This window comes from Microcaecilia unicolor, chromosome 4, assembly GCF_901765095.1.
Source record: "Microcaecilia unicolor chromosome 4, aMicUni1.1, whole genome shotgun sequence".
Classification (NCBI taxonomy): Eukaryota; Metazoa; Chordata; class Amphibia; order Gymnophiona; family Siphonopidae; genus Microcaecilia; species Microcaecilia unicolor.
The window spans coordinates 136,812,576-136,884,664 of record NC_044034.1 but is presented as its reverse complement, the minus strand read 5'-3'; the positions used below and the strand labels follow the sequence as shown (position 1 = coordinate 136,884,664).

General features: G+C 40.6%; 1 protein-coding gene across 2 annotated transcripts; it reads left to right on the top strand.

Moving 5' to 3' along the window:
* The first annotated feature begins 25,103 nt into the window (after window positions 1–25,103).
* SLITRK6 (SLIT and NTRK like family member 6) lies at window positions 25,104–59,566 on the top strand. Of its 2 annotated transcripts, XM_030200626.1 has the most exons (3): window positions 25,104–25,616; window positions 49,565–49,768; window positions 55,144–59,566. In XM_030200626.1, exon 3 carries the CDS (start codon window positions 55,165–55,167, stop codon window positions 57,688–57,690), a length of 2,526 nt encoding a protein of 841 aa, XP_030056486.1. In that variant the 5' UTR covers window positions 25,104–25,616; window positions 49,565–49,768; window positions 55,144–55,164; the 3' UTR covers window positions 57,691–59,566. The 2 variants fall into 2 exon arrangements, with proteins under 2 accessions (XP_030056486.1, XP_030056488.1); XM_030200628.1 differs by lacking the exon at window positions 49,565–49,768.
* The last annotated feature ends 12,523 nt before the right edge of the window (window positions 59,567–72,089 follow it).

Sequence of the window (72,089 nt, the reverse complement as noted above, 5' to 3'; positions counted from 1 at the left end):
TTTTCCTGATAACTTCAAACAGCAAAGTGAACAGGGTTGTAAGTATACTAAATATTGTATCCAAGTTATGTTTATGATTGTTGTGGTGTCATTCCACTTCTGCTTACAGATACCCATTAGGCATGATGCATTAACTGCAGAAAAATATATTTATCAAATAACAACTGAAGTGTGTATAGGAATGTTTTCTAGTCTTACTTGCATTCCCATGGCTTGTCAGAATATAGATCATGCTTAGTGCCAGTACCCATTCATCATTACTCTAGACATTTTTACAGAACAGTTCTATTACAAACCTTGTTCACAGACTTGACTTCCTAAACATGCTTTGTCTATACTTAAGTTGTGCATTAAGATGGATATGGCTGGTATGCAGACCTGGTTTTCTGTCTACTTGACACATATTTAGAGAAAGACATGGCATGCTACATTGTGAGAAAATTGTGGAGGCCGGAGCAAGGGTGTCATGTGAAATAGCTGGGTGGGAAATCTGTCACATACCTGCCACTCAACTTCCATCTTCCCCCACCCATTGCATGCATACAGATGGAGGATCTGCCACAGCACTATGACCATTTACTCCAGGGGGTGCATACTGAGCTCAGTGCCAATGACCCTCTCAACTTGTACCCCATCATTATGTCATAACCCCCATGCTGATCTCCCAAACTTCTATGGCCACTTCAAATGATGGAGAGCATGATTGTAAATGATGTCTCTGTAACCAGCCTGTATGCCAGCCTCAAATGCCATACCCAGCTCCATCACAGCAGTATGCAGGTCCCTGGAGCAGTTGTTAGTGGGTGCAGTGGACTTCACCCAGGTGGACCCAGGCCCATCCCCCCTACCTGTTACACTTGTGGTGGTAAATGGGAACCCTCCAAACTGCCCCCAAAACCCACTGTACCCACATGTAGGTGCCCCCCTTCAGCCATAAGGGCTATGGTAATGGTGTAGAGTTGTGGGCAGTGGGTTTTGGGGGGGATTTGAGGGGCTCAGCACCCAAGGGATGGGAGCTATGGACTTGGGAGGTATTTAACTTTTTTTTTTTACTTGTTACAAGTGCCCCCTAGGGTGCCCGGTTGGTGTCCTGGCATGTGAGGGGGACCAGTGCACTACGAATCCTGGCCCCTCCCATGACCCAATGCCTTGGATTTGTTCGGTTTTGAGCTGGGCGCCTTCGGTTTCCATTATCGCTGAAAAACGAAACCACCGAGCTCAAATCCACACAAATCCGATGCATTTGCCGGGCACCAACCGTATTATCGAAAAAAAAGATGGGCGCCCATTTTTTTCCAAAATACGGTCTGTCCCGCCCCTTCACATACCTGTTCACGGACATAGACGCCCATGGAGATGGGCGTTCGTGTTCGATTATGCCCCTCCTCATGTGATACCTTATATGTAAACCAGACCTTATTTTGTCCTTTCCATTCTCAGGGCACAGACCGTAGAAGTCTGCCCAGCACTGGCTTTGCTTCACAATTACCAGTGTTGGCACCCTATCTCTGCTAAGCTTCTGTGGATCCATTCCTTCTAAACAGGATTTCTTTATGTTTATCCCATGCAGTTTTCCACCAGCTCCCGTTGGAGGGCATTTCAAGTATCTACCACCCTCTCCATGAAAAAATACTTCCTGACATTATTCCTGAGTCTGCCACCCTTCAACTTCAATTCATGTCCTCTAGTACTACCACCTTCCCATCTCTGGCAAAGGTTTGGTTGTGGATTAATACCTTTCAAATATGTGAATGTCTGTATCATATCACCCCTGTTTCTCCTTTCTTTTAGGGTAAACATGTTCAGGTCAGTAAGTCTTTCCTTGTACATCTTGCAGTGCAAATCCCATACCATTTTTGTAGCTTTTCTTTGTACTGCTTCAAGTCTTTTTACATCCTTAGCAAGATATGGCCTCCAAAACTGAACACAATACTCCAAGTGGGGCCTCACTAATGACTTGTAGAGGGGCATCAACACCTCCTTTCTTCTGCTGGTTATACCCCTCTCTATGCAGCTTAGCATCCTTCTGGCCACAGCCACTACCTTGTTGTATTGTCTCTTCACCTTCAGATCCTCGGACACCATAACCCCAAGGTTCCTCTCCCGAATCAAGCTTACCAATCTCTTCCATCCTATCTGGTATCTCTCTTTTGGGTTTCTGCACCCCAAGTGCATCACTCTGCACTTCTTAGCATTAAATTGTAACTTACAAAAATCACAACTGAAGAATATAGCATGTACCACCCCTGTGCTTGCTCAGATATAACAATTCCAGGACACAGGTATGAATATACTAAAAAATACTCACTATTGGTTGCTCTTACATTCATTTATGCAAACCTCTCTACAATATAAAGTCCTTGAGTGAAGAGATAACAAACCAAATTCATACTGATATGGTACACATCACCACCGTTGAGCGAGATGCATTCTGGACTGGAGCTCCATTGGGGGTTAGCAGTTGCTGGGAAATGTTGAAAGTGTTACAAATTAAGATTTAGATCATCTAAGGTGGAATTGCTGCGTGCCTTTTGACAAAGCTAACAGCGAAACTCGGCCAGAGTCAAGGCAACACACTTTATGCCAGTGAAGCACTGAAGGACAAGATTTTGTTTTATCTTGAAGAGTGAATATATTATACAATTGGTGGTGTGGACAATGCGTGACATTGATAAGTTCTCTTTTGTTTTCTCTGAAGAGGAAGATTGACTGCTTAAAGACAACTTTATATTCTTGAAAGGACTGCATGGAAAGATCAGTTTTGAATTGTGCAGATTCCCCTGAGATGATATAAGAACTATTAATATATGGACTTTCCTTTATGCAGGTTGTCACGCAGTTGTGACTGATAGTGAGGTTCCAATAGTATAGCCCCACACTCTAGTTTAAATGTCTAGAAACATACCCTCTGAATTTGTCCCCCAAGGATCCTTTTTTTCTGTAGCCCATCATTACAGTACAGCTTGTTATTTTTCCATGTATTACCCCATCCTCTTATGTATCTAAAACCTTCTTCTTTATAGCAAGATTCAAGCCACTTATTTAATTCCATTGTTTTACGTGGTCTTTCTTCTCTCTTCCCACATGTAGGAATTACTTTAGAAACAAAGGCTTCAGTCCATCTCCAAGCTTCTGGACCTCTCTCTGTGCTGTAAACTTGCTATTGTTGGCCAGGTCATTTTTCCCCAGGTGGATTACAACATCAGTTTTAGAATCCTTGCTCACTTCTCAGATAATGTTCAATATTTGGTCGGTACTTCCGGTAGCTTCACAGAACCAATCCCAAGCACAGGAGACACATTAAACAGTTGGGTATTTTAGAAACACACATTACTCCATTGAGAGACTTACCTTCGAGACTATAGGGCAATGACCAAGGGTCCACAACAGTAGGAAACCCACTTTCCATCCAGTGTCTTGCATTTTTGAGTATTTGGAGAAGTGTCCAACTCAGTGTCAGTCCACCCCGTGCTGTGTCTGTTTGGTCAAGCAAAATGTCTACCTCCATGACTCATGGTAGTTGACTTGGTTAACATGTGTTTGCTGCCTAGCTGCTACATTGGATTTGAATCCTAATTGCCAGCTTGTGAGTATGTTAGGTGACAGCTCTCATTAGGGTAGGGATTGTGTGGGCAGCTGTGATATGTTCCCTGTACCCCAATGTGGGTGCCAGACCCTACTTTTCCATCAACCAAGACCAATGTGTATGTGGCATAGTTGTGAGACCATGAAAAACATGTTTGAGAAAAAGTTTAGTGTAGCAGAAGTGCAAGCTACTGAAACAGAGAAGTCTGTTGAAGCTCTAACTCCAAAGCACTATAACTAGAATAATTGTAAATGCTGGATAAGTGCAAGTAATAATTTCTGTGAACTTCACAGATGATGTAGTGGTTTATAAGTGGTTACTAAATTTGTCAAATATCCAGGACTTAAACCATACAAAATCTTAAAAATAAAAGTCAACGCTTTAAAATTAATTCTTGCTTGGACAGGTAGCCAATGTAATTCACGTAAAAATGGTGTTGTGTGACCAAATCTATTTCTATGCAAGATCAACTTAGTGGCTACATTTTGTAAGACTTGGAGTCTTTGCAACTGTTTAGCTGGCAAGCCTAACAGATTATTATTACAAAAATCAAAAGTTGTAAGAATCACTGCCTGAACAACAAGTCAGAAATACCAATTTTCTGAGAAAATCCCTAATCTGCACAGTAATTTCAACTTGAACAAAATCTTTTGTACCAAATAGTTCACATGTTTCCATAGTTAAGTTAGGATTCAACCTAAACACATCTAAAGGTTTTATTTCTGATTTCACCACTATATCAGCATCATGTAGTCATACCACATCCATACCAGCAGTCAAATTATTTGCACTATCAGACTAAGAATTCCACTTTTTAGGATGAACCCATAAAACATTTGTTTTATCAGAGTTAATTTTCATAAAATGTTGAGACATTCAGGAGAAAACTTACCATCATTCATCAGTGACTTCACAGAATTAACATCTTATAAAATGGGGAACAACAGCACAATATCTTCTGCATAAGAAAAATATTATAAATTTTGTTGTAACATTTATGTGCAGGTTGAAAATAATGGGGGATAGAGTAGATCATTGAGGAACATCCTGTCACCATTTCTGGCATTGGTATCTCCCCAAGTTTAATTATAACTTACTATCCCACCCTATGGCAGCCCTCAGGGTGGTTTACAATCTGATACATATAATAGGTATAAATAAAAATAAAGAGCATAAACATAATATGACAGACAGAGGTATACAGGAAGGGGTAGAACTACAATAATGATAGGAAAGTAACTAGTAACACAAAAGGAGGGGAAACTCTGCAAGATCAGTAAATATCCTGGACTAAATCCCGAGTGGTAAATATTAGAGAAAAGCGTCAGCAAATAAATAGGTTTTAAGGTTGGCCTTGAACTTCAGTAAAGAGGATTGCAATCTTAAAGATCTTGGAAGAGCGTTCCAGAGCTGAGGTCCCTGGACAGAGAAAATTGATTATCTGGTGTGTTCGTGAACTATCATACGGTAAGTGGGGATTTTTGTTTTGCTGAGCAGTTCGAAGAATTCTTGAAGGGCTGTATGAAATCAAATAGCAAGAAAGATACAACGGTTCTCCAGAAGCCAAGACTTTGTGGACTAAAAGTAGAATTTTGTAGGTTATGCAATGATTGATTGGCAACTAGTGAGCATTCTGGAGGCATGAGGTAACTTGATCATACTTTCTTATATTGGCAAGCAGACAAATTGTGGTATTCTGGATGATTTAGAGACATCTGAGTTCTTGACCCTGAGTCCTCGATATAGTGAATTACAATAATCCAATTGAGTAATTAGCAGCAAGTGGACCAGAGTATTGACAGCTGAAGGGAGAATCAAAGAGCAGACAGATCAGATCAGATGAAGCTTATAAAAGCAGCTTTTAACAACTTTGGGAGATTTGATGTCTAAAAGAGAGATTGGAATCGAGCCAGACACCTAAAATATGAACTTTATCAGTCTGGGGAACTGGAGTGTTTTAAAGGAGAATAGGCATAGGCAATGAAATGTTCATTGTCGTGAAAAAAAAAAGGACAAACTTAAAGTTTGTAGGATTAAGGACAAGGTTATGGTCCTGAAGCCAATTAGTGAGCTTAGTAAATTTATGATTTAGTGCATAGATTTCAGTGGTATTACATGTATTCCAAGTGAAGAGTACCTGTATATTGTCTGCATAAACAAATGTTTTCAGCTTCAAGGTCTCTGCTAAGGTAAGGAAAGGGGCTAGAAAAATATTAAAGAGGATAGGCCAGAGCATGGACTCCTGCGGAACACCAGAATTAAGTCTAAAGGGAGTAGAATTAGAATAAAAAATGTATTTATTTAGATTTTGCTCACACCTTTTTCAGTAGTAGCTCAAGGTGAGTTACATTCAGGTACATTGGATATTTCTCCATCCTAGGAGGGCTCACAATCTAAGTTTGTACCTGAAGAAATGAAGGGTTAAGTAACTTGGCCAAGATCAGAAGGGATTTAAACCAGCCACCTACTGGATTTCAAGACTGGTGCTCTAACCTCTAGGCCACTCATCCACTCCAACTTAATCCTTCTGCTATGACCTTGTCTTACTTGAATGCCCCTTTTGCCCCTCGTTCATCTAGCTGTCCAATTGATTCTTTTACCAACTTTTTATTTCTAGTATACTTAAAAATTTGTTACTATGTGTTTTTGCCTTCAATGTAATCTTCTTTTCAAAGTCTCCCTTTGCCTATTTTAGGTGCAAAACTCTGAGCATAGTGTCAATTACCAGTGAAAACATTTTATATTTATTCAATGCCACGATTATAGATTTTCTTTTTTTTTGTTAGGGATTATATTCATCTACTGTCTATATTCTTTTAGAACTGGGTAGGCAAAATTCTATGAATTTATTTATTTATTAGGCTTATTTACCGCCTTTTTGAAGAAATTCACTCAAGGCGGTGTACAGTAAGAATAGATCAAACATGAGCAGTAGGCAATTAGAGCAGTAAAAATATTTGAACAACAATATTCGAACAACAATACAAAGTATGGCATGGTATACTACTTGCAATGACAACACAATCCAGCTTATAATCGAAAGACAAAAACGCCTATATTGCGACCTAAATCGGGAGATAGGCGTTTATCTCCCAAAAACGAATAACGCGGTATAATTGAAAGCCAAACTTGGACGTTTTCAACTGCACTCCATCGCGGAAGTGTACAAAGTTGATGGGGGCATGTTGAAGGCGTGGTGAAGGCGGAACTGGGGCGTGGTTATCGGCTGATCAGAGATGGGCGCCTTTCGCCGATAATGGAAAAAAAATATGCGTTTTAGCGAGAATTTAGGCCACTTTTCCTGGACCCTGTTTTTCCACGAATAAGGCCCCAAAAAGTGCCCTAAATGACCAGATAACCACTGGAGGGAATCAGGGATGACCTCGCCTGACTCCCCCAGTGGTCACAAATCCCCTCCCACCACAAAATATGCCGTTTCACAACTTTTTATTTTCACCCTCAAATGTCATACCCACCTCCCTGGCAGCAGTATGCAGGTCACTGGAGCAGTCATTAGGGGGTGCAGTGGACTTCAAACAGGTGGACCCAGGCCCATCCCTCCCCTACCTGTTACAATTGTGCTGCTTAATGCTTATTAGTCGTCCAACCCCCCAAACCCACTGTACCCACATGTAGGTGCCCCCTTCACCCCTTAGGGCTATAGTAATGGTGTAGACTTGTGGGCAGTGGGTTTTGAGGGGGATTTGGGGGGCTCAACACCCAAGGGAAGGGTGCTATGCACCTGGGAGCTCTTTTACCTTTTTTTTTGGTTTTGTAAAAGTGCCCCCTAGGGTGCCCGGTTGATGTCCTGGCATGTGAGGGGGGACAGTGCACTACGAATCCTGGCCCCTCCCACGAACAAATGCCTTGGATTTATTCATTTTTGAGCTGGGTGCTTTCATTTTCCATTATCGCTGAAAAACAAAAACTCCCAGCTCACAAATTGTCGAATAAAACATGGACGTCTATTTTTTTTCGAAAATACGGTTCGGTCCGCCCCTTCACGGACCCGTTCTCGGAGATAAACGCCCATGGAGATAGACATTTTCGTTCAATTATGCCCCTCTATATGTACTAGAACATTATAAATGGTAGTGAAGGGTAAGGCAAAGTTATAACATAGAGATGAGTAAGAAAGTAGGAAGAATTAGAAAGTAAGGTGATTGATTTCAAGAAAGTTACACATGAGGTCAGAGAGATGGTTTAATATTATCTCAGCTAGGGTAGGAGTGGATAAACATTGGTTGCTATTCCCATCAGAAACAAATACATTTGTGCCTGATTGGAATAGCTAGCTAATTGTCTACTAATACATTAAACCTTAATCCTACAAAGAGTGAAGTTCTATAAATGAGAAAAGGCAGCTTGGCAAACTGGAATCATGAGATGTCTCTAGCATATGTTGCTATTCCAAAATAGGATCTAAAGTCTAAGAATAACCTTCAGATTGGGGTTGACTACAGAGGTCCATCTATTATGTCAAGTGAGATGATCTCTGCACCACTTATGACTTATTTGATAATGTCAACTGTACTACAATTATCTATACAACCATCCATCACAGCAAGGTTGGATTGTTGTAACATACTGCTATAGAGATTATTAAAAACAAAATTTCAAAAGAATCAACTTATCCAAAAGGTTGCAAGGTACTGCTACTAGGTATCATTTCTGTAGCTCTACTAGATGTAGGTAGTACTGTACACATTATATTCAGGCACTTTATCAGTCCCTAGTGGGCTCACAGTCTAGGTTGGGCCTTTTTGTTATTATTTTATGATATTTTTTTATGCCTGGGACAATGGAGGGTTAAGTGACTTACCCAGGATTACAAGGAGCTGCAGTGGGAATGGAACCCAGTTCCCCAGAATCATAGCGTTCTGCACTAATTGTTAGGCTATTCCTCCACTATAGCTGGAGAAGTGTCTCTTTTATGTGGTCACCAACCCCCTCCCACACTAAAAAAATAAAAATAAAAAAAAACTTTTTTGTCAGCCTCTATGCCAGCCTCAAATGTCATACCCAGCTCCCTGACAGCAGTATGCAGGACCCTGGAGCAGTTTTTAATGGGTGCAGTGCACTTCAGACAGGCAGACCCAGGTCCACCCCCCACTACCTGTTACACTTGTGGTGCTAAGTGTTGAGCCCTACAAACCCCCCCAAAACTCACTGTACCCACATGTAGGTGTCCCCTTCACCCATAAAGGCTATGGTAATGCCTATTTCGCCGGCGACGTTCGATTATGCCCCTCCACGTCAATAACCAGAAGAAATGGGAGTGTCCAAGCCCTAACTGTTAAAATTGGAAAGATATGACAAGATTTAGTCCTGGAGGGAAAGTTAGGAAAAAATATAAGGGAGCTACTAACTTTTAATTTTGTCTGTTGGCTTTTGCCTCCCAAGCCTTGACCCATATGAAAGGGAAAGCCCTCCAGCAAGATGTCTCCAGCCTTTTAGACACAGAAGAAATACTTCATCAGTGTTGCACTAACCCAGCCAACACATTTAAAAAGTGGGTGTGTAATTCTTGCTGAATTAAGATAGGAATCAGTGAGTGGTACCGCTGTGGTTTGTGGTATATTTATAATTCATGAGAGATTGAAGTTTTGACATTTTGAGAGAGCTCCCTAAAATAATTTAGTGTGTTTAGGAGGCTAATTTAATTTCTAGCCATCTAATTGGTTCAAGGACCTATAAATCAGAGATCAGGCCAGGGGTGGATAGGAGGGAAGTAAAGCCTAAACTGTGACTATTAGCTGTGTTTTGTACTCATACTATGGTAACTTTTTAAAATATTCCCTTTAAATGCTATCCTATGCAACTGAACAGAGACTTTAAATGCTAACTCCCCCCCCCCCCCCAACTATTCCTTAAACTGTCTTTGATAAGTGAGCAGAGTAACTTAAAATAAAATCACTGATGTTACCTATTTAACTCCAAGTCTAACTTTCCCCAAGTTTAAAAGCAATTTCCCAGCAAATATTTACCAGTGATGCACTCTCCCTCTCTGTAAGTCTTCTCACATCACCTCTTCTGAACCTCCTTGATACTAGGAGAAGAAGAGAGTACCCCTGTCTCATCTGTGCTGTACCACCAGGCATCTTTTAGTTTCCAACTCAAAATACTGCAGAGTCTGTCAGAGCATAAATAAATCAGCTGGGAGAAGAGAATTTCTACAGTACAGTTCTGAATGAAAACACCAGTGCTTATTTGAATATCTTAATGACCTCCCAATTTCTCAGAGGTGGCAAGAACTAGCATTGCATGGCTCAGCAACTTTAAGTGTATCAATTCCTTGTTAATATTTACTGCTGAAGACATCTGCTGCTGTAAAGCTAGAGTGTAAATATACTCTGTGGGAGAACTCCACATTTCTCAAGATAAGTGGAAGGATGTGTCTGTATATAAAGTTTTGGCTGCCCTACATTTAAACTGCCTTGTTTGACATCTGCCTATTTTTGAAGTAAACTATTACTGTGGTTCAGAGCACATCAATCGTGTGGTCTGCATTTATCTGATTTCTGAGTGATTGAATGTGTGGAGCATTGCCTTATTCGGCCCCCTGGAGAATCCTCATCCCGGCCTATGCCCCTAAAAATAAAATGTTTTCCCAACCAGCTCTCATGCTCCAGAGCACAACCTAGGTGACCACCTAGAATGAGCCTAAAAGGCCAGGGCTTACATTTATAAAGGAGTTTTCACATGTATATGGTAATCAGTGATTGTAAGCTCTTTGAGCAGGGACTGACTTTCTTCTATGTTTGTGCAGCGCTGTGTACACCTTGTAGCACTATAGAAATGCTAAATAGTAGTAGTAGTTTAACAGGGGGTTAAATTTAAATTTTGAAATCACAATTAGGTAGGGAATTAGAGGTTTAGTGTGTAGTGAAGTTTTGGGATAATTTGGTTAAAGTGTAATTGGGTTTTTATTTATTTATAAAATTTTTCCATTATTTTCTATGGGATTAAAATGGAGATTTAGCACTGCTGGCCAGAATTCCGCTGGTCAGCAGTGGAAATTGGAATGGTAAAAATGGGCAGGGATTGGCTGGAGGGATCTTGGAACGCAAGCTATGGCTGGGTAACCGAGGCAAAGGGTGAGTGGGCAGTTAGCAGAGTGAGTTGGTCAGCTGAAGGGAGCGGATGCGTGGAGCAGGGTGAGAGTGAGGTATAAGGAATTTGAGGCTAAAAGGTGATATGAGTGAGGAGTTTGAGTGTTAGGGGGTGAATTGTGATTAAGGTGAGGGAAAAGCACTATGAGTAGAAACTTTGGTGAAAATTAAATTGGTTTAGAGTTGTTAAACATTTTGAGTGGGTTACAGAGGGAAAACAGGTTTAAAGTTTAATTGAATGGAAAATAGAGAGATTGGTTAAGGGAAAGGGGAGTGATTTTAAGGGTTTTACTAGAAAAAGAACCCTGCAAAAGTAATTGTATGAGCTGTATGGTGTGAGCTGCAATACTGATGCATGTTTGGAATGCTGAGGAGCTGCAGGAATGCAAAGCTGCCAAACACTCTTAACTAGCTCAGGGACCAAATAAAGTTTAGATTAGGTCAAAAGAGAGGGAAATTTGAATTTATTTTATTTAATATAGAGAAGTTGGCCACAGTTAACCTGATGTCCCAGTGCAGCGGAAGAAGTAAGGAGTGAAGGGTTTTGCTTCCATTTATTTTAGTTAAGTGTCAGGTGTAGGAAGAAGCTCAAGCACAGTGCGGTGAACAGCGAAATCTCCAGATGACAACAAGGGCCCCAACGCAAGAAAGAACATGCATGATGGAAAATTCAGCAGCTAAGTGACTTGAATGCATTTGGGAAAAGAGGGGAAAAACAGCAACAACAGAACAGTAAAGTAGAATAGTCACATCTAAGGAGTAGAGGAAAGGAAAAACTTACCTTGATCCGAAGTTTAGGGTTACAGGGTACCTGGAAAATAAGAAAGAGAAAGAAAACCACAAAGAATTAAATTCTTAAAACTATGTAAGGGGAAAGAAACATGTTTATTAAGATAAATTTGTAAATGGTTGAATACACTTATCTGATATTTAGCGTGTCTTGTGTCCAGGTCTCTAGAGGGGAAGAAACAGAATACAAGGATAATTCAAATAGGTTGTATTTTGAGTTAATTCACAGTCAACGGTTATCTAGTTGTTACAGAAAATTATATTGTTATTTACTCATTTTAAAAGAAACCAATTTAATTAAAAGTGTTTAAAAGAAAATCAAACTGATTGGATTTATTGTCTCAAACAAAACCTGGAAAAGAATTTTAAACTTACTTAAATTTTCCTCTTCCGCCCTTTGAGGACGGAAGAGGTGGTTAGTTTTTCCTGCATCACTCCCGGAGTTCTGCACTACTCACACACTGATCACTCACAATCCCTTTCTCTAATACCCAAATTCCCAAAACCCGTAGAAACCAATATAACACCTCCCCCCAACACTATCCTTACAAATACACTACACTCCTATATTGATGCCCACACTAAATCCCTTTTAAAACTTTAAGCTTTTTCATTCAAATCAACACTTTTGCTCTTACCACTCACAACACTTCCTCCCACCTTGACCGTCCAACTCACTCTGCCAACTGCCAGAGTCACCGTTACCTAGGAGACCATTCGCTGCTTATGCAGCACTCCCGACGACCCGACAGGCTTCAAAAACTCCGGCACTGCCCAATGCAAAACAAAATCGCGGCGGCGCCACCCTTCATCACCACCACCTTCCTGACCTCCTGAAAACCCCAATCGGGCCTCGGATCGGCCCCAGAACACCCCAAAAGAGGCCCAAAGCCTCAACACGGACCCAGGTAAGTATTTATTATTATTTTTTTAAACCCCATGTTACAGAAGTAGTAATGTGCAGTTGCATTTATAATAGGAGATTCAGTACACAAGCCCAACAACAAAAAATGTGTGGCAACCCAAACACCATACCAACCACACCAACAAAAATAAGAGGGTCCAAGCAGCTGCAACCCCATACCTCCAACTCCAGCCAACACAATAGGGGCTCAGTGTCTAACACTAAAACCTCCTACTCCATCAAAATCAAGAGCAACTCAAGGAACCCAAAATAATGCCTTTTACTCTAAGAAAAAGAAGTGAGGTTCAGTGACTCCAATATCCCCCCTCTATTTCAACAAAAGAAGCCCAATGACACCACCACACCACCTTCCATCATAGAAAAGGCTCAATAGCCCCAACGTAACAGTCTGCTCCCACAAAAACATCTCCTGAATCATTTCTAAATCCTCTTTCCCCTGCTCATTGTGCCCAACAGTTTCTTCCTCCTCCTCTGTTACCGCTTGTGCTTTCCCCCACTCTTGCCTTCCATTCCTTCACCCCTATACTCCCTTTTCCTTTATTCTGTGAAAATAGGTAAAACTAGATTTGCTGGATCCTCTGAATCTTATTAGTTCCACCTTAACTATGATTCACCAGTTTAGCAGGTTTTTGTTTTGGCTTTGCAAACTAAGGTAATTCTATAAAGGGGTATCTATTTGAGATGCCATAAATACACCTATTTGGAGCTTATTCTATAAGAAAAAGTAGACACCTATTTTTCTTTAGTCAATATTAGAGTAATAAGTCACGTATGTGCCTATATTTTAGGTTCATCACTTATACTAGCCATAGAGCTGGTATAAATGCTATTGACTAGGTTGATTTTTTTTAAGTGAATGTTGCTTTGTTCCTAATAAATCTAAAGCCCTCCTCCCTGCACCATTGTCTCATCCACGCATTGAGACTCCGAAGCTCTGCCTATCTCTTGGGCCCTGCGCATGGAACGGGTAGCATTTCAGAAAATACTACCCTAGAGGTTCTGGATTTGAGCTTTCTTCCTCAGAGTCTAAATTTGGCTTCCAGAACCTCTCTCCCACATTTTCCTATGTCATTGGTAGCCACATGTACCAAGACAGCTGACTACTCCCCAGTACTATCTAAAATCCTTTCTAGTTGACGCATGAGGTCTGCCGCCTTCGCACCAGGCAGGCAAGTCACCAGGCAATTCTCACGTCCACCAGCCACCCAGCTATCTATATGCTTAATGATCAAATCACCAACTACAACAGCTGACCTAACCCTTCTCTCCTGGGCAGCACTTGGAGACATATCCTTGGTGTGAGAGGATAGTACATCCCCTGGTGGGCAGGTCCTGGCTACAGGAGTACTTCCTACTTCACCAGGGTGATGCTCTCCTTCTAGGAGACCTCCCTCCTCCAAGTTAGCTTGGGGGCTAACAGACTGGAGGTGGGACTTCTCTACAATATCCCTATAGGTCTCCTCTATGTATCTCTCTGTCTCCCTCATCTCCACCAAGGCTGCTTCTCTAGCCTCAAGAGAACGGGCACGTTCTCTGAGAGCTAAGAGCTCTTTGCATCGGGCACATCTCACCAGCTAGGAGATAATCATACATGTGATACTCAATGCAAAAGACTAGATAGCACCCCTCTCGCTGATGAACTGCTGACTCCATCTTAGTGTTTTTGAGTTTTTCAATAATTTAAAACTTGCTACAGTATTAGGGATATTAGCCTAATATAAAAATGCCTTTTAGTTTATATAGCATATTGTATGATTTATTTAGTGTTTTCCTCTTAGATGTTAATGAAATATATTTAAAACTCTGTAAGAGCACTCCTTGCTTTTTACCCTAATTACAATAACTGACTATAAATGAAGAGTTGTTAGGGGTGGGCGGGTGTTGAGGAGGGTGGGCGGGAAGACTAAACTAGATCCTGCAGTGCCTGCTAGAGTCTATCTGTTAATGCTGTGGTACAAAGTTTTTAAAACTAAGGGGAAAAGACTTGCAGGCTCATTTTTGAAAGAGAAGGACACCCATCTTTCAACACAAATCGGAAGATGGGTGTCCTTCTCACAGGGTCGTCCAAATCGGTAAAATCGAAAGCCGTTTTTAGACGTCCCCAACTGCTTTCTGTCACAGGGACGACCAAACTTCACGGGTGCATGTCGGAGGTGTAGCGAAGGCGGGACTTGGGCGTGCCTAACACATGGACGTCCTTGACCCATAATGGAAAAAAAAGGGCGTCCCTGACGAGCACTTGGACGACTTTACCTGGTTTTTTTTTTTACGACCAAGGCACGAAAAGGTGCCCAAACTGACCAGATGACCACCAGAGAGAATTGGGGATGACTTCCCCTTACTCCCCCAGTGATCACTAACCCCCTCCCACCCTCAAAAAAATCTTTAAAATCATTTTGTGGCAGCCTCTATGCCAGCCTCAAATGTCATACTCAGGTCTATCACAGCAGTATGCAGGTCCCTGGAGCAGTTTTAGTGGGTTCAGTGTACTTCATACAGGCGGGCCCAGCCCCACCCCCCTACCTGTTACACTTGTGGTGGTAAATGTGACCTCTCCAAAACCCACCAGAAACCCACTGTACCCACATCTAGGTGCCCCCTTCACCCGTAAGGGCTATGGTAGTGGTATACAGTTGTGATTAGAGGGTTTGGGGTGGATTTGGGGGGGCTCAGCACACAAGGTAAGGGAGCTATGTACGTGGGAGCAATTTATGAAGTCTACTGCAGTGCCCTCTAGGGTGCCCGGTTGGTATCCTGGCATGTCAGGTGGACCACTGCACTACAAATGCTGGCTCCTCCCATGACCAAAGGATGGGCATTCTTGGTTTCCACTATTGCTGAAAATCAGAAAAACCAAGTCTAGGGATGACCTATCTAAGGATGACCTAAATTTCAAGATTTGGGCGTCCCTGACCGTATTATCAAAACGAAACATGGACGTCCATCTTGTTTCGATAATACGGGTTTCCCCGCCCCTCCACCGGGATGTTTTGCGAGGATATCCTCAGCAAAACTTGGGTGTCCCTTTTGATTATGCCCCTCCACGGAGATTAGTTGGTAAAATTTGCTTTTTTATATTTTTATTTTGCCTATCGCTAACCTACAATTCCTCCTTTAAATCTCGATCTTTAAGTTCCCAAAGCACAATGCAAAAGAATTTTCACTTACCAGAAAACTGTCCTCTTCTCTCAGAACTTTCTTTCTCTATAATATCACCAAAATTCGCCCTTTCCTTTCTGAGCACACTACTAGAACCCTCATCCACACTCTTATCACCTCTCGCTTAGACTATTGCAACTTGCTTCTCACAGGCCTCCCACTTAGCCATCTCTCTCCTCTTCAATCTGTTCAAAATTCTGCTGCATGACTAATATTCTGACAGTGTCGTTATGCTCATATTAGCCCTCTCCTCAAGTCACTTCACTGGCTCCCTATCCATTTCCGCACACAGTTCAAACTCCTCTTATTGACTTATAAGTGCATTCACTCTGCAGCTCCTCAATACCTCTCCACTCTCACCTCTCCCTACATTCCTCCCCAGGAACTCCATTCACTGGGTAAATCTCTCTTATCTGCACCCTTCTCCTCCACTGCTAACTCCAGACTCCGTTCCTTTTATCTTGCTGCACCATATGCCTGGAATAGACTTCCTGAGCCGGTACGTCAAGCTCCATCTCTGGCTGTCTTTAAATCTAAGCTAAAAGCCCACCTTTTTGATGCTGCTTTTAACTCCTAACCCTTATTCATTTGTTCAGAACCCTTATTTCATCATCCTCACTTTATATATTCCCTTATTTCTTGTTTGTCCTGTTTGTCTGTCCTAATTAGATTGTAAGCTCTGTCGAGCAGGGACTGTCTCTTTATGTTCAGGTGTATAGCGCTGCATACGTCTAGTAGCACTATAGAAATGATGAATAGTAGTAGTAGTAGTAACTTCTCCTTAAGATGCTTCCTAAAAAGAATTTCAGCAGATTAAAAGTTAAGTACAGGGAAAATTCAAAATACCTAAATGTCTAGCTTTGGACTTATTTTCAAGAGCCTCTAACTTTAAATGTATAAAGAGTTCTTATTAAAGGAGGTAGAAACTGCCTAGAAAGATGTAACTTGTGAGTCTAATGCCAACAATCGTTTATCAATAAAAGTGAAATTGGAATCCACATTATTGATTTTAGCAACAGTCTCCTGTGTAAAATAAAATAAATGAGAGACTGGCCCCTGAAGCATAGTCCCAGATATTTGGCATGCTATTAATAGATTCAACAAAGAAATTTGTTTTCACTAGAATCTGATCTCAAGGGCTCTTCAAAATTAACCATAGGAACTGCTGAAGGCAAAGGTGTATGAAAAGCTCAGTGCTGCAGTAAGTTAAAAGAGGTATAGAGCAGAAAAAAACTGACAGCCCAGTCCACTGGGGAGGCAGGCATTGCCAGAACAGGCCCGTTTGTTTTCCAGAGAGGGTGGGTGTCCTTGTTCTGGGGCTATATATAAGGAACTCAGCACTTGGGGTCCACTTTGAGCTTTGTTGGAATTTCTGCTAGAAGAATAATGGCTGAGTGACTGTGAAGTTAACTTGTTAAGCTTCTTTATGGGGAAGCAGATCAGGTCCTAGGGGACTTCTTCTGTTTCTACAAGCATTAAATGCCAAAACATGTTTTGCCTGCACCTGTTCCAGTTCTGACTGACTCCTCCTCCTGAACTCAGAAAGGAGCGATTTTAAGCTCAGCTGAATACATCCCATCCATTACTGCCTGCAGTATCATTAACTTGCTGCAACACTGAGCTTTTCAAATAACCCAGGAGCAAGGTCCCCAAGGAAATCCAGGTCCACCCTGAATAGTGTCTGCCTCACTGATGGACTGTGCTTTCTGGGTCTCCTCCACTGTATACGCTACCATGGACCCAGCCTCATCAGCATTGGTGAGGATTTCATGCCTGTTTCTTCCCTGTACTGCAGGCATAAGAACCTACAACTTTTTCTGACTTCCATAAAGGTTATGAATCAAAAAAAGAAGAAAAAAAAAGTGTTGAGGAAGGTGTGCTTAGCAAAGGGTAAATTGTCAGCCTGTTGAAAAGTTGCATTCGCATACATTTGCACATGTGCTGGAATGCTATTTCGCACATAAATATTGGTATTGAAAAACTATATACACAAAATAACATTTCAACATATGTACAGGATGTATGTGCATGCAGTGTGAACAGTGCCAATATAATTTATTTGCACACAAGACATTTTTGACACAAATAATAGGCTCATGTGCACGTCTAGTGTTTTCTCCCATGTTAGCACACATTTTTGCTCTCAGGATATTTGCGAGCTATTTGCTTACTGTAATGGGCAGGAATATTTTTGTGTTACATTTGGTTTAGGAAACCATGTACTGAGCTTTAGTGCACAGACTCTATCCCAAGTTGCTGCATCAACTCCTAGGTTGGGAATTGGTGGTACAGATTTGGGCTCATTTTCGAAAGAGAAGGATGTCCATCTTTCGACATAAATCGGAAGATGGACGTCCTTCTCCCAGGGACGTCCAAATTGGTATAATCAAAACCCGATTTTGGACGTCTCTAATTGAAGCCCGTCGCAAGGATGCCCAAATTTCAAGGGGGCGGGTCAGAGGTGGGACTTGGGCGTGCCTAAGACTTGGATGTCCTTGAGCCATAATCAAAAAAAGCAGAGACGTCCATGAGTCGTAAGGCTCACTTGGACGTCCAACACTTGGACGTTTTCACCCGGACCTGTTTTTCTTACGACTAAGGCACAAAAAGGTACCCGAAATGACCAGATGACCACTGGAGAGAATCAAGGATGACCTCCCGTTACTCCCCCAGTGGTCACTAACCCCCTCCCACAATCAAAAAACATCTTTAAAAATGTCGTGCCAGCCTCAGATGTCATACTCAAGTCCATGACAGCGCATGCAGGTCCCAGAAGCAGTTTTAGTGGGCACTGCAGTGTACTTCAGACAGGTGGACCCAGGCCCATACCCCCTACTTGTTATATTTGTGGAGAAAACAGTGAACTCTCCAAAACCCACCACAAACCCACTGTACCCACATATACGTGCCCCCCTTCACCCGTAAGGGCTATGGAAGTGGTGTACAGTTGTGGGTACTGGGTTTTGGGGGGCTCAGCACAAAAGCTACAGTATGTACCTGGGAGCTTTTTATGAAGTCTACTGCAGTGCCCCCTAGGGTGCCCGGTTGGTGTCCTGGCATGTCAGGGGAACCAGTGCACTACAAATGCTGGCTCCTCCCACGCCCAAATGGCTTGCATTAGGACGCTTTTGACATGGACGTCTTTGGTTTTGAAAATCGCCGGAAGTCAGAAACGTCCATGTCTAGGGATGACCAAATCTAAGGATGTCCAAATTTAAGGATTTGGACATCTCTGACGGTATTTTCAAAACGAAATATGGACGTCCATCTTGTTTCAAAAATACGGGCTGTTTTGCAAGGACGTCCAAATCGTAATTTGGACATCGCTTTCGAAAATGCCTTTCGTCACCAATTGCCTGAAGTGGAACACAGCCAGCCATATCATCAGTAAGAGGGGGAAGACAGATTGGTGGTGTGCTTGGACTATGGGAGAGAGCACATGCTGGGTGGTGGGGAGCCTATTTTATAAAGGAACTTTGGCACTTATATTCCTTATGCATGGAAAGTGAACAAAAGTAAGAGAAAAAGGAAACCTCTCAGGAAGCAGAAAAACTATGCAGTGTTCAAAAAATTGTTGAAACAACATCTGTTAGCACTGATAGGTTTGTGACTACGTAGTAGATATTGAAGGACCTTTGGTTGATTGTATTGCTGGGTTTGATCTTGTTTGTTTGTGTACTATTTGTTTTAAATGTTTTATTATTATGTATGTTCATTTGTTCTCTGCTCTGGATAACAGCAAAATACAAATTTTAATAAAAAAAAAGTGGCTGAAAAAATAAAGGCAAAAGAAGTGGCTTTCATGAAATACAGAAGAATACAAGAGGAACACAGAAAAGATTTCTGGGTAAAACTCAAAGAAATGAAAAGGAAACTATCTAGCAAAAGCATAGAGAAAAGAAAAAATGGCTAAAGATGTAGAGACTTTTTTCAGATATGCTGGAGAAAAGAAAAAGGCTAGAAATGGAACTGTAACACTGAATGATGCTGAGACCGTCTATAAGGAGAATAAGGAGGAAAAATAAGGCATACTATACTTCTGTTCTGTGCTCATGGAGGACAATCCTGAAGTTGGACCATGGTTATCTTCCAAGGGCATAAATGGGAATGAAGTAGATATTGCAGCGTTCATGGAAGAAAGTGGACAAAGCCATAGGGCTGAATGGAACACATCCCAGAATATCGAGGGAACTCAGAGAAAGCCTTGTGGGACCCCTGAAGGATTTATTTAATAGATCCTTGGAGACAGGAGAGGTTCCACAGGATTGGAGAAGGTGAGCAGCTGAGTTCTGAAGAGTTTGGAGTCTGCAAAGGGAAGAATTAGCAATTCTGGAATAAAAAGGATTGCAATAGCCGCATCTGGATGTCATAAATGCATGTATCAACATATGGAGCATGGAAAAACCTAATTAGCTTTGAATAAATTGAAGTCTTCTCAAAGATAGAAATCCAAGTTTGGTAACTTGGAAAACTTGTGAATCAAATGTTACCTTTGAATCGAAAATAACACCAACATAATGGAAGGGCTCCACATTTGGTGGAGGCCGGTGAAAGAGATATGGGATGAGAGATGGGGTAGAGCAGGATCCAGTGATCAAGGAAGTGATACATTTTGGCTGGGTTGAGGACCAGCTTGTGCATAGCAAGCCAGTTTGCTAAGTTTTTGACATATTTCTGTAAGCAACTGAGATTGAGATGAATTAAGGAGGTGGGGAAGATGAGGAAGATATCATCTGCATAGAAAATAAAATTGATATTATGGTCTTGTAGTAGAGTAGCAAGGGGACTCATGTAGATATTGAATAAAAGTGGTGATAGGATAGAGCCTTGTGGGATTCCACAGGCTAAGGCTAAAGAGGGGATGACTAACCTTGTCTACGGTGCCAGATAAGTTTAACAAAATCACCAGAACAATGTTGCCTCTGTCTAGGGAGGCATGGAGATCACTTAGAAGAGTTGTGACAGTTGTTTTTCTGCTATGGTGGTTTCTGAATCCAGTTTAATGGGGATGGAGTACTGAGTTCACAATGGGAAAGAACCTGATCAAATATTACTTTTTCCGATAACTTAGAAACAAAGTGTAGGGTAAACACAGAGCGGAAATTAGCAGGACATAAAGGACCCAAGGAAGGTTTCTTGAAGATTGGAGTGACAACAGCCTTCTTGCAGGCAAGGGGGACATGGCCAATTGAGAGGCTATGATTGGTCATCTGTTGGCAGTAAAAAGAAGGCCATGGTTAGGATAGGTAAGCCATTTAGATGGCAATGAATCCAGAGAGCAAGTAGCAACATACATAACGTGCATTAAGTTAGTGAGCTGCTATAGAGCTGGTACATTTAATGAGACCCAAACTGTTCAAAAGATGGGGGGGGGGGGGGGGGGGGGCTGAAACTGATGGTGGGGATGAAACTGAATCTGCTAAAGTGAGGTCAGATTATAGGAACTTAGAGAATAGCAATTTTAGTTATAAAGTATGATGCAAGATCATTGGCTGAAGGTACAATGCGATGGTTTGAGGATAACCGGTGAATAAGCTGGGAGACAATGGGAAAAGGGTTCTCCACTGAGTTGGAAGATGTGGAGATAAGCTTGGTATAATAGGTTTTCTTGGCTTCTTTTAAGTGGATATTATACAGGATATGACAGGATATGAAAAGACAATGACTATTAGTAGTACAACACTTACACCACTAACACTCACCTTCCTGATTTGACTCTTGAGAAGACAGAGACCTGAGTGATACCAGGGATTCTTGGCGGTTTTAGAAGCTTTTATAGATGAAGAGAAATTGGCAAAAAAAGCAGTAGCAGCTGTAGTCCAGCACAAACATTTGTCTTCAACCGATCAAGATGAGAAGTCAGAAGGGAAAAAAGTGAATGAAGAGGAGAGGTAACTGCGGGATCCAAGGTGGCAAACTGGATTGGAAACTGGTTGACTGACAGGTGACTCCAAGGAAAGGAAGGTAAGTAGTGGAGTGGAAAAGAGACTGATGAGGGCAGATATGATTGAGGTCTACAAAATCCTGAGTGGTGTAGAACGAGTAGAAGTGAATCGATTTTCTTACTCATTCCAAGGGTACAGTGACTAGGGGACACTCAAGGAAGTTACATGGAAATACTTTTAAAGCAAAAAGGAGGAAATATGTTTTCACTCAACGACTAGTTAAGCTCTGGGACTCTGCCAGAGGATGTGGTAACAGCAGTTAGCATATCTGGGTTTAAAAAAGGTTTGGACAAATTCCTGAAGGAAATGTCCATAGTCTGCTATTGAGGTAGACATGGGAAAGCAACTGATTGCCCTGGGATTGGTAGCATGGAATGTTGCTCCTAATTGGGTTTCTGCCAGGTACTTGTGACCTGGCTTAGCCACTGTTTGGAAAACAGGATACTGGGCTAGATGGACCATTGGTCTGACCCAGTATGGCTACTCTTATGTTCTTATGTATATGCCTCAGGGATCAATACTGGGGCCAATTCTATTTAATATATTTGTGAGTGACATTGCCAAAGGGTTGGAAGGAAAGGTTTGTCTTTTTGTGGATGACATTAAACTATTCAACAGAGTGGACACTAAAGAAGAAGGGATATACAAAAATTAGAAAAATGGTGTAAGGTCTAGCAGTTTAAATGTAATACAAAGAAGTGCGAAGTGATGCACTTGGTATGTAGAAATCTGAAGGAGATGTACAAAATAGAGATGAGAGACTGATAAACATGGTTGAGGAGGGAGACCTTGGGATGATAGTGGCTGGGTAACTCAAGGTGGCAAGACAATACGATAAGGTGGTGACCATAGCTACCATATCTTTTGCAGTGCTACAGTCCGATTCCTTTCCACGGACATGGCCGTGGAAAGGAATCGGACTGTAGCACTGCAAAAGATAAGTCCCATAGGTTTTGAACACTCCAAAGAACTGCAAATTGAGTGTGACTTAAGCTGGATTTAGAATGCTTACATAGTAAATAGTACATTCTGATTGACTGGAGGTTTTTATTCCAATGATGCGAGTGAGTACTCCTTAGACACATGACAGTATATACTGCGAAACAAGGAGTTACATCACGCCACGTGAGGCTTTTCCTCCAATTTCAATCAATACTTTAATTAACACTCCAACACGTTATTGATAGTAGGAAGGACTTGATTGTGGGATTTGACAGTACTCCCCATTAAGGAAAGACGTATTTGGATGAGCTGGAGAGGGCTTTGATAACAACTCCAGTGATTGGGAAGTAAGACCAGTGCCAGGCAGACTTCTACAATCTGAAACCCGAGAATAGCAAGGACAGATCAAGAACAAGCAACATAGTAACATAGTAGATGACGGCAGAAAAAGACCTGCACGGTCCATCCAGTCTGCCCAACAAGATAACTCATATGTGCTACTTTTTGTGCATACCCTACTTTGATTTGTACCTGTGCTCTTCAGGGCACAGACTGTATAAGTCTGCCCAGCACTATCCCCGCCTCCCAACCACCAGCTCTGGCACAGACCGTATAAGTCTGCCCAGCACTATCCCCGCCTCCCAACCACCAGCCCCGCCTCCCATCACCGGCTCTGGCACAGACCGTATAAGTCTGCCCAGCACTATCCCCGCCTCCCAACCACCAGCCCCGCCTCCCATCACCGGCTCTGGCACAGACCGTATAAGTCTGCCCAGCACTATCCCCGCCTCCCAACCACCAGCTCTGGCACAGACCGTATAAGTCTGCCCAGCACTATCCCCGCCTCCCACCCTTGGCAAATGCTCCATTTACTGTTTTTCTCTAAATTCATTTACAGATTTTGTCTCCCTTTTTAAAGTTCAATGCTTGTGAATTATTTTTACTTAATGTCCTCTTTCCAGTGACTATGTTACATTTGATTACTGTAAGATTTCTACTGCAAAGCAGCCTAAAGCCTAACCACCCTTACCCCTTTGAACGTTACCCCCCCCCCCCCCCCCCAAGATGTAGAGGTATGGGCAGGCCTTGCTGAGATAAGTGGAGGAATGTCAATAGGCGTATTTTATATCACATTCATATTATATGCTATTAGTGTATCTCAGAAGAGGAGATCACCTTCAGGTTGACAGTGAATAAAATATTGTCAGTTTGCAACATTGTTGGATTGCTGGTTTAATCAAGTATTGACAATGAATGTGACTATGTTGCAACCAAAATTTTAAAACCACTCTTCCATGATTATGTCAAATATAATTGATTGGTAGTGTTGCAAATTGCCGACTGCCCTATTTGTGATCCAGTATTTGTTCATGAAGGTGTGGCACTGGCTGCATTGTTGTGCAGACTGGATGGATTATGTGGGTCATTATCTGCCATCCTATACTATGTTATTATGTTACTATTTCTATGCGACTTCTCATTTCCAATCAAATGTTTTGCAGATGTCCATTATTTTTTCTAGATATTCAGTCCTCTACATTTATTTCTAGTTATTAATGTAGAAGAAAGTTCTGTTGTAAATAGGTTTTTGAATTAAACTGTTCAGTGTGTATTGGATTTAAATAGTTGTTTTGCACTGAATTTTGGATGCAGGTAATAACCATGGTTGGTTAATCCAATATAGAAAGCTATATGAAAAAAATGTACAACAAATGTTTCCTATTTTTTTTTAAATGAATAAATATTGCTCAAACTAGGCAGAAAACAGATAGCAAACTAGACTTCAAATGCTGAACAGAATTGCATACTAATACAGGAGTGAAGCTTTTAAACATGCCATTACTGTACAAATGCATAGTTAATAATGTTTTCCTCCCTATAATAATAGTTATATATAATATTAAAGATAATACAGATTTTTTTTCAGATTATGACATACACATATAAGAAAACTAATAATGGGGGTTTCACTTAGCTACCTAATTTTATTGCAGACCATCTTCCACCCTCCCTCCATATTTGTTCAGGAATAGTTTTTTAAAAATCGTAATCTGCTAACAAATGTACCAAAATAGAATATATACATCTAGATATTCAAACGTCAAGTTCACATTTCAGCTATTATGGAAAGATACCGCCACAAAGCAGGCTTTTCAGTCAGTCAGTCTGTACAAGTAATTACTAGTGTAAGCTGCATTCCAAGTGCGAATGCAACCAATAAGAATATCATTATCCATTCACAGCTTGCTAGTTAGCATCTTCTTTCCGTCCACGGATGAAAGAGAACATGCACAAAGCTGTTTTCTGCCCTTAACTAGCGAGCTATGCCAGACAGCACAGATTGTAACACACGTATCTAAGCGAAAAAGCAAGCTACAGACTATATTAGTCATAGTAAGTGGAATGCTCTGCAAAATGACTGAGTAAATACATTTGCTTGAATGGACCTCTATTGCTTTAAACTGTTTTTGGTCACACACACACACAAGCGATAACAAGCAGAGAAGGAGGAGTCCTGTCCGACTTGTGCTAAGGTGGAGCTCTGTTTCCGATAAAACGACACTAGCAGCTCAAAGATCGCTGATGGGGGGAAGGGCTTAAAGACTGACTCAAAAGCCAAGAAGTTCATTTATTTACGCCTACTACCTCCCAGCCCTTGGCAATCTGACTAACAACAAACCGAGCTAACAAGAAATACTAGAAGGAGGAAAGAGAACTCTGTGGACGTCTGGATTTCAAAGCTATGGAAATCGAGAGTGATCGCTGCTGCCTCTGATTAACAGATGCCTCTCTTACTGTGCTCAGCACAACTTGTAAATGCTTCTGGAGACCCATGCAAGTCACCTAGAGTAATCGGGAATTACCCTGTGGATTTCAATTAAGAATGGACAACTGCTACTGAGAGGACTCTGATGCATTTTCAGTTTAATACTCTGCTGGCTGTCTTTGAATTTAGACTCGAAAAGTAGATGTACTGGTTCTTGCAGTAAGAAAATATATATATATATATATATATATATATATATATATATATATTACATACTATTCACGTCTGTTTTTCTTCAAAAGTAACTGAACTGCAATCCAAAAGCTGCTCCTGACCACCCATTACTGTATAAGGAGTGTTTGTTCACCAGATCCCTATTGCTAATACACAGGTAAGCACATTTCCGTTTGTAAATTATTCTGAAGCATTATCAAAACAACCTTCTGCCATGAATGTTTACTCTTTAGTTACATGCCAGCACCTCTTTCACTTTATGTAACCTTTTTTTTTAAAGCGTTGAATTCTATGATACTAATTTAAAGATTGATATTTAAACGAATTGCCCGTATCTTTGGGCAGGAGTCCACTGTTCTAAAGCAGTAAGACTGCATACCACGTTAAAATAAAGAACCAAGCAGATTCACTTCTTTTTTTTTCTTGCAAACTGTGTGCTTCATAAACAAGGTATGTCTTCGTAGTTTTGGGAACAACTTTACAAGCATTAAAAAGAAAAGGCTATAAAATGAACTGTACCTTTTACCTGCAGGTTTCAGCATTTTAGTGCGATTTTATTTTTCAACTTTCTACATATTTGTTTGACTTCGGGAACAATGACATTTCAAAGTAGCACTGGCACAATGAGTGAGTTGCAAGTTGCAGGCTTTTCTTTTTAAAACGTTTTGACTACATTATGCAGTCAACGTCTGTTGCATCATTATGTCTGCGTATCAGTATTTTGAAAAACAATCTATAAGCTTGAAAGTTGATACACTTTCTAATGGGATTTAGGACAATACCATAATGTGAAGTTCTTAATGGCTATATCATAGAAAACCATATACAATGTATTATTGATGGCTAGTTTGTAATTGCATTTTTTTCAGATCACCTATTCAAATAACTTATTGGGAGTTTCAGTGACATTTTATTTTTCAGCATCTGTTTGTTACCTAGTCACCTTTGAGGTGGGGTTCAACGTGTCAAATTCAACATAAACATTGGGAATGCATATCATGTAAAAAAAAATATTGCATTTCTAACTTTCTCCAGCTCTCTGCATCTTGAAACTCTGCTCATAATCAGAGTAGCCTCCTGGAGGCAGAGTTTACTGGATTCCATTCCCGAACCTTGGTAATAAGCATACAAAGACCATAAATGAGCATTAACAAAATATATTTATTTATTGGGATTTGTTAGCTGCCTTTATGAAGAGATTCATCCAACTTTCTCATTTATTCTTCAGTTTATTGGATTCTTATTTTCACATAAACCCCATTTCAGGTGAATAAGTACATAATTATGGCCATACTGGGACAGACCGAAGATCCATCAAGTCCAGCATCCTGGCAAGATCCCAAAACAGTACCATACATTTTATGCTGCTTAACCTAGGCATAAACAGAGGATTTTCTCCAAGTCCATTTTATTAATGTGTTATGGACTTTTCTTTTAGGAAGCTATCCAAACCTTTTTTAAACCCTGCTAAGCTAACTGTGTTTACTACATTCTCTGGCAATGAATTCCAGAGTTTAATTACAAGGTGCAGATAAAGAAGGCCAAGAGGGATTACGAAGAAAAGCATTAGAGGCAAAAAAAACATAGCAAATTTTTGTTTTTTGGTATATTAAAAGCAGGAAGCCGGCAAAAGAATTGGATGGGCCGCTGGATGACCGAGGGGTAAAAGGGGCAATCAAGGAAGATAAAGACATAGCGGAGAGATTGAATGAATTCCTTGCTTCGGTCTTCACCGAGGAAGATTTGGGTGGGATACCGGTGTCGGAAATGGTATTTCAAGCGGATGAGTCGGAGAAACTTACTGACTTCATGGTAAACCTGGAGGACGTAATGGGGCAGTTCAGCAAACTGAGGAGTAGCAAATCTCCTGGACCGGATGGTATTCATCCTAGAGTACTGACAGAACTGAAAAATGAGCTTGCGGAGCTTCTGCTAGTGATATGCAATTTATCCTTAAAATCGAGCGTGGTACCGGAAGATTGGAGGGTGGCCAATGTAATGCTGATTTTTAAAAAAGGTTCCAGGGGAGATCCAGGAAATTATAGACCGGTGAGTCTGACATCAGTGCCGGGGAAAATGGTAGAGGCTATTATCAAAAACAAAATTACAGAGCACATCTGAGGACATGGATTACTGAGACCAAGTCAGCACGGCTTTTGTGTGGGGAAATCTTGCCTGACCAATTTACTTCAATTCTTTGAAGGAGTAAACAAACATGTGGACAAAGGGGAGCCGGTTGATATTGTATATCTGGATTTTCAAAAGGCATATGACAAGGTACCTCATGAAAGGCCACAGAGGAAATTGGAGGGTCATGGGATAGGAGGAAATGTCCTATTGTGGATTAAAAACTGGTTGAAGGATAGGAAACAGAGAGTGGGTTTAAATGGGCAGTATTCACAATGGAGAAGGGTAGTTAATGGGGTTCCTCAGGGGTCTGTGCTAGGACCGCTGCTTTTAAACATATTTATAAATGAATTAGAGATGGGAGTAACTAGCGAGGTAATTAAATTTGCTGATGACACAAAGTTATAAAAAGTCGTTAACTCGCGACAGGATTGTGAAAAATTACAGAAGGACATTACGAGACTGGGCGGCTAAATGGCAGAAGACATTTAATGTGAGCAAGGGTAAGGTGATGCATGTGGGAAAAAAGAACCCAAATTATAGCTACGTCATGCAAGGTTCCACATTAGGAGTTACGGACCAAGAAAGGGATCTGGGTGTTGTTGTCGATAATATACTGAAACCTTCTGCTCAGTGTGCAGCTGCGGCTAGGAAAGCGAATAGAATGTTGGGTATTATTAGGAAAGGTATGGAAAACAGGTGTGAGGATGTTATAATGCCGTTGTATCGCTCCATGGTGCGACCGCACCTTGAGTACTGTGTTCAATTCTGGTTGCCGCATCTCAAGAAAGATATAGTAGAATTGGAAAAGGTGCCACGAAGGGCGACTAAAATGATAGCAGGGATGGGACGACTTCCCTATGAAGAAAGACTAAGGAGGCTAGGGCTTTTCAGCTTGGAGAAGAGACGGCTGAGGGGGAGACATGATAGAGGTATATAAAATATTGAGTATAGTGGAACAGGTGGATGTGAAGCGTCTGTTCATGCTTTCCAAAAATACTAGGACTAGGGGGCATGCGATGAAACTACAGTGTAGTAAATTTAAAACAAATCGGAGAAAATGTTTTTTCACCCAACGCATAATTAAACTCTGGAATTCGTTGATGGAGAACGTGGTGAAGGCGGTTAGCTTAGCAGAGTTTAAAAAGGGGTTAGATAGTTTCCTAAAGGACAAGTCCATAAGCCACTACTAAATGGACTTGGGAAAAATCCACAATTCCAGGAATAACATGTATAAAATGTTTGTACGTTTGGGAAGCTCACCAGGTGCCCTTGGCCTGGATTGGCCATTGTTGTGGACAGGATGCTGGGCTCGATGGACCTTTGGTCTTTTCCCAGTGTGGCATTGCTTATGTACGTTGAGTGAAGAAATATTTTCTCTAATTTGTTTTAAATTTACTATCTTGTAGCTTTATTGCATTCCCCCTAGTCCTGGTATTTTTGGAAAGAGTAAACAAGTGATTTACGTCCACTCATTCCAATCCACTCATTATTTTATAGACCTCTATCATATCTCCCCTCAGCCCTCTTTTCTCCAAGCTGAAGAGCCCTAGCCATTTTATCCTTCCTTCATAGAGAAGTCATCCCATCCCCATTATCATTTTTGTTGCCTTCTCTGTCCCTTTTCTAATTCCACTATTTCTTTTTTGAGATGCAGTGACCAGAATTGTACACAATATTTGAGGTATGGTCACAACATGGAATGATACAAAGGCATTGTAATGTCCTTATTGTTGTTATCCATTCTTTTCGTAATAATACCTATTACATTCTATTTGCTTTCTTAGCCACCACTGCACACTGAGCAGAGGGTTTCAATGTATCAAGCCTATACCCCTTTCCTGGTCTGTATCTCCTAATGTGGAACCTTGCATTATGTATCTATAGTTAGGATTCCTCATTCCCACATGCATCACTTTGCACTTGCTCACTCACATTAAACAGCATTTGCCATTTGGATGCCCAGTCTCCCAATCTCGTAAGGTCCTTTTGTAATTTTTCACAAACCTCTTACGATTTAACAACTTTGAATAAATTTGTGTTATCAGCAAATGTAATTTCCTCATTAGTTACTATCATCTCTGTCAAAAAGCAACAGACCCCTGGGGAAACCACTATCTACTTCTCCATTCAGAATACTGACCATTTAGCTCTACTCTCTGTTTTCTATCTTTTAACCAGTTTTTAATCCACAATAGAACACTATCTCTTATCCCATGACTCTCCAATTTCCACTAGAGTCTTTTTTTTGGGGTACTTTTTCAAATGCCTTTTGAAAATCTAGATGCAGAATATCAATTAGCTCACCTTTATCCACATGTTTGTTCACCCCTTCAAAGAAATGTAATGGATTAGTGAGGCAAGATTTCCCTTCACTAAATCTATGTTGGCTTTGTCTCATTAATCCATGCTTTTGAATATGCTCTGTAATTTTGTTCTTTATAATAATCTGTACCATTTTGCCTGGCACTGATGTCAGGCTCACCGGTCTATAATTTCCCGGATCACTTCTGGAGCATTAAAAAAAAAATCGGTGTTACATTGGCCACCCTCCAATCTTCCGGTACGGTGCTTGATTTTAAGCATAAATTACTTATTACTAACTATAGTTCTGCAAGTTCATTTTTCAGTTCTAACAGTACGCTGTGTCAGCCTCTCTGCTCAGCCAAGTAATCGTCTCTCTCTCTCTCTTTCACTCGTCCGTGCTGTCCGTCACCGACTCCCCACTCGTCAGTGCAGTTTGCTCTTCTCTTCACAGTTCAGCTAGCCAGGCTTTTAAATACAGTTCAGCTAGCCAGGCTTTTATACTCAGTTTAACTCGCCAGGCTTTTATCCACCGTTCAGCCAGCCAGGTTTTTCTCCACAGTCCAGCTAGCCAGAGTTTTAAATACAGTTCAACTAGCTAGGCTTTTATACTCAGTTTAACTCGCCAGGCTTTTCTCCACAGTCCAGCTAGCCAGAGTTTTAAATCCAGTTCAGCTAGCTGGGCTTTTAAACCCAGCTCAGCTCACTAGGCTTTTCCACTCAGCCTAACCAGCCAGGCTTTTATTCACAGTTCAGTTAGTAAGGCCTCAGAAATCAGCATGGCCTCCCAAAATTCCCTTTTAGCCAGCCCAGCTTTAAACACAGTTCCACAAGTCAGGCTAAAAACGATCCACCACCCACAACTGTCAACAACATATCTCTTGACATCCACCCACCGGATCTCCCCTGACTATTATGCTTTCCTTGTTATCTTGGGCTCCTTCAGCAATCACTCTTCTCCTCCAGTCACTTCCTCACCCACCTCCATCTCTTCTTCCACCCCTTCTCACTACCTCCTCCAACTCCTCCCATTCCATCCTCTCATTCTCCACCCCCTCACTCAGATGTTCCACCCTCTCCTCAGCTGATTCCATTTCCCAATCAGCCACCTCTCTTTCCTTCTCCTGCCACTCCGGTTCTCGTTTGTCATGACCACCCTTATTCTTCCAGGCAGTTTGAAATCTGTGCTCTCTATGCTCCTGCCTCCTCCCCTTCCGCTGTGCATTCTGGGTTCTGTCGCTGTTCTGGACTTGTCCTTCCCTCCCCTGCAATGCATTCTGGGATCTGTAGTTTTTCTGCTCTGGCTTTTCCCTCTCCCACCATGCATTCTGGGATCTGTGGTTTCTGCGCTTCTCACAGCTGGGATGAATACCATCCGGTCCAGGCAATTTGCTACTCTTCAATTTGTCAAATTGCGCCATTGCATCTTCCAGGTTTACAGAGATTTCATTCATTTTCTCTGACTCATCAGCTTTGAATATCTTTTAGTATCTCTCCCAAATTTTCCTCAGTGAAGACCAAAACAAAGAATTCATTTAATCTCTCTGCTATGGCTTTGTCTTTCCCTCAGTACCCCTTTTTATCCCTCAGTCATCTAGAGGTCCTACTGATTCTTTTTCCAGCTTCTTGCTTTTAATATACCTAAAAACATGTTTCAGTATCATGCAGTGACCGGAAACCATATTGATTCATATATTCAAAACATTGTGCTTTTCTACAAAGTCAATGAGTTGGTCATAAACCAGCTTTTCAATAATGTTCCCCAAAAAAGGGAGCAAAGAGATAGACTTATAACTAAGGAGTACACCAGGATTAAACGATGGACTCTTTAACAATGGCCTAACAACAGATCTGTTCAATGCATCAGGCATAAATCCTTCAGAAAAGGACAATTTAATAATGTCTCTGATTACCTCGCTAATTTGATGTTTCAAAGAATTAAGTATCGAAGGAAATGCATCTTTCCTTAACTTCAGCATCTCAGAAAGTGATACAGTTAAGGAAAGAGACCTTTATTTGCTACTGATTGCTCCTTTGATCCTTTTATAACCTTGTTCATATATAAGACAACCTCACTAGGATTCCTGAGGAAGGCTTTGATACTGAAACATGGCCTGTGTTGAGTCCCATTGTCTCTCCACAATATATTATCCTGAACATATGTGAATTGTGCACCATCACTGAATAAAGGACATCTCTTGATGAATTTCTGGTTCACCCATCTGGTCATTCCCACTCTGCTCTTTCTGTATTGATTCATGTGGGATTACTGTGGTTTTCTCCTTCCTTTGTTGTATACAGTAGACTGAAGTTCTATTATTCTTCAATCCTTTCATGATAATTCCTAACATTCCATTTGCTTTTCAACCACACTAAAGACTACTATAGGCTGAGAATTTCAGCGTATGTTCCACAATGATTCAAGATAGTTTTTCTGGATGGTGAATCCCATTATGGAATTTAGAATTATTTAAGTAAGGTTAGGCCTGTTTTTATGTATATGCAACATTTTGCATTGGCTGCATTACATTTTATCTGCCATTTTAGACATATATTTCTCCAGGCTGGCATAGCCCTTCTGCAGGTTAGTATAGTCTGTCTGGTCAATATTTATTTTAAATGCAGACCCACATCTGGGCATCTTCATTGAAATATGTGAGTCTGTCCAGCCAAAAACTTGCCACCAGGATTTTTGTGGGTCCAGGTCGATATTAATTCAGGACCTGCATAAAACACTTATGTAGATCTCAGCTGAGTATCGACTTGAATCTGCATAAGGATATTGGTCTGGTGCACCCTTTCACCCATTCTGATTCCCCTTCTCTCCTGACTTCACCCCCCTATGAGCACTGAAAGTCCTCCCCCATTCCAATACCCCTCCTTCCCTCCTCCTGCTCTGATCCCCTTTCGTCCTGACCACCCCCAAAAGAGCATAGGGCCCCAACAAGGAACACCCCACCTCCACAACCCTGTAAGCACCCCTTTGGCCTACCTGTATAATTCCTGGTGATTTAGGTCCAAAGGGCAGTATCAATACTCACTCGCTCCTGCCTACTGTTGCTCCTACTTCAAAATGGCTGCCACAATTTATAGAGGCTGGAGTGAGTTTCAGTGTCAACTCCAGTAGTTGGAAAGTAGGGCCAGGGCCTTTCAGACTTTTGCTGTCTGAGCTCTGAAAATAGCAAGGACAGAGCAGAATCAAGAATTAATATTTTACACCACATTCATATGGTATGCTATGAGTGCAGGTGCTATATATCTCAGTGGGGGAGGGGAAGACATTGTAAAGTGGAACTTAGTAAAATGTTGCAATATTACTATTAGATTGTTGGATCAATAACAAATTGATAATGAATGTGACTGTTGTCACATGAAGGTCTGCCATCATTTACTATGTTACTGTGGAGCAGCAATGGGGAGGAGTAAGTGGGCATTGCTCTTGTGCTTTGGACCCTAGACCTCCAGGATTTATACAGGTAGTCCATGGGTGGGGGGAGTCCACAGGGGGGGTGGGGAGGTAGGGGATTCCTTTTGGGGGCCCAATGCTCTTTGTGGGGGGGGGGGGGGAGTGTTGGGAGGAAAGAGGATTGAATAGGTAGGTGGGCTTTCAGTGCTCATGTGGGGAATTGGGAGGGAGGAGATCCAAATGAGAGGGAGGGCTTTCATTGCTCATTGGGAGGGCTCAGGAAGGAGGGGGTTAAGAATCAGGGGGTTGGGTTTGGGGATTAGAGTGCAGCAATCCGGGGGGCTGAAAAGGGACAACCAATTGGCATCCTTGAAGTTATGCAGGTGCCAGTTGACATGCAGTGCCAGCACCTACATAGCAACATGGGCAAAGTAAGGACTCTATGTGGTACTCCATACATATTATGCAGACACCAACACCAAATATTGTCAATACCTACATAAATCCCAGTTTATCCCTTACTCCGCCCCCAGAACACTTCTCTTCTGCCCAGTTTTGACTTCGCTGGTTAGCACTGATATTCAGTAGCACTGCCTAGTTAAATGCCACTGAGTATTGGTAGCTGGCCCACTGAGCATGATTTAAGTGGGAAGGAACCTCTCCCACCTGTTTAAATTTCTTAACTACTTTGAATATTCTTGTGTTATCTGTGAATTTGATCAATTCACTTGTTGCTTTCTTCCAGAGTGTTAATGAATGTTAAACCAGGTCTTGAAAACTTTCCATTAAATCTAGGAACAAGCAGCTGAGACCTCTCTCGCTTCTCCATCCCCACCACTCCAACATTGTTCCCAGTGATTTTTTTTATTTGTGGAGGAGTGGGGAAAAGGGGTAGGAATCCTCTACCCAGGCTCTTTTCCTATTATGTATGCCTAGGCAAAGACACTTTAGGAAATCAGTATCTTAAGGTGCCTTTGCAAATCACTGGCAGAACCCAGTAGTCTCCCTTCCCAAAGCATGCTGTCAGCTGTGTGACAGCAATAACTTGATAGGTGAGGCCAAGAGACAATTGCCTCTTTGTTTCAGATATCACAATGGCCTGGGTACCCATCAGTCTCCCCCCTCTCACACCCCTCTGTAGCCTTCACCCAGTCTCTCTCAAGCCACCCCAGCCTTACTCAGTTTCTTTTATGCCCTCCTCCACTTGGTCTCTCGCTTGGTCCCTTTCAGTTTTCACCCAGTCTCTCTCATGCCCCTCTCCAGCCTTCACCTAGTCAGCATCTTTTATGCCCCCCTAACCTTCACCCAGTCTCTCATGCCCTTCTCCAGTCTTCACCCAGTCAGTGTCTCTCATACCCCCTTTAGCCTTCATCCAGGTTCTCTCATGTCCCCCTCAAGCTTTCTCTTAATTTCTCTTATGCCCCCCTTCACCCAGTCTCTCTCATGCCCCCTCCAGACTTCACCCAATTAGTATCTCTTGCTCTCTCGGTCTCAAAGCAGTCATCAGCTCTTGCCTTGCTATTCACAGTGATTCCTCAGATACTGCTTCTTTGGACTCTGTAAAACAATCGGGCTCTCCATATACTTGAGTCACATGATGCAGTAAGTTTTAGAAGTCTACCGGTTTTCAAGTCCTGCGAGACTTCTCAAACTTCCTGGACTATGTGGTTCAAGTATGTGGAGAGCCCAATTGCTGTGCAGAATATGGAGAAGCAGTTTCTGAGGCACTGCTGTGAAAGGAAAATAAATATTTCGGGGGGGGGGGGGGTATGAAATCTCAGGTGCCAGGGTACAATATCTGTTTCAGCATACTCCACTGAGGCACTCCACTTTTTACTTCTTTCCTTTGAGAAACCTGACCGTTTAGCCCTATGCTTGTTTACCACCTCTTAATTGGTTCCCTGTCTACTGCATCCTCTTCCATAACTGTTGAGATCTTGGCTTCCTTATATGTATTTTTCAACAATCTGTACATTCAGCAGATCCTTTGATACAATACTCAGGGAACTGGGAACATCTAAATCTCATTATCACTTTTCCTGTGTAGAAGCCTTATACATAATGGACTAGTTTTTTTAATTTTTATTTATTTTTTCCATATATCACACCTAACAAAATCCACACAGAAGCAAAATACGCCTAGGCGTATTCTGTAAAAAATAAGCCTACATTTCCATGTAGTTTATAGAATACGCTGAGTGCCCATTTGCGTGACTAAATTAGTCACGGGCAGTTATGCCAAGTAAAACTTGGTGTAAATGGTGACACCTAAATTAGGTGCAGACCAGGTGTATTCTATAAGAACATGCATAGATTTTAGAAATGCCCACAACATGCCCATTCCACACCCATGGCCATGCTCCCTTTTCAACTATGTGACTTAGAATTTACGCGTATCACATTATAGAATATGCTTAGTCATTAATGCACATAAATTCTAATTAATGACAATTAGTGTCTGTAATTGCTTGTTAATTGGCAATTATCAGTGCTGACTGACATTAGCTAGTTAAGTTGCACGTGCAAATCTAGAATACAACTGTATTTGCACACACAACTGAAGTCACACTATACAGAATCTGAGGGAATAAGGCTAAACATCAACTGGATGGAACTCCTCTCATATGAGGAAAGGCTAAAGAGGTTAGGGCTCTTCAGCTTGGAGAAGAGACAGATGAGGGGAGATATGATTGAGGTCTACAAAATACTGAGTGGTGTAGAACGAGTAGAAGTAAATCAATTTTTTACTCATTCCAAAAGTACAAAGACTAGGGGACACTTGAGGAAGTTAAATGGAAATACTTTTAAAACAAATAGGAAATATTTTTTTCACTCAACGAATAGTTAAGCTCTTGAACTCATTGCCAGAGAATGTGGTAACAGTGGTTAGCGTATCTGGGTCTAAAAAAGGTTTGGACAAATTTCTGGAGGAAAAGTCTATAGTCTGCTGTTAAGACAGATATGGGGGAGCTACTGCTTGCCCCAGGATTGGTAGCCTGGAATATTGCTACTAATTGGGTTTCTTCCAGGTAATTGTGACCTGGTTTGACCACTGTTTGGCTAGATGGACCATTGGTCTGACCCAGTGTGGCTACTCTTATGTTCTTATGTAACTTTGTTCACACCTTCAAAGGATTATAACAGATTACTTAGGCATGGTCTCTTTTTTTCTAAATCCTTACTATCTCCCCCTCAGTAAGCTTTATTTATCCATATGTCAAGTTATTTTGTTCTTAACAGAAATTTCTACTATTTCACCTGGCACAGATGTCAGGCTTACTAGTCTGCAGTTACTTAAATCATCTCTGGAGCCCTTTTTGAAAATTAGCATTACATTGGCTGTCTTCCAGATTTAAATGATAAATTGCAGATTACCAGAGTCACACCTACAGTTTCATATTTGCATTTGTTTAGAACTCTGGTGTGTGTACCATCAAGTATTGGTGTTTTACTACTATTCAAACTAGCTTGCATATTTTACTTCCCCCCCCCCCCCCTTTGAGTGGAGGAGTGGCCTAGTGGTTAGCCTGATGGACTTTGGTCCTGGGGAACTGGGTTCAATTCCCACTGCAGGCACGGGCAGCTCCTTATGACTCTGGGCAAATCACTTAACCCTCCATTGCCCCAGATACAAATAAGTACCTGTATATAATATGTAAACCACATTGAACCTGCTATGAGTGGGAAAGCACAGGGTACAAATGTAACAAAACAAAAAAAAAATAATGGTTAGAGCAGCAAGCTAAAAACCAGGGAAACCGACTTCAGATTCTCTCTGTTGCTCCTTCTGTGATGTTGGGCAAATCACTTAACTCTTCTTTGTCTCCAAATAAAAAAAAGGAAGCAAGCAAGAAAGATTAGGACATATAACTGACCTTGGACTACAACTGAAAAGGTATAAACTAAATCTAAAATCCTCTTTCCTCGCATTTTTTTTCAATCCTCCTTTTTTTCCCAGCTCCCATGTTGCATACAGGTAATTGATCGGCAGCCTATCTCTTCTTGCACTGATAGAACTTGGGTTCACCACAGATCTTGCTCTTCCAACACGAAATATCTTCTTGAGTTTGGGCTCTGAACTGGTTTTGCTCAGCTATCAGCCAGTCACTGCGCTTGTCTTTTTTTGGTTAATGGGAAAGCTGTGGCTAGATGATGTCACTGGAACTACATTACACAAGCCTATTTCCAGGGCTTTCAGTTATAACAATAAACTAACCCAGATTCATCAGTGAGAGTGTTTTATCAAGATGTTTTTGTTGTAAATGAAAGCCAGAAGCCTTAGATTTTGAATATTGTGTAGGTATTAATGCAATCCAAACACTTCAAAACAAGATTAGTACATGCAGTGTCTTGTCAAATACCATAGGGAAAATAAACAAATCAGATGTTTGTGCAATACTATACACCTATGATCTGTAGTGACTCAGAACTTACGTGGGAACATAACTAAATATGATTTATTATACTAATCTTTTTAAATGGAAAAGCATACTACTGATCTTTCTATAATAAAATAATAATACTGTTTATTGAAATTATTTATATATTCATTTATTTCATTTCATTTAGTTATTGGGATTTATTAACCACCTTTATGAACAGATTCATCCAGTTTAACATAAAACTTACAATTTTTGTTAATATCGTAACAATAGTAAAATAACCAATTATAAACATATAAATACAATAAATGAGGTAAGCTTGGAAATATGATGTCACTAAAATACAAACAATACCATAATAGACAGAATGGAAGAATATTCAAATACCATAGATATGATGCTAATGTTTTTCTGCCTAGCTGAGGGGCCAAGTGCAGATATACAGATGGGGACAAGATGGTTAGTACAGAGTCAATTGGGATAAATAGATGGGTGGCTAAATTCAGGGCAAAATCATTATACAGTTAAACAAGATATGAAGAACTGATCTAAGTTACAGTGTGTGTAGCAAGCTTTTAACTCTTAACCCTTATTCACTTGTTCAGAACCCTTATTTTATCATCCTCACTTTAATATTCCCTTATCTCTTGTTTGTCCTGTTTGTCTGTCCTAATTAGATTGGAAGCTCTGTTGAGCAGGGACTGTCTCTTCATGTTTAAGTGTACAGCGCTGCGTACGTCTAGTGGCACTTTAGAAATAAGTAGTAGTAGTAGTCCAGGTGCAGAATAAGTGTACAGTCAGTCACCACATGTATAAAAGGCTTGTGAGAAGAGCCAGGTTTAACCTGCTTCCTAAAGTAGAGGTAGTTCTGGAAGCAAGTTCCATAGTGTGGGGGCTACACCCGAAAAGGCTCGCTGGTGGGTATCACATCGTACAATTTCTTTTGATGAGGGTACAGATAGCTATGCTCCTTGAGAGGACCTTAGAGGTCTCAGAGGTATGTAGACAATTAACTTATTCTTTAAGTACTCTGGCCCATTTTGTCTGAGGACCTTGAAATTCAAACACAGAGTTGTACATTTAGCCCTGTCAGGTACAGGTATCTAGTGTAGTTTTTGCAGGAAGGGTGTGATGTGGTCATGCCACTTGCAGCCTCCTATCAGTCGGGCTGTAGCATTCTGAATTACTTGGAGCTATTACAAACTCTTTTTGGTTTGGCCAGTGTACAGGACATTAGAGTAGTCTAGTCATGATGTTATCATGGCATGGACCACTGTGGTCAGACTTATCTTTCAAATATATGGAGAAAGATTTTGTAGTTGCCGCAGGTGATTGATCTCATAAACAACCTTTAAAAATTGAGTGAGTGATGAGTTCAGCAGTATCTGACTTGTGATTTTAGGAAGAATTCATACTTCCAAAAAGGTATTTTGAAGTCAGGTACTTGTTCACTTGTGTTAGGTACCCAAAGAATCTCTGGTAAAGTGTACATTACAAGGAGGTGATTTTTTAAATAAACTCTTGTTTTTGTTAATTACATTGATAATAATTCCAGGAATAACATGTATAGAATGTTTGTACGTTTGGGAAGCTTACCAGGTGCCCTTAGCCTGGGTTGGCCGCTGTCGTGGACAGGATGCTGGGCTCGATGGACCCTTGGTCTTTTTCCAGTGTGGCATTACTTATGTACTTATGTAATAAGAAGCTAAATATCTGAAGTTTTTAATTTTTAGTGGATTTTTAAACATTCCCTAGAAAAGAACAATACTTTTTTAGGGGGAAATAGTATGCACTTTCTATATGACAGTCTACATGGCACACTTAGGTCAGCTAGCAACAGTTTTGTTTTTTTATTGGGAGGGAAGGGCGGGGGAGAGTTATCAACAAGGGCTATCGCCAAGATGGGTTATTTTATTTAACCTGGATTATTAGCTACTACGTCTCGCTACATAAAATGGGACCTGTGCTAAAATAGCATGACTTAGTAGTAAAATAACCCATTTGAATGGTAGAATATAATGATAATTTCCCCTGACCTAACTTTTGCATATGTTATCTAGAGAGTGGCTGAATTTAGCCATTCTGTGGATAACGTTTGTGCCAGTCTCCTGCCCACTCCAAACCCTGCTTTTTTTTTTCCTACTAATAAATGACAGTAGATATGAATTAATTCATATGGGTTCTGCAGATTAAAATAAAAGAGAGCTGTTTATATGGCTAGTATGTAAACAACCACATGAGTTGATTTAAATATCAAGCCCATAGCTTGCTCAATAATCTGTGTATCATATAAAACATTTAGTAATTGAGCTATATATGTCTATAGCTCTAATCATTTTCCATCTCACAGATAGGCTGCAGAGAATACCTTCTCCTGCTTTAGACTTAGCCTGGCCTCAGAATGACATCCTATAGTATATCTCCTATCAAACTGAGCTCTCTTTTTCATCAAGCACTGCCATTTCCTCCCCTCACCCTCCCCACTGACAGTTTGAACTTCGTGGGTGTGGCTTGGATCTCTTTCAGGGAGAGAAAACTAACAACTTATAGCAGCAGCTTCAGAGAGCATTTTCCATCTCACAGATAGGCTGCAGAGAATACCTTCTCCTGCTTTAGACTTAATCCTACCCACCCTACCCCTCCACCCACCCACCCCTAGAGTGACATGTCTTATATAACCTCCCTATCAACCCACTCATTACTTTACCTCACCCATTTCTATTCTTCTATCACCTTCTCCCACTACTCCAACCAGAGTTACACCTAATCACACTGACCACCCTTCAACATCTTCTGTCCTTCTGTGACTGTTCTCTTGTGCTTGACTGCTTAAATATTTTAAATTTAAATGCTTTACTTTTTGTCTATTAGATTGTAAGCTCTTTGAGCAGGGACTGTCTTTCTTCTGTGTTTGTACAGCGCTGCGTACACTTTGTAGCGCTCTAGAAATGTTAAATAGTAGTAGTAGTAGTAATCAGATATCTCATCTGTAATATAATACATTCATCAGATTTTTTTGCTCCTGTGCCTGTTTCTTAATTAGATATTACCATTCTGTAAATTAGATGCCGAATAGTAAACTATAGGGTTAGAAAAACTAAGCTTGTTGCTTCCCATTGGTAAAAAAAAAAATGGAAATAATACTTCTGGCTCTTTGCTTGTAAGTTCATCAGATCTCATGTTCAATCATTTCACTACAAACTTCAGTTCAGCATATTTAAAAATATGGGTCTGATATTCTAAGCAGGCTAAACTTCAGTGGCACTTACCCGGTAGTGCAACTGAATATTCTGTAATGAGGGGAAGGGAAAAAAATATATAAATAAATTTAATACTTACCTGAGGGGCCGTTTTTAGGGTTCTGAAGGGTCTCTGAGTGCAGGAGCAGGCTGGGTGTCTGTGGGGCATCTGGGGGATGTTTCGGGTCTGGCTGGGGCTTCCCTGTATTTTGGGGCTCCGGGGCCATTCGGAGGGGGGGGGGGGTTGGGCTGGTTTTGGAGAGGGCCCTGGGTTTTTTTGTGGACGCGGGTTCCAGGAGCGCTGCAGGAGGCAGTGTGAAGTTTTTGGCTCCCGGGGACGATTGGGCACGTCCCCGGGAGTGAAGAGGAGGTTCGGGGCATGTTTGGGCCGGGTTCGGGCCGATGAGAGGTCACACGACGAGTTTCTGGGCCCGGGAGCGATGGAGCACGTTCCCGGGCCTGAAGGATAAAACGGGGCCGAGGGGAAGTGCGGTCGGATGCGCTCCCGATGGAGGGCAGCCGCGTTTAGCGTTGGGGAGGCCGGAGGACCGCTGCAGGAGGCAGCGCGGAAGTTTTCCGGTCTCCCGGGACTCGTGTGCGGCGCAGGGGGGAAGCGCCGGAGTTGTTTTTTTAAAAAATAAAGATGGCCGGCGAATGTAAAACGTCGGCGCGAGTGTGCATGAGGCGGCGCGCCTCATGCACGAATCGCGAACGCGCGTCTTCGCGGCTAGGCCGAAGCCGGGGCCTAAATTTTGGGCCAGTTTCGGTTGTTTTTTAATTTTTACTCCGTTTCGGCTCCAGGACGTCCGGGACCGGAACCAGGGGAAGTCTTCACGTGTGGGGAAAATCGACAATCAGGTAAGGGGGTTTTTAACCCGAAATTTTAATTGATTGATTTTTAAATTGTATAAATAGGGTTTTTGATTTTTAAAAAAATCAGGGATTGGTTTAATTTAAATTTGGTTTTCAGTTTCGGGTTCAGGGGATTTTTCCTGATTTTTCCAGTGGGTTACATTTTGAATTTTAATATTTTAAAGGGGTCTTTTGGGAGGGGTCTGGTTTTAAGGGGTTAATTAAGGGTTAATTTTTTTAAATTCGATAGGGTAGGTCCGGGAGGGGAGTTGGAAATTTTTGGGATGGTTTTTGGTCGGATTTAGGGATTTTGGAGTAGTTTAGAACAGTTTATTTGAGGGCGGACATTGGAATTTGGGATTTTTAAAATTGAAAAACAGGGATGGATAGAGAATGGGGGATTTAATTTTTGGGCCAAATTTTAGGGGTTTTGGGTAAACTGTAGGGGGGGCTAGGATTTTTGGAAATATTTTTCCATAGAAGTCTATGGGATTTTTATATTGAAAATGGTGCTGGAGCAGTGCTGGTCAACATTCCGCAGGTCAGCTTGGCCAGTTTAGAATTTTAAAAAGAGATGGTGATTGGCTGAGCTGACTGCGGAATGGCAAGCCAGTGCTGGTCTCCTTGGCAACGGGGTTTGGGCAGTTGGTCAGAATGTGTTTGGGAGTCAAGGTGAGAGGAGGTGTGGTGTGTGTTGGGAGTGTGTGAGAGGGGTTTCAGGGAAGGAAGAGGTAGAGGTTTGAGAAAAAATTGGGAAAGTATTGAAAAATAGGATATTGGTTAGAGTATAGGCTGTGTAGAGTATAGGTTAGAGTTAATATTCATTTTTATGGGGATTTGGGAATTTGGGGTATTTTTAGAAAGTTGGGGGGTTGGAATAGTGAATAGGGTATATGGGAAGTTGGGGTAAAGTGAATAGTCTGAATTAATATTAGAATTTAGGAGAGTTAACTGAGTTTAAAGGTTAAGTTAATAGAGAGGGGATAAGTATAGGGGTATAGTATAGAATGTTAAGATTATAATTAAAAGTATAGTAGTGGAATGAGAGGTATGTTTGAATGAAGACTGCCAAACATATTTAATAGGAAAGTTAGATAAAATAAAAGTTTAATTAGAGAGTGTAAGTTTATAGGATAGGGAATTGTTTAATTATTTTGATTTTATTAGCTAGACGGCCACAGTATAAAATTGTTACGGACACTAGGTATCCTGGTACCTGGTCAGCGAAGGGAGGGTATTGCTTCCATTTATTTTATTATAGAGTGAGGTTTAGGAGGAAGAGCCGTCACCTGCAAAGAATCCTGGAAAAGCTGACACTGCAATTACAAGGGCCCCAACGCAAGCAAGGTTCACCGGCGCACTGGAGAAAGAGGAACAGCCTACAGCTAAGTGACTGTACAGGGAATTCTGTGACTGGGGGTAAAGGGAAAACAGTGAGGTTAGGTACCCTGTGAAAGAAGAGAAAACAACTCAAACAAAATACTTACCTGTACCTGGAAAAGTTGGGTGTAGACTCTGTAAAACAGAAAAGTGAACACAAAGAATCACATTCTAGGAAAATACTATTTAAGTGAATACTTAAAAATATCAGGAAAGGGTAAGGAAATAAAGAGGAAAAGAAAACAAAATACTTATCTGATATATAAGCTGGTGCAGTACTGAAATTCGACCTGTAAGAAAAAGAATGTATGGTAAATTTGGGGGTTTAAGAAATATTTATTGTTTTTATTGAATTGCGATTATTATTATTATATTGAAAAGTTTTAAATAAATGTTATTTAATTACATGAAAAAATATCTGATTTCTATCTGATTTTGGGAGTTTGGGCAGGAAAAATCCTAACATTTTAGTTTATTTTCCTCTCCTGGTCTTAGAGATTAGGAGACGAGGTTAGTGATTGTACCCACCCTCTGGCCTTGGTGATTGGGATCTCAATTTAGCTGTCACGACTACAATCATCCGGCTATTGAGACCCCTTTAATTATTACAGCATACCCAAGGCTGAGGGGCTGTGGCACAATTCCCTCCGACAACCAGAGCACTAACCCCCTAATTCTATAAAGTTGGGCACCCAATTTACACTTACCCCCGGATTCTATAAAGGCTGACCAAATTGGCATGCCAAAATTTGGGTGTGGCCCTGAGATGCATGAACAACGTAAATTAGTTAATGAGCCAATAAATGGGAATCATTGGGCACTAACAATCAATTATTGATAATTGGCACCAATAAGGATTTCCACATGCATTTGGCTGTGTGCTATTCTGTAAGGCAGTGCGCATAAACTCCCATAGCATGTAATGATGGGGGCACGGCCATGGTAGGAGCACAAGTGTGTCAGGGGCATTCTGAAATTTTGCACACATACAGGCTTATTTTCGAAAGTGATCGCCGGCCATCTTCCGCCATAAATCGGGAGATGGCCGGCGATCTCGCAAAAGCGGCGAAATCAGCATAATCGAAAGCGGCGTTTTTGACAGCATCGCTGCTTTCCCATTGCTGTGCCGGCGAAAGTTCAAGGGGCGTGTCGGCGGTGAGGCAAAGGCGGGACATGGGCGGGCATGGGCGTGGCTACCAGATGGCCGGCTTTTGTGGATAATGGAAAAAAAAAGTGGCGTTCATCAGTTTTTCGCCAGGTTTACTTGGTCCTTTTATTTTAATGACCAAGCCTAAAAAAGGTGCCCCAACTGACCAGATGACCACCGGAGGGAATGGGGGATGACCTCCCCATAGTCCCCCAGTGTCACCAACCCCTCCCACATTAAAAAAATAAAAATAAAAACCTTTTTTTACCAGCCTGTATGCCAGCCTCAAATGTCATACCCAGCTCCCTGACAGCAGTATGCAAGTCCCTGGAGCAGTTTTTAATGGGTGCAGTGCACTTCAGGCAGGCAGACCCAGGTCCATCCCCCCCCCCCCTACCTGTTACACTTGTGGTGCTAAGTGTTGAGCCCTCCAACTCCCCCAAAACCCACTGTATCCACATGAAGGTGCCCCCCTTCACCCATATGGCCTATGGTAATGGTGTAGAGTTGTGGGGAGTGGGTTTGGGGGGGATTTGGGTGGCTCAGCACCCAAGGGAAGGGAGCTATGCACCTGGGAGCTATTTGTGTATTTTAAAAACATTTTTAGAAGTGCCCCTAGGGTGCCCGGTTGGTGTCTTGGCATGTCAGGGGACCAGTGCACTACAAATGCTGGCTCCTCCCACGACCAAATGCCTTGGATTTCACCGGGTTTGAGATGGCCGGCATTTTTTCCCATTATCGCTGAAAAACAAAAACGGCGATCTTAAACCCGGCAAACTCTGGCATTTGTCCGGGCTAAACCGTATTATCGAGAAAAAAAAGATGGCCGGCCATCTTTTTCGAAAATACGGTTCCGGCCAGCTGTTGCGCCGCCGCCAAAATAGATCGCCGGCGACCTATTTCGCCAGCGACGTTCAATTATGCCCCTCATAGTTATAGAATACTGGGTCAGTGCACCTAACTTGGGTGCCAGCATTTACTGCAGGTTTCAGCAGGTGTAAGTTTGGCACCCACAGGTACGAGATCCTTGCTTAAGCATTATTCTATTAAGGGCATGCACCTTTAACAGAATAGTGCTTAGTGCCAGTTTTTTTTTTTTTAATTTCTGGTGCCTAATTTGGAGTGCTGTGCATAGAATCTGTTCCTTAGTGTGCAAAGCTGTGTTATAGACTAAGGTCAGTTGCACATGTAACACAATATAATAATGAGTTGATAATTCATGTTAACGAGCAATAATTGTCATTAAATAGTGTTAATTGGTACCAATTAGTTATTACATATGCAACTGACTTTAGATGGTATTCTATAAAATGTGCGCACAAATACAGAGAATACAACTGCAATGAGGCATGGACAGGAGAAGGGTATTGGCAGATTAGGGGTACCCAGGACTTGTGAGCACATGTTATACATGCAGTTACACTCCTAACTGTCCATAGTTAAGCACAAGTACTTACAAACTTAACCTGGTATGCTATACTGGTAGTTCTACGTGAAACTGCCATTATAGAATTGATGCTTAGCACCCAAATATTTCCTGTCAAACGTTAGGTGACATTTTCTGAATTTAACAATAACTGGATAGTGTGTTGGTGGTCTGGGGGCATATTTAAGGTGGAGCTGGCATTTAACTGGGTAAGTGCCAATATTCAGCTGGTATCCCGATGCGCTACCTGGGCAAATGGGACCACACAAATAGCAGACTCATCTTTGTCCGATTTACTTATCCAAGTAACTGCTGAATATCAGTACTTATCTGGACAAATGCCAGTGGCCTGCACATTCCCAGATATTCAGTGCTGTACCTGGATGTGGCCTGGCATTAAATATCTGGACATAATTTTGGTGCTGCAGGCAGCGTTTAAAAGGAATGCTGACCATTGCCTGCTGCATATTACCCCCATTGTGGTCATTATTCAGTGGGACTTATTCAGGTAGGAAAGGCTTCTTTCTGGATAAGTCCCACTGACTGGGTCACTACCAGAATTTTCAACACTATCAGGGTAGTGCTGGTATAGTCTGAGAGTGGATGTTGGGTAGATCCTGGAGTTACCCGATTACCACTGATATACGTGTGTGTGTGGGGGGAAGTTATCAAGGTGCAGTAAAAGGGGAGCTTTTACCACACCTTGATTTACCACAGGAGTGAGCAAATTGCAATACAACAGTCCCGCAGATTGCTGACTACTGTGGTAAATGAATAATGCTGTTTGCGAGCCACCTCACGAGCAGCATTATTCCAGTGTTCTAGGAGCATTGGCCTTAAAAGCTGCAGCCCGATGCTCCTAGGCCATAGCATAAAGAGGTTAGTGCCTTTCCCCCATCCCTCTAATCACATACCCCCCACCTGACCCCCTGAGCACATTATTTTTCCTGCTAGATTACCCTTCCACATGATTCATTACGGGGTCCTTTTACTAACCTGCAGTAAAAAGTGGCCCTAGCGCGTCCTTACATGGGTTTTTCCCACATGCTAAGGCCGTTCTTACTGTAGCCACAAAATGGTTGCTTTTCAATTTTCTGAATTAATGACCATGCACCATTAGTATGTAACCATTACCAAAAATTAATGTGTGAGCCCTTACTTCCATCTATTTTTTAAACAGTAAGGGCTCATGGACTAATCCCACCCTGATCAGGTAGAGCAGCCACATTACCAGGTGCTAACTGATTTGCGCCATGCTCTAGTGCTTACTGCGTCTTAGTGAAAGGAACCCTTAGAATCTATGGTGTCGATTATTCCTTTTAAGGATTCAGTAAAAATATTAGGAATGATCTTTGATAAAACCTTTCTTTCCTCAAACAAATTTCTAATGAAGTTACAAAATGATTTTTCACTTTGAGACACATGTTCCATCTGCCAAATATTAGAAATCCTTCCTTCAGAATTCTCCTTCTTGCACTTGTCATCTCTAAAATAGACAACTGTAATTCTCTTTACCATGGTCTGCTGCTCACTCAGGTTAAACAACTTCAACCTATCCAAAATACTGTTATTAAACTACTGTTTGGGAAAAAGAAATATGACCATGTATCTCCCTGGACTGGATGAACCCTATAGGTCTTTATCTGCTGTCATCTACTATGTTACTATATTCATCTCTAAGCACTGGCTTCTGATATTATATCATATTCTATTTAAATATCTGACCATGGTTCATGAAGTACTGCCAATATTTTTCTCTGATCTTTTGGTTTCATATGCAACACTTCAAACCCTTAGTTCCTCTCAACAAAATCTCCTTACTGTTCCCTCGCATCATCACACTAGGCTTGATGTCCTCAGATACACCTGTTTCAGTGTTGTTGATCCAACACTCTGGAACAATCTTCCGCTTTCCCAGAAATTCAGAACTTCCCTTAAGTCCCATTTTTTAATTCAGGCCTTTCTGCAACTATGACTTGCATTTTCTGTAAGGCATATGCTTCGTTTTATAGCAGATGGCATAACTACTTTCTGTTCTCTCCAGCCCACCATTTCTCCTTTAATTTTTATGAATTGTATTTTTATTTTTTTCCTCTTGTATTTTTCCTTTTATATCTTTTTTTGTCTTATTGCTTCTTGATTTTCTTATGTTTTTTTTTTGTTTTCCCCATTTATATTGAATTTTAAACTGCTTAATGGCAGTGGAGGAGTGGCCTAGTGGTTAGGGTGGTGGACTTTGGTCCTGAGGAACTGAGTTCAATTTCCACTTCAGGCACAGGCAGCTTGTGACTCTGGGCAAGTCACTTAACCCGCCATTGCCCCATGTAAGCCGCATTGAGCCTGCCATGAGTGGGAAAGCATGGGGTACAAATGTAACAAAAAATTTCATAATGATTTTGTGGTATATCAAAATACAATTGAACTTGAGCACATCCTCCATTTCAATCAAGCCCTTATTCCCCACCCTCCAAATGACCCTCTACCATCTACTAGGGCCTATCAACCCTATACCTGATGCAGTGATCATCAGGCAGGAGCAATCCCCAGTCACTCCTGCCCTATCAGCATCATCTTCAAAAATGGCACTCTAGTGTTATTTTCATGCTACTATCATTGAGGGTCATGTTTTCTCATGCAACCATTGTCCACTAGGTACAGGACTGGTAAGCCCTAGCAAATGGTGGGGAGTCATTTGCAGGATTGAAGGATGTGATCAGGGGGTAGGGGGTCTTGATATGGGAGGGAGGCAGCACCAGCTCCTTTATGCTACTGCCTGGGAGCATCAGGCTGTGGTTTTGAGGTCTAATTCTCTTGGCACAGTAAAATAGTCCCTGCTTCTGGTATTATTTTATGGTCATTTTATGCCCATAACGTGACTTGCATACCTGGTGCACATTGTGAGTCATATTATGTTTTTTTCATACTAATGAACTGCTTTACATGCATTTACATGTTTTGTATATCATTATTATGTAACCCATGGTGACCTAAATATCACTCTGGTAGGGTAAAATAAGCTGAATTAGAGATCTTTAAGTCGCATTAAGAGGCAAATTACGTAACTTAAGGTCCTAACACAACTTGATAACTCCCCCTTTCAGTCTGCTAACTGGTAACTTAGGACACAAAAATTGCTAATTTTATCAACCAGTCTGAATATCACTGGGATCTTGATAAGATGCACTGTATATTCAAATATAAAAACCCTGCTACCACTGGTGTTTAAAAAAAAATGCTGATTGCCACAGGTTAAATACTACCTCCACAATATTTGTTAAATATAAGGTTTAAAAAAAAATATATATATATAGGATATGCTAATTTTCTAGTGATTTAATAATGACCCTTATTTTAGAAGCATCTCCACATGTAAATAGCAAATTTTGCATATGTAGATTGGCAGACATGTGGTAGGCATGAGAATGGCAAAAACGTAGTAACATATGCACTGTGTACTTTGTCAGACTGTTTGTTGTTCATTGAATGGTAACATTGGTCTGTTTCTAGTCTCCATTTTTGAAGAGTTGGTTTAATTTTGGCACCCATCAGAAGCTATAGTTGTTGTGACCCCTGAAGCAGGTGGTATTCCCACCGAAACACAGCCCTGTGATGGGTCTACAATTAGAAGTGGTGCTCAATAAATACATTTTATTTATCCCTATTTGGCTGCAAGTGAATTTGGTTAATCCTTATTCCTTTGCTTGGGCTGTTTTGAAAGTAGGGATTTTTCCCCTCTTGTTTTATATTTGGCAGATAAAAACCTGCATGGGCCATTTAGTCTGTCTAAAAGGGTGGAATAAACTATACATATTTGATCCTCATCTATCTTTTGCCATTTTCAGGACACAGACCATAGATGTCTGCTGGGCAATGGACTTTCTTTCCAGCTACTGCCATCAAAGCCCACTCCAGCCCATCCTGATCTGTCTCTGCCATTTTTGGGATGAAAATCATAGAAGACTGCCCGGCACTGTCCTTACTTCCCAACTGCTAGAGTTGTCTTCTATGCACCACTTCTGCCATCATAACACATCAACTGTCATAAGGTCATTTAAGTTTTGTTTTGAATCCGTTCCCATTTCTACTTTGAAGCAGGAAAAATACCTATTCACTCCTGTCTCAGGTCCTTCTATTGAACTGATGCATGCTTATTGATCTTTTAAATCAAACTTGGTAGCATCTGGATGCAGATAAATTTTTAAAAAAAGGGAAAAGATATACAGCCTTTCTGTGGTTATAATCAACGCAGTTCATATATTATATAGAGGGGCATAATTGAATGAAAACGTCTATCTCCATGGGCGTTTATCTCCGAGAACGGGTCCGTGAAGGGGCGGACCGAACCGTATTTTCGAAAAAAATAAACGTCCATGTTTTATTCGACAGTTTGTGAGCTGGGCGTTTTTGTTTTTCAGTGATAATGGAAAATGAAAGCGCCCAGCTCAAAAACGAATAAATCCAAGGCATTTGTTCATGGGAGGGGCCAGGAGTCGTAGTGCACTGGTCCCCCTCACATGCCAGGACACCAACCGGGCACCCTAGGGGGCACTTTTACAAAAACAAAAAAAAAAAGGTAAAAGAGCTCCCAGGTGCATAGCACCCTTCCCTTGTGTGTTGAGCCCCCCAAATCCCCCTCAAAACCCACTGCCCACAAGTCTACACCATTACTATAGCCCTAAGGGGTGAAGGGGGGCACCTACATGTGGGTACAGTGGGTTTGGGGGGGTTGGATGACTAAGCATTAAGCAGCACAATTGTAACAGGTAGGGGGGGATGGGCCTGGGTCCACCTGCCTGAAGTCCCCTGCACCCCTAACAACTGCTCCAGGGACCTGCATACTGCTGCCAGGGAGGTGGGTATGACATTTGAGGGTGAAAATAAAAAGTTGTGAAACATCATTTTTTGTGGTGGGAGGGGGTTAGTGACCCCTGGGGGAGTCAGGGGAGGTCATCCCCGATTCCCTCTGGTGGTAATCTGGTCATTTAGGGCACTTTTTGGGGCCTTATTCGTGAAAAAACAGGGTCCAGGAAAAGTGCCCTAAATTCTAGCTACAAACGCATACTTTTTTTCCATTATCGGCGAAAGGCGCCCATCTCTCCTCGGCTGATAACCACGCCCCAGTTCCACCTTCGCCACGCCTCCGACACGCCCCCGTCAACTTTGTACGCTTCTGCAATGGAGTGCAGTTGAAAACGTCCAAAATCGGCTTTCCATTTTACCGATTTATTCGTTTTTGTGAGATAAACGTCTATCTCCCGATTTGGGTCAAAATCTAGGCGTTTTTCTCTTTCAATTATAAGGTGGATAGTGTACCTGGGGCAATGGAGGGTTAAGTGACTTGCCCAGAATCATAAGGAACTGTAGTGGGCTGCTGCATGATCCATTTGGCTACTCTTCCACAATATGTACTTCTTCTTTCTTTACATTTGTCTTCATCATTTGATCTCATTAGCCACCATCTGTTGTTATCTAGTCTGTCAGTGTTAAAGATGGGAGGGGGACAGTTCTGAATTGTTTTTCTTCATTTCTCTCAGGCCATTTCTTTCAGGTCTCTGTTAATTCTCTTTCTACTCCTTCCCCACCTGCTCTGTTCAATATATTTACAGGTCCTTCAAACACTTGTTTAGTTACTTGGTCTGAGCTCATACTTCTTTGCAGATGACATACAATTTTTGTTTTATACCAACTGTGAAGCCCTTAAACATTCTCCACTCAATGTCCATCTTTCTAAAGTATATACTTGGTTAATTTCTCATTGCATGATCCTGAATCCTTCCAAGTCTTATGGTTGACAGGCTCTTCCTTTCAGTTTCAACCACCCATATGAGAACTACCCTCGACAATAGAACTCAGGGCTCTGGATGTCACATTAGACTCCACACTATCATTTGAGGCCCATACTTCTCCTCTACAGCTGGAGATAAAGGAAGAAGACATTCATAGGGACAGGTCTCCCTTGGAGGACCTAGGCAAGGCCAAAGAGGCCATCGAAAGGCTTGTACCCCAGCAGAAGCCACCAATAACACCAGCTGAGTCTCCATAGGTTCATAGCACCCAGATCCTATGGGAGAAGGGCCATCCATGGACCAGCCAGCCATGGAGGCTCAAATTCTCCACTACAAATTTGTAGTTCATAATGGAATAATTCTTCTTAGCTTGACACAGGACTGTTTTGACAGGACTGTGTTTTGTCTGAACTGCGTCTTCAGGAGCTATAAAGACAGCACAAAAAACAATTTTACAACCAATTAATAACCAACCAGACCAAATCAATTTCCTCCTCAACATTTGATTTTTGAAATTTAAAGACGTCTTTATTAAACAATTAGAGACAATGCATAAACAGAAAGGAAAACAATTACATTAACATATGCAGGCATTAATAAACAGCGGGAAAATAGCACCAATTCAAAAGTCCCTTAAATACTTGAAATAACACAAACTAGTAACTTCCATAGTTTATAACAAGTTTTATGAAACAAAACCCCAACCCTATTAAAAAAAAAAAAAAACCCTACCACCCCATCTCCCCTTAGGCTTCTATACTCAAAACGAACAATGTGAAATAAAAGGCTCCCAGACCACCTCCCATTTAGATAAAGTTTTACAATAAATAGCCCTCAATCTTTCCATTTCACAGATATACCACAACTTATTCAACCACTTAAAGAAGGAACTTCCAATAAGCAGCTAGTGTAACTCTAGCAGCTGACATAGCATGTCAAACCAGCAGTGACTGAGATGTGGTAAGGCCTGGAGGCTTTCCGGGAAACAGAAAAAATTCAGGAGACCACTTAATTTTGCTTAGCAAGCCAACCCTGGAGTCTATGCTGAATTGCTTTCCAAAAAGCTCGCACCTTAACACAAGACCACCATAGATGGCCCATAGTACCCCTCTGACCACAACCCCTCCGGCATAAAGGCAATATCATTGGAAACATATGATTCAAACGAACAGGGATCAAGTACCACCTATACAAAAACCTTTACAGCATTTTCTAGAAAAGGAACAGAAACAGAAATCCTTGATAATGCATTTTCCATATATGTCCAAGCATCATCACCCAATGTCAACCTCAGTTCCCGATGCCAAAGTAAACAATGCTCAACAGGAGGCCGCACCCTACTACGCTGAAAAGCATACAAACAAGAGATAAGACCCCTTGTACGCCTAGTATCTTCACACAGATCTTCCAAAAAAGAGTTTCCCCTATTCACCTGAGCCTTAATTACATGAGATGAAAGAAAATGTTTTACTTGAACATAAGCAAAAGCATCCCGTGCAGAAATCGAATAAGTATCCACTAGAATGTTGAAAGGCACCAATTTGCCTTCTTCATAAAACTGACCCCAAATCTCCAATCCTGCAGAAAACCATTTCAAAAAAGGACCCGGCCCTAGAGCAGGAGGAAAAAGAGGATTATGAATTGCAGGAGTTAACCTTGAAAGGACCAAGTCAGGTTTATCAAATAAATCATCCCAGTAATAAAAAGTAGTCACTATAGAGGGACACAAATCATTACTCAAAGGATGGCAGCACTGATGAAGCCACAGTAAAGAATGCAATGGGCACAAACCAAATGAAACCTGCTCCATCCCTATCCACCTCTTTTGCGAGCTTGCATGAAACCATTCAATAGCATCCAAGCCTGAGCCACTTTATAACACCAAAAGACATTTGGGACTCCAAGGCCACTTTTTTCCTGATCACCATACAAAACAATCGCGAAAGTTGCGGCGTTTGTTTGATCAGATAAAACTAAGCAAGTGATTTTGCAGACTAGAAAGAAACTCATGAGGCAAGCGTAGGGGAAGAACCTGGAAAAGATACATCAAACGAGGCAACACATTCATTTTTAAAGTACCAATCCTACCAAACCAATAACTTACTGAATTTCTATAAATCCATTCATAGTTGGATAGAGGGACAAACAGGACAAACTGGCCGAAGTACAGTTAACTCACGATTTATACAGGACACAAATTACACAGATGCATACATCCCGCCTAAATTCATTAAAGGCACTGCACTGACTACCAAGTTTCTGGCCACTCTATTTCTTTATTAAAGCCATTAAGGTAAACAGTATTACAGGAAAAGACCAGTCTTTTCCCAAATGAAGCAATTTCTTAGAGACTATTGCCACCTCTGGGTAATATTACTTGTATAAGGACCACAAATCATCAATTTTATGACCCACCAAACTCCAGTGGTCCACTAGGGGTGCCTCTCTTCTCTGTCTTCAAATATTGCTTACATGCTCTGCTATCCTAATTTTCACTTTTCTAAAGGTTTGACCAATATACCATAACCTGCACGGGCAGGTTATGCCATAAAACACTCCTGTTGTATTACAATCTGTAGTAGTCTTAAGGAAAAAATGTTTATAAATTCTCTAAAAAATTACAGTGTCAGTTTTGGTATGTTTAATAAGGCACGTTAACATTTTTAACACACCTATAAAGTTAAGGCGTATTAAACGCTAATGTGCCAATACATTCCTATAAACACATTAGCATTTGATGTGCATTAGCGTTTAACGCACATTAAAAATGCTAACATGCCTATAGTGCGCCTTTGTAAACACAAGCGTTAATTACATATTTACAATAGGTACATTGATGACATGGACCATGTCCTTGGGGACCATCACCCTACTGAATCTTAAAGTATACTTGGACAAAATTTCCCTTAAGTTATACTCCTTGTAAAACAAATTTAGGACGTTGATGAAGTGCGGGAGATATGCGGAGTTCCAACTTATCTGCTGCAATAGGCATCTATAGTTACCAGTTCTATGGCTGGTGTAAGTGCAAGTGCCTAAATGTTAGGCATGCTGATTGTAGTTTACACCAGCACCTTTATAGAATAGGCTTCTAACATGCTTCCTTGGGGTACCTACATGGAGGTGTCCAGTTATAGAATTTCCCTTTATCTGCATTATGTTCTTTAGTAAACAGGCCCCTGAGTCATAAGACCCTGAATAATCATTTACACAATGGATAAAGTGATATTCATTAGACAACAGGAGCATTCTAAGCTAGGTGCCTCAGTTTAGACATCTGCTTTATCACACAAACTATGGATTTCAGTTTTCCTCTTGTCCCTTAAAACCATTGATCTATGATACAGAGTTTAAAGTGAAAACTAATCCCATTTACTGAGCTGCCCTTTATATTAAATTTTCTTTCAGTGTATTTTATAACACACTAATATTTATTTCTTTGTTTTATGAATGACAATATTAATAGACTTTTACCATTCAATGTCTTTATTCTGTTATATCTACAAATAAGATGGAATATCATAATTGCTCTAAAATGGCTATTGCAATGGCTACAATTTTGCAAATGTTCAATTTATGATCATACTAATTTTAAAAGCTTACATTATAAAATATATTCAATTTATATTTTACAGAACCACAAAACAATTGGCACTATGAAGGCTTGGATTTTTATTTTATATTCAGTTATAATCATCTCTGTCATTGAAGAAACACAGCCAAATTCATCATCAACCCAAGAATCTTGCGATTCTCTTTGTCTCTGTGAAGAAAAGGATGGCACTATTTTTGTAAACTGTGAAGAAAGAGGCATAGAAAAATTATCTCAAATCAATGTACCACTATCACAATTGTTTCAACTCAGTTTACTTAACAACAAGTTGTCCAAGTTACAAACTAATGGTTTTTTTGGTCTTAGCAATATGATATCACTGCATCTTGGATTTAATAATATTGCAGATATTGATCCTGGGGCTTTCAATGGCCTCACTAATCTCAAAGAACTCCATATAAATCACAACTCCTTAGAAATAATTAGAGGGGATTCTTTTCATGGATTAGAAAACCTTGAATTTCTTCAGGCAGATAATAACTTTATCACAACAATCGAGTCAAGTGCCTTCAGCAAGCTCAGCAGACTTAAAGTACTTATTCTAAATGATAATGCAATTGAATTTCTTCCAACAAATATATTTCGTTTTGTACCATTGACCCACCTAGATCTCAGAGGAAATCAATTACAAACATTACCTTATGTTGGTTTTTTAGAGCACATTGGCAGAATAGTGGACCTTCAGTTGGAGGATAATAAATGGGTCTGCAATTGTGACTTACTACAGCTAAAAATCTGGCTAGAGAATATGCCATCTCAATCCATCATAGATGAAGTTATATGCAATAGCCCTCCAAATCTCAAAAATAGCATTCTAAATAGACTGAAAAAAGAAACACTTTGCCCATCTGATTCTATAAGTAAGATAGATAACCCTTCTGAGTCAATACCTTTGGTAGTTACCACTTCTATAAGTGATAATCACATACCAACCAAATTAATGTCTCTTCCAAAAGGTTCAACAAAGGTACCTAATTTATTACATACCACAAAACCGGCTACTCAACCTCCAGGAATATTCTGCCCTATCCCTTGCCACTGCACCAGCCATGTCCTCTCTGGGATTTTAATCCATTGTCAAGAGCAAAATATAGAAAGTTTATCTGATATTGGACTCCCACCCAAAAATCCCAGAAAGTTATTTATGGCAGGAAATATTATTCAGATGCTTTTAAAGTCTGATCTAGTGGAATATGCAAGTTTGGAGATGCTTCATTTGGGAAATAATCGTATTGAGGTCATTGAAGAGGGATCTTTTCTAAATTTTACTAGACTGCAGAAACTGTACCTGAATGGGAATCATCTTACAAAAATAAATGGAAATTTGTTTCTTGGACTACAGCTCCTGGAATATTTATATCTTGAATATAATTTAATAAAAGAAATCCTGCCAGGGACATTTACTGCTATGCCAAAATTGAAGGTTTTATACCTGAACAACAACCGTCTTCAAACCTTGCCACCCTATATTTTTTCAGGGGTTCCATTAGTAAGATTGAACCTTAAATCAAATCAGTTTTCACATTTTCCTGTAAGCAATGGTTTGGATGAACTAGACTTGTTGATACAGATTGAACTGGAGGACAATCCTTGGGACTGTACTTGTGATCTAATTGGATTTAAACAATGGATACAAAAACTTAGCAAGACCACAATGATAAATGAAATTATTTGCAAATTTCCAGAATCCCTAGCAAAACAAGACTTAAGGTTGATAAATAGTGAAATTCTTTGCCCTGGCTTGGCAAAGAGCCCAAACCAGTCAACTCAAGCTAGTTTCATAATTGTGACAACTCCTGTGACCACTACCACAATAAACACAGCAGATACTCTTTTAAAATCAATTACAGATTTTGTCCCTCTTTCAGTTTTAATACTTGGTCTGCTTGTTGCGTTTATAACAATTGTGTTTTGTGCTGCTGGTGTAATTGTTCTTGTTTTGCAACGAAGGAAAAGATGCAAAAAGAAACAAACAGATGAACAGATAAGAGAAAATAGTCCTGTATGCCTTCAATATAGCATGTATGGACATAAAATGACCCACAAGACATCTGAACGCCCATCTGCCAGTCTCTATGAGCAACGCATGGTCAACCCCATGGTTCAGGTTTACCGCACTCCACCATTCAGCCCAAAGAATACAGAATATGAGGAACAAGAGGATGAAAAAGATGTTAATGATCCCAAACATCTCCATAGAAGTCTTCTCGAAAGAGAAAATGATTCACCTCTCACAGGCCCAAATCTCAAATTTAGAGCAGTAGATCATTCACCAGAATTCTTATCTTTTCAAGATGCTAGTTCATTGTATAGAAATATCCTTGAGAAAGAAAGAGAACTTCAACAACTAGGAATTACAGAATACTTAAGGAAAAGCCTAGCTCAACTCCAGCCTGACACCGACATTCGATATCCTGGTACACGTGAGGAGCTCAAATTAATGGAGACACTTATGTATGCCAGGCCAAGAAGTTTTTTAGTAGAACAGACAAAGAATGAATATTTTGAACTAAAAGCTAATTTGCATGCTGAACCTGATTATCTGGAAGTTCTAGAACAACAAACATGACATATTTCATTGATATGGACAAGAAATGTACACTTCTGTCCCTGTCAGCACTTTTCTGTATAAAAGTGCCTTATAAATGTGTCAGCAATCAGAGCTCAAGCACAACAGTAATTCAAGAGAATCTCAGGGATCGTTGTTAGACACCATTGGGATATTCATAGACAAGTGAGCTAATCTTAAACCTAGTACAATAGGAACATGGTGAATGATTAAGACAAGCAAAACTGCCATGGTTAGTTGTAAGGTTTTCTAAGAATATATGTCAGCCTTTGTTTTATATGTAAAATAAAATATTTATATTATATTCATTGTTTCTCAGTCTAGTTGGGGTTACATAAACTAAAATGCACCTATACATGTCTTAATAGTGTAAAGAAGGACAGGTTTATATTTTGGGCAGAATAGTACAGAAAACAGGTAAGCCTTTTTGCTTATATAATTTTGAAATGCATCTTTTGGCCAATATTATAATTTTTGTGCAGACAGACCCACAGAAATGTACTCAGAAACACATACATTATGAGCTAGATTCTATTCATACAGAAAAAAAATACACCTATGCGTATTCTCTAAAATACGCCTATATTTGCTAGAATAGGCTTACATTTCGACATGGTATATAGAATATGCTGAACACCTCTCCATGTCACCAAATTTAGTCATGGCCCTTTACGCCCATGTCCATAAATTTTTACTTGGCATAAATCCTGATGTATAAACCGGGCGCAGAATGAGAGTATTCTATAACAATGCGTATAGATTTTAGAAGCGCCTACACCCTGACCATGGCCACACCCCTTTTGAACTATGCGACTTAGAATTTAAGTGCACTACATTACAGAATATGCTTAGCGAGTTATGTGCGTAAACCTTGATTAATGCCAATTTGAGCTGATAATTGTTAACATTCTATTGACAGCACTGACTGGCTAGTTAACCAATTAAGTTACACGCATTTGTTATAGAATATGCTTCAATTTCTATGCAGAAAATAAGGCATAATATGTAGAATCCCAGGGTATGAGACAAAAAATATATGCAACAAGAAGTAGCAACACTCGGGCCTTTTTCCAAATCTCAATACACTTCCTAGCTCAAAATTCCCAAATCTGATTCCTTTCTGTACCCCTTGAAAGCATTTCCTCAGTTTGAAAATTAAAAAGGTCTAATGCCCCCCACCCCTAGCAACATAGCTCTATACCAAGTCTTGACTGAGCTAAGCCCAGCATCTCAAAAAAGCTATAAATTGGGGTGAGAAATGGCAAAACATGTACAAAGACAAGAGTACAAAACATCATTCTTATTTGATACACTTTTCATATCGAATTGTATCATATTGTATTGAGATTCATAAATTCAATAACTTCAGGCCAAAACCCCACAATAGTTTTGCAAAAGTTTATGTCTGCACATGTTTCTGTGTGGGACTATTCTCCCATCCTCAAATTGCAGAAAATTAAATCATTGACCAAAAGATTCTGTATTTAATAATTTTGGAAACAAATTTATTTGCAAGCCATTTACACATCTTGTTCTACTTTTCCCAAAAATAAAATCTGCCCCTTCATTTATTGGTTGGCATTGATGCAGTACAGTGCATATACAGTATATATCACTGAAAGTCATTTTTAAATGTTTCTCTTAATATTGTACTTGCAATATTTGAAGCTTTATATTATGATATGGACTTGAGAAGATATGAGAGAACGTTTTATGTATCACCTTATATGCAAGGTAATGGTTTTATATTGTGATAATCCTTTATTGTTTTATATGCTTTGTTATGTTGCTGAACAATCCAAAGGCCCTGTTTATTAAGCTGCGCTAGAGACACATTAATGTTTTTAGAGCATGCTAAGTGTGTAGATGCCTATAATATTCCTATGGGCGTCTACATGATTAGTGCACACTAATTTTTAGCACACGCTAAAGACGCTAGCACACCTTAGTAAACAGGGCCCTAAGTGTGTTTATCCTGATATATATATATATATATATATATATATATATATATATATATATATATACATATATATAGACACAACCCAAGAGACCAATGTATGACAGAGTGCTAACAATAAACATTAATGTATGTAAATGCAGAGTTTATTGCATGTACCAATGGCCAAGGTTAATGGTTTGCAAGCAAGGAAAAATAGTAAGGTGTGTGGATACTTTTTATTTTTCAAGAAATTTTCTTGGGCACGTGTCTCTGATGGTTTATGGTTGATTATTCCCCCTTCCTCAAGCTGCAGAAAATTAAACTATTGATCAAAAAATTCACTATTTCAAAATTCTGGAAAGATTATTTCAAAACCTTGAATACACTTCCCAAGTTATAGCTAATCTTTTGTGTATTAATGCATCTGTGTAACAGCTTGATCAAATACTTTGTTGGCTTGCTAATGAGCTGTTTTATATAATTTGATATCTCATTAAAACATGAGCATGTTAATTGTGTTACCTCTTGCTTAAGCTATTTTACATACATTTAAAACAATGTGAAAACATAACTTATATAAGCTAACAACACTTTCATTGCATGTTAACACTTCTGAAAGCATTAATGCATTCTAATATATTGACCTTCCATTGTTTTCCTTTCTTCTCCAATATGTTGTTAAGTAAGTTTGCACAATCATATCTTAAACAATTGCAGCAAAATGTTTTGCATTACTGTATTGTTAAGTTATCAACTCTGTTTATCTATGAGATGCTGAAAGTTAGTGAGAATCAACTGTGGTTATCCCATTGTACTCTTCTGACTGGTTGATTATTTCTATATACAGTCTATCCTTGGAGCAACGAACACTGGAGCAACAGACATCAGGAACAGCAGATAGCGGCCAAATATTTTCTTTTTTTTTAAATTATTTCTGGGAAAAGAAAAAATATAAAACTAATGACAAAAAATGACAAAAACATTTCTAAAAAAGACTCAATAAAACTCGCAAAAATAGACAATAAAAATAAACATTGGAACAGTGTTTTTTTCAGAGCAAAAGACATTGCCTCCCTCCCATATAGTTTATTGCTCTGAGGATACAATGTATTTGGCTCCTGTGGTGGCTGTAAATGTTCCTAACATACTATATATATATATATATATATATATAGATAGATATATAGAGAGATATATTTCACACTGTGCCAATAGTTTGTAAATTTATTTGTGTTATTACTTTAAAGTCTTCATTTGTCACATATTAGCATACAAGGCAGTTGGTGGGGATTTTATTTGGGTTAAAGAACACTACAGTTTTATCTTACATTAAAGTCTGATTAGTTTTGTATGGACTATTTATTCTGTACAGTTTTGTACATTTCTGTTTATATAAATGAATTATTTTGAGTGCCTTTAAAGCAAAATTAAAGAAATGCTGTAAATAAACATTAACAATGATTAAATAAAGTTGCATTTTCTAACCACTGCCCTATTTATTTATTTATTTGTTGCATTTGTACCCCGCATTTTCCCACCTATTTGCAGGCTCAATGTGGCTTACATAGTACCATCAAAGGCGTTTGCCCAGTCGGTGGATAACAAATACAAAGTTGTATAGTGATCGTATGAGGTATAAGTTGAGGGTCGGAATGGATGACGATTGCGTGATGTCCTGTTCGATCATAGTCATGCTGTGTTGGTAGGTGAAGAGGGTTGCATGGGGTCATAACAAAGAAATTCACTCTATCATCTTCTCCTCTATACCATCCTCACATGCACACCTTCCCTGCAATAACAAGACTCAACTCTATAAGGTGGTGGCAAAACCAGGCTGCAGCTTTATTATTATAACCTCATGTCTCAACTCTCTCTCTCTTCCCAAACTAGCTTCTAAATGAGACTAGATGGTTTCATCCTAGTCCTAATTTTCTACAGCAGTTCAAAAAATCGAATGGCCCAATCTGTAGTGATGCAAGGTGGCTGGATACCTAAGTGATAAATCATGTTTTTCAGTATCCCTCTACTGTGTCTACTCAATGGTGTTATCCATGTTTGCCCTGTTCTTTCTAGATCACAAATCCTGAAGTCAAATATATGCAATTTTGCCTAATTTGCTCTCAACTACAACTCAGCTATGATATATCCTGCCCTGTCTCCACCCCCCAGCCCCATTCAATGCACCACCTCCAGACCAATCTATAGGATACACAAGTGGGCTTCACAGTATGCCCTGGCAGCTGCCTGCCAAATTCCCACAACTGCACTCCTTTCTGATCCCAAGATAAACACCTCCCAAACTTCTCATTCTCCTTTTTTTCTCCCTCAGCCCCCCTCTTCTACCCAGCTTCTATCCTTCCCTCCTGAATGAGAAGTATTTATTTATTTTGGACTCCATGCCTACACTTTCATTGGCATAAAGGCTGTCACAAAATGCCTAGCCACCTGCCTGGGGTTACCCTGTGGCCACTTAGAAGGTCTATCCCCAGCACAGCTCAGGTCCATCTACACCTGCCACTTGTGCTCTACACTAGCACCCTCCTCCCACTGACTGGGACAAAATGGTCTCTGGGCAAATCTCCCACTCTCAAATTATCCCCAGTGATTGCTAGGTTACTGGAGCCACACTCTCAGTGGTCCCACAGTTCCTAGAAATTACTCACAGACCTAACACACAAACCACCAGGATTCTTTATCAGTCCAGACAGGCTAGGGGAACAAACAAACATGTTTATTCTCAGAATTTGAACAGTGGACAGAAAATGTGCAATAAAAGGTAACTGAAAATGGATCAATTAGAAAACTAAACATTTGGGGATCATTTTACAAAGCTGCTCTAATGATTCCAGCAAGGCAAATGTGATGAAGTCCATGAGAACTGATCGGCTTTGTTGCACTTGACACTCAGGAATCGCTATCACAGCTTTGTAAAGGGGAGCCCTTGTTTACTTTCCAAAAAGTACCTGGGAAGATGGGAACATATAACTGTTCACTGAGCCTCAGCAAAGAGATTCTGCTCTCTTTTCTTCCTGGTTAGGACTGAACTCAAAACCAGTATCTGCTAGTTAGCTTCAGACTCCATGCCAATCATAGGCACCCCGTATAAGAGGCTTGGGGAGGCTAAGCCTCCCCTGCCCAATTGTGGACTTCCGACTTCCCTGCTGCCCTCACAAGCGCAGCGCTTTTGTGAGGCAGCTCTGGCTCTCCCTCCTTCCTTCTTTGGTTCCCGCTCTGGCTCCCCGATCAGCAGCCCCCCCCCCCACGCATTTTAACCTTTACTCTCCGACGTGGCAGTGATGTCAATCAATGAAGAAGGCACAACAGACTCGCTTCCAGCTTCTCTCTTCACACAGTGTCCCGCCCTCGCGGGAACAGGAAATGCATCATCGCTGATGCTGAAGGCGGGACACTGTGTGAAGAGAGAAGCTGGAAGCAAGTCTGTTGTGCCTTCTTCATTGATTGACATCACTGCCATGTCGGAGAGTAAAGGTTAAAACGCGCGGGGGGGGGGGGGGGCTGCTGATCGGGGAGCCAGAGCAGAAACCAAGGAAGGAAGGAGGGAGAGACAGAGCTGCCTCACAAAAGCGTTGCAGCCTGCCACAGAGAGTAAAAGGTTTGGGGGGGGGGGGAGAAAGGAACAGAGAGGAGGGCTGATGGAGGCAGGGGGAATCGCTGGATGTGGAGAGAAGGCGACGGCAGGGGGAGAGAACAGACTGCTGTAGGGGAGAGGAGGGCAGGGGAGAGGAGAATTGCTGGCCATGTATGGAGGGGAGGGCAGGGAGAGAGGAGAATTGCTGGGCATAGATCGAGGGGGCAGGGGAAAGAGGAAATTTTCTGGAGATGGATGGAGGAGAGGGCAGGGGAGAACGGAGAGTTCCTGGACATGGATGGAGGGGAGGGCAAGGGAGAGAGGAGAATTCTGGACATGGATGGAGGGGAGGGAAAGGGAGAGAGGAGAATTCTGGATATGGATGGATGAATGGGGACAGGGGAGAGAGGAAATTTGCAGGATATGGTTGGATGGAGGAGATGGCAGGGGAGAATGGAGAGTTCCTGGATATGGATGAAGGGGAGGGCAGGGGAGAGAGAATTGCTGGGCATAGATGGAGGGGGCAGGGGAGAGAGGAAATTTTCTGGAGATGGATGGAGGAGAGGGCAGGGGAGAACGGAGAGTTCCTGGACATGGATGGATGGATGGGGGGGGGGGGGCAAGGGAGAGAGGAGAATTCTGGACATGGATGGATGAATGGGGACAGGGAAGAGAGGAAATTTGCAGGATATGGGTGGATGGATGGAGGAGAGGGAAGGGGAGAATAGAGAGTTGTTGGACATGGATGGATGGAGGGGAGGGAAGTCAGGAAGGCGATGCACATGGATGGATGGGAGGGAAGAGAGGAGAAATGCTGGACATGGAGTGGAGGGCAGGGAAGAGAGGAGAAATGTTGGACAAGGATGGGGGGAGGAAAGATAAAGGAAGGAGATGCACACAGATGGAGTGGAAGGGAGAGGAGAAATGCTGGAAATGGATGGAGGGAAGAGAAGACAGAGGTTGTAGATGCACATGGATGGAGGGGAGGGAAGTGAGGAGCAATGCTTTATATGGATGGAGAGGAAATTGTCAATGAGTGATTTAGAAAGAAACCAATAATCCAGCCTTTAATATGATTTGTGAGGATTGGAGAAAAAAGTATAATCCAATGTGTCCGGATGAAGTAATCTCTAAGCATCAATTAGACCATAATTATTATTTATTATTTATTGCATTTGTACCCCACATTTTCCCACCTATTTGCAGGCTCAATGTGGCTTACAGAGTGTTGTAATGACAAAGTCATGACAGGATATTGGAAACAATCAAAAGTAAACAGAGGATAGATGAGGAATTAGAGATAAATCCTTGAAAAATTGTGGACAATCGAGATTAGGGCCATAAACATTAATAAAAGCATATGAGACATTTTGAATTTGCAATACAAGAATAACCCATCGTCCTTCTGAGTCTGTATGGTGAATAATAAGGGAGAATTGCAAATCTGTAGCTAATAATATAGCAACCTCATTTTCCTTTTGTTACTAGGAGAAAAATAACAAGTAGTAAACCATTTGGATTTCAATTTTACAGATTCTATAGCAGATAAATGTGTCTCTTGTTAAAAAGCGACTGACGCAGAGAGAGATTGTAAGACAAAATCTTTTTCCTTTTTATAGGATTTGAAATACCTTTCACATTAAGAGAGACACATTTCATATGTAGTATATTAATGCACCCAAATATTGTGGAGAACTTTTGCAGTGTATAGAATATGACATTGACATTAAGAAATGTGAAAACGGAACAGTCATGGTATAAGAATAAGAAATGAAAAAGAAAAAAAAATACTATAACAGTCTGAACCTCCCTTAGGAGTCCTTTGGAGGTGAGAGTATGAATGGAGATGAAAAAAAGAGAAAATCTCATCACCCTCCCTGAATAATAGTGACTGACATATTAACCTTTATATAAAAGGACAGGATAAGAATACTACTAAGAGTATTCAATAGTAAGGAACAATGTTACTAAAGATGTTACCAACCATATTTTATGATAAAGGATTGAAAAATACATGTCAACAAACAGAGCGCTGTATGTATATATATCAAACAGGAATATACCAGCTCAGGAGAAAGATTACAATGATTCTTTACATGACTCACGTAGCTGTTTGCATACTGATTCCCTCCTGATCAGAAATATATTTTTCCAAAAGAGCAGGATTAGTATAGGTTTTCGTGATGTTTAGGTGAGTCACCTTCATGCGAGCAGGGTTTAACAAACCAAAACGAGCATTCAAAACCTTCAGACGAGGTCTGAGGTTTAGAAATTTCCTGCAAATATCCACAGTATTTTTGGTAAAGTCCGGAAGAAATTTAAGCTGATTACTGTTCTATTTGATGTTCTGTTGTGATTTAGCAAATTGCAGAATTTCAAGGACTTGAGGAAAATGAAGAATTTTCATAATAGGTCTTGGCATTTTCCCGCCAGAGAAAGTTCCAGATGGAATTCTGTGTGCCCATTCTATTTCAAAGGGATATTGAAAAGAAAGCTTCAGTAACTTTGGAATGAATTCTTCAAGAAATTTAATAGGGTTTTCTCCTTCTGAATTCTCTGGAAGACCAAGAAGACGGATATTATTCCGGCACTGTCGATTTCCTATATCATCCATGACTAATTGAATATCTTGCACCATTTTAGAAGTACGTTGAAAAACCAGGGCCTTATCCTCCATATGGCTGACTTGTTTTTCTAACTGCTCGTTTCTGTCTTCAGACATTTCAAGATGTGCATTAATATGAGCCACCTCCGATTTTATATGTTTAACATCAGAAGAGTTCTGAGAGAGCATTCCTGTTATCAAAGTTAGTTGCTCCATTATTAAAGCAAAAGAAGCAGCGTTATCGGGTTTGTCTCTTGTGGTTTTATCCGGTAATGGTGGATCCGGTTTTGATCTTTTTGAGCTGGAACCCATTGCAAATGCAGTTTCAATCTTTGATTGTTTGTTTGTAGCCATCAAATGGATGCTAGAGAATGATTTTTGTAAGTATTCCTTGCAGAAAAGGAAGGTTAAATCATGTTATTAAACCAGGGAGGTGCAGAGCTCCTTACTCATGCTGCCATTCTGTAGCCGCTCTCTAGCGCCCCCTTCTTTTTTATTCAGTTTTTAATCCACAATAGGACATTACCTCCTTTCCCTTGACTCTCTAATTTCCTCAAGAATCTTTCATGAAGTACTTTGTTGAATTCCTTTTTAAAATCCAGACACACGGTACTTTGTCAAATGCCTTTTGAAAATCCAGATACACAATATCAACTGGCTCACTTTTATCCTCGTCCTTTCACAGATATGCGGTAGATTGGTAAAGCAATAAGCCTTCTGAGGTAGTTCCAGGGAGTCAGAAATATGGAGGAGTTTAGGGCCTGCATGAATCAGCCAGCAGCACTGAAAACTCTCCTTTTTGAGAGACAAGAAGCACTTATTAAAGTATTTCTTTGAATATTGGAATGGACATTAACATATTTCTTAGAATAATGGAAAGGTTGGACATTAACTACTCAGAAATATGAACTGAGAAAGCCTAGTCTAGAGAGAGAGAGAGAGAGAGAGAGAGAGAGAGAGAGAGAGAGAGAGAGATTTGTGATTAGATTTAAAGGTGAAGGCAGTAGCAACAGAGGTAGAGAACTACTCTATATCCATGGACTACCAAATAAATATCCTTTGCCTTTTTAAGTCAGGTGGAGAATAAAATCCTTTTATTAAAGTCCTTTTTGTATGTTTTCTGAACATGCCCTTGCTATGCCTTCGAAGTTTTGCCCACTGTTAGAGCGAGAGCCCTGAAGTGAAGGAGAATTACCACTTCTTGGACTTCACCCCTGAGAAATAACCTTGCCCATGCCCATCTGTAGAGGGCAGCAATATGCATGAGATTGATTTGCATGTACTGATTCTGTTATGTCCCCTTGGTTTCTGCGCTGCCTTATCTCAGTGCAATAGCTGTATGGTTATTGCTCACAGTGGTTGAAGGTAGGCTGGTTCCCCTGAATCAAGGCACACTTCCACTTTACAGTCACAAAAATACCAGCATTGAAAATTGACAGTGTGGTAATTCTTGCAAATACTAGGCAGGAAGAGGCTCTACTCAAATTTCTCAAGTTAATAGGCATTTATTGCACCAGTGTTAAGATGAATAAATTACATCACCTTTAAAAATGTCACAGACCTTAAAGTGCATTAAAGAATAAAATTCACTTCTATACAACTTTTAAAACATTTTTTAGTATCCTAAAGTGCTGCATTCATTAACTTTTGTCTTAAAGAAAGCTTACCTAAAGTTTACCCAATATGCTCTTTGCATAAATCACCACCCCAGCAAGCATTATCAGATAAGTAACTGAGGGGCTGATATTCAGACCACGAGAGGTAGTCAGGCTACCTCCCACGGTCAGTGCTGAGATCGGATATTCAATGCCGGGCCATTTCCAGTGACCGGCTTTGAATATCGGATTTATTTTTGGTTGGCTCCTACTTAACTGGCCAAGCTGATATTTATCATTGGCTGGTTAAGTTGGAACCAGCCAAAGAATATTGAAAGTCTTAGGCAATCCTTTATCACTGCTCTGAAACTTTACTCTCAGAATGATTAGCATGGAGTTTAAAACCAATACTGTAAGCATACATCACCCAATGCAGTCTCAAATCTTAAGCAAACCTTATTTAATGTAATGTAATGACTTGAACAAGGAGACAAGCTTACAGTTTGTTGCTTGATAGGCAGTGTAGTTTCATCTACCACTCTCAGCCAGTGTGCCCTGAATTCAGGGAACTGGAAGAGCTAAGAAATAATGCTGAACAGCAATAGCAGGAGGTGGGTAATAAATGTAGAGGTTGTAAAAGTAAATTGTACAGAAAGTACAGGTTACTAGTAAAGGGTTAACAGTAAATGATAAAAAGACTTGATGGAATTACAGTAATTTTTGGAGGCATGCACAACTTGCGAGGTCAGAAGTCTGCTACCTTAGGTGAGAGAAGAGAAGCCCTGCATGCAAGAAGGTAAGCAACCAATAAGAAGCCTCTCAGAGGGAGCTGTACATGTGCTCTGAAGGAGCCCATCAGAGATATCTACAAAATGACATAGAATTTGTAGTCCTATCCTATTTAAAGGCACAGGGACTAAATCTGGCTATAGCAATGTCCAATGTATACATATAAACAACAAGCAATGTGCCTCTATGAATATGGGGGCAGAACAGATATACTACCTATTCAAGCAGCCAAATGTGGATGCCAAACTTAGCCAGCGATGTGCCGATAATCGCTGGATAGCCGGTTATATCGCATGATATAACCGGCTATCTGCTTGGTGCTAACCGGCCACCTGCAATATTCAACAGGAGACAGCCGACTGTCTCCCGCTGAATATTGCTTGATAGCCATCTAAGTACCTTTTAACCTGCCAGGTGCCGTTTCTAGCTGGTTGAATGATTTTGAATATCGGGGGGGGGGGGGGGGGTGATTTTGAATATCGGGGGGGGGGGGGGGGAGGGATGAAATCCTAAATTTGCACTCTAATCCCAAGAATAGATTGTTTTGTGTTGAAAGTTACTTCCTTTTGTTTTTGCTTTTCCCCCAGGTTGGCTACAGCAGAAAGTGGAGCTTGACCACCACCCCTCATATCAGATAAGTGTCCCCAGCTTGATTACGCAGCTTAAAAGAAATAAATGTCCCAAAAATGCCAAAAAGAAAAATGTCTGCACAGCAGACCCAATTAAATTAAAAAAAACAAAACAATAACAACAACAACAAAAAAACCTTTTTCTCTTGGCTGGTACCATAGGAACCAAGAACCACCAGGACAGGAACAGCAACCAAGATCCAGATGCATGTAACTATGTGCCTAATACTGTCTCATAAAAATCAATAAAAGATTCTATCTATCTCAGTGGTGCAATCTTTGTGCCATCTATAAGCAAGTGACCCTGACTAGAATCCCAAACCCATGTTCAAATGTTAGGGTGCAACTTCACTCAGGCTGGTCACTTTATTGCAACCAAATACTGTCACCTCCACTACCAGTACCAATCTTCTGCTTCAATCTCAGCTGCCTAAAAAGGGAAAACTTGTCCTTGGCCCCCTCTTCCTATGATCTGAGCTTCCAGGTACAGGCGTTTTGTACCGGGTCAGGTTTTACTCTGGCCCAGGCTGTTCATCCTGTCCATCAGCCCTATCCAAACAAGTCCTCTTTCAGCACAGCTTCAATCAGAATCCACAACAGAACCCCTATGCGATCATTTGAATTGTGTCTTGTTTTACAGACCTCCAGGTAATTGGAACAAAGGCCAGACTAACTTAATGGACTTCATTTCAAACACATGTGTAACCAACTCCAATGTACTAGTATTAGGAGACATCAACCTTCATTTAGAAGACCCAAACTCAATTAACACACGAGAATGTAAGGAATTCCTCCACCTATGGGATCTCAAATGGCCACAAATGCAAGCAACCCATGTCAAAGGGCACACACTTGATCTTATCTCACACAAACGTTCAACAGACCAGAACCTAATAATAACAGATATTAAATGGACAGAAACATCCTGGACTGATCACTACAAATTAAATTTATCTCTACATTGGCGGAAGAAGGGATTACATCAAATACAAGAACACACATCCTACAGCACAAGAGGTCAAGTAGACACGAAAACATTCTGGCAAAATATATACAACAATGAATGGACAGCACAAACAGACTCCATATATTACCTCGTGGAATGGGATAAAAGATGCAAATGCATACTAGATGAAATAGTACCCTTACGAACAAAAACTTCACGTAAGCATAACTCAATACCATGGTTCAATGATGAACTGAAAAGGCTAAAAACACAATCCAGGAAATTCAAACGAGCATGAAGAAAAACAAAAGACGACCACACACTCAACACCTGGAAACAATCACAAAGAAAATACAAATACGCAATAAGACAGACCAAAAGATCATACTATAAAACTAAAATATGGGGGAAGGAAAGTATATAAAGAAATGAGGCAGCCTGGATACTTTAGCATGGTTATGATTAAAATATACTATACATTCTTTTAGTTTATGATAAGGTAGTTGCTGTACTCAAACACCAATAAAGTGAGAAAACTATTTCATTACCTAGTCTCTGTCACTTCCTAAACTTCTTAGATTTATGAACAAATGATCACCTCTCAATCAACAAGGAAAAATTTCATGATAGAACATTCAAAGTACACTCATTTCTGATTCAACATTGGAATAATTTGCAAGAAAAGATTACTGTGATAATAAAAAGTATAGCACCTAGAGCTAAATTTACTGTTGTATTTACCAACATTATTAGTAAATAGGCCCCACTGCATGTGTTAAAGCACATTCATGTAGTGGTACACTTTAATTAATCTAGCTCAGAAGGAAACCTTATACAACATGTGACCTAAAAAATGTTAAACACTTCAATGCTCTATGTAATACTTCATACTTGCTACTATTTTCTATAAAGTCTTAAATCACTGTCAGTGTTAAAAGCATTCCACTTTATAATTCCTTGAGGTTATATAATATGCTCTTCATTATATAATATCCATCCTTTATTGGGTGTTTTTTCTCATCAACAAATTTCAAGAAAAGGAGGGTGTACTTATATGGAACTATTCTTCAATTTAGCTTTCACATTCCTTTCATTTGAATACTATATTGTTTCTTTGCCCTCTTTGTGTCTCTTTCACTTCGTTAATATTGAATAATTTTCCTCTTTATTCAACCATATATCATGCCTGTCCCTTCATTTCACAAAACAAATATTATTAACAACTGTAACTTTTGGTGAGCAGGAAAAGGAAGCATTCACATGAATATGAAATTAAGAACACCATGGAAGCTCTGTATAAAACTTAGGAGAAAAGAAACTAATGGCATAGAGCATGTAGGTTTGTATTGGGCCTAAGCAGCATAGCCAGTTGTACCAGATTTTGAAGGAGTGTGCTTCTACATTATTCACAGTCATGTGTTAGTGATGCCCTTTGGAAACGACACCCTGTAAAAGCAACTATTGGACCTGAAGCAGAGTTTGTACTTGAAATATGATGTCATGTTGGTTGTGGCAAAGTAAAACTTTATTAATAAGTATAAGGGCTTTGAAACATGTTGTATTAAAGGCAGAAAGGGTTTTGTAACTTTAAAAAGTAGTTAAATAAAAAGTAAAAGTACTGGCTTCAGAAGTAATTTATTTATTAATTTTTATTTATTTGTTTGTTGCATTTGTATCCCACATTTTCCCACCTCTTTGCAGACTCAATGTGGCTTACAATACATCATGAATAGTGAGAATATATGAGAAAGTATACCTTTAGTAATAGCATAGAATTTTTGGTAACATGATAATGATAGAACATGGAAATATTTTAACAAGCAAACATCTTAAGAGTCAAGAAGTCATACTCTGCATGCCATGTAAAACCAAGTAAAACTCTGATACGTCCATTTGCACTATGCAAAATATAAAGAGAACAGATGTAAATTTAAAAAACTTACATATTCCAATTGCAACATTAAAAAATTAAGGGCCCTATTTACTAAGGTGTGCTAGTGTTTTTAGCACATGATAAACCTTAGCACGCACTATCCGTGTAGACGCCCATAGGAATATTATGGGCATCTACACGGTTAGCACGTGCTAATGCTTTGTGCATGCTAAAAACACTAATGCACCTCTAGCACAGCTTAGTAAACAGGGCCATGGGAAAAGAAAGTGTAGTAACGGGCAGAAGTCAGGAGGCTTCCTTTTTAAAGCATACTGTCAGTATTATGCCAGTGACCCCTGATAGCTGTGCCACAGGTGATGTTTGCCTCTTTGTTTCACTTCTTAACTGCAGCATTGGTCTCTCTTTCTTCC

Excerpts from the sequence above, each read along its gene's own strand:
- SLITRK6 (XM_030200628.1), top strand. The coding sequence starts at position 55,165 with ATGAAGGCTTGGATTTTTATTTTATATTCAGTTATAATCATCTCTGTC.